This window comes from Sipha flava, unplaced genomic scaffold (assembly GCF_003268045.1).
Source record: "Sipha flava isolate LNK unplaced genomic scaffold, YSA_version1 85_pilon_pilon, whole genome shotgun sequence".
Lineage (NCBI taxonomy): Eukaryota > Metazoa > Arthropoda > Insecta > Hemiptera > Aphididae > Sipha > Sipha flava.
This window is the reverse complement of record NW_020273627.1, coordinates 1,014,053-1,086,141: the sequence shown is the minus strand read 5'-3', so window position 1 is coordinate 1,086,141 and position 72,089 is coordinate 1,014,053. Positions and strand designations below refer to the sequence as shown.

Here is a 72,089-nt window from a genome sequence, read left to right as displayed (position 1 = left end):
CGAAGTCAAACCATATCAAATTTCAATTTCTTATTAAGAATTTAACACAACCCATTATAGTTGTTCTACAATCTCCAAAGTATTTCGAATATTATATGAGGTGTAGTTAAAATTATTTTAAATTACAAAAACGTATTTTTTTCTTCTAATTCTTTAAACTGGCAATTTTAAATTGGTTTTTCAATACATGAATGGTTGAAATTCAAATATCTTACTAATAATAATATTATCATTCCAATACTTCATGCTAAATGTAATATTAATGCAAAGTGGTAACTTCAATAATGCGTATCAACTACGGTGTTTTGAATTTCGTTTATGATAAAATAATTTATTTATGATTTCCAGGTAAGAAATCATACAACATATTACAATTGCAGAATTGGGTATATCTTGAAAATATCAAGTAAAAAATGTTTCATTAACATTTAAAAATGCTACGACTTTATATCGCAGTAAACTTCTTTACAACTATTGTCATTACTGTATTACTTTAATAATTACTATTAGTAATAAAATTTATTTTTTCCCCGCACCAAGACGGAATACTAAAATTTATCCAAACCGATTTTAATCGTTACTTTACTCATAAACGTTATCCATATAAGTTATAACTTTTTTAATAAACTGACTAATTATAAACGTGCTTGAAATATTTTTCTAAACGATCGAGAAAAAAATTATACAAATAATACACAAAACTGTCATTATATTTTATATAAATGTACATGTTCTTTTTGTTTTTTTATTTTAATAACAGCATTTTTAGTGAATACTACCACATTAAAAAATATAAATCAAATGGAATATAGTTAATGTGCTTTCTGCACAGTATACCAATTAACAAATTTATAGCCAAATTTATTTACATATTATATCGCTTTAAAATAATTCACAAGACTCGACGACACGTTACATATTATATTAAAACGGCAGAAATTTTAGTTTTATTATAAAAAACTTCATCTAAACAAAACAATAATTTAATGAAAAAAGAAACAAGTTAGTTAACAGTCTTTTGTTCTTTTGTTTATTCCGGTTTTTTAAATTTAACTTTTTGTTCTTGTGTAGAAATAAAAATGATTTACTATCTCCTTTTATATCAAACTATGAAGCCACTTATAAACTGCAAAAATTATTTATCATAATATTTTTGTTTGGTTTTACTGAAACTAATTTTAAATATTTAAGTATGTTATGATGTTCATACGGTAAATAATATTTTCCACTACATGACAATAAATAATCGACGCGATGAAAAAAATCTTATGACAATACATTATTACAATATCTGTTGTGTGCGCAAAATTTCGTTTGGATTGGAAATGGTACGTGAAATATACAGTTTTTGAAAATCACAAATAATAATACTTAGAATAAAAAAAAACATATTAAACCCTAAAATAAAAAGAAAAAAAATTCCGTGTTGATATTAACAAATTGAAAGACTATCTGTCCTTTGAAAAGTTAACACCAACAGTTCCTTATTTACCCCACCACTACCAATAAATACCATCCAGTTACGGTATAATATCTATACGCTCGCCTCGCATTTACAAAAACGTGCTACGTTCACCGCAAACTATGTCGTCGCTCTACCTTCCATGATGTAATTTACAAATTTTATTTCGGCACTCATTTTTTCGCACAAAAAAAACGAATTTAAATTGAACTCAAACGAATGCCCCCTTATTTTGCTGCGCCTTTGATATCCACCCATTTCACCAACCTCCAGTTACAGCACGCAAACCATCAGAAGTGTAAATCCAATGAAGCGAGAGGAGGGCAATAACTCCTCTTAATTTGGTTTGTGAGTCCAATGCCGGCCAGATGAATTTCAGGGCTCTATGTAAAATTTTGCGAGGCCTCACATATATTTATTTTATTTACTTTATTTCTATTTAATTTTATACAACGTCAAGTGATACAGTTTTAATTTTTGTCGACAACAACAATAAGTAACCTTTTTCCAGCGAAAATATCGTTACGAGATTATTTATAGACAAATAGATGTACATGAATGCATATAGGTCCCCTCTCCCTATAGAATCGGCACTGGATGAGTGAGCAAATTATCGATACACGACGGTCAGTTTTCAAACGTGTTAATTTGTTTAAGCGTCGACACATTTGTATTAGGCGAGCGCAGTTACCAATTTTTTTCAGGTGTCGAACACTTCTGCCTCCCCCCCCCATACCACCCGTACCCATGATTCCGACTAGTTACCGCCTGTGCAGTTACCCGCCGCCAACGTCTTAACGCGTTGTTTTTGCGCAGTTTCGCCGATGATTTGGGTGCCGAATCAATTGGTCGGTGCTCCGTCCGGCACGGACGTGACGATCGACTGCCAGACCGAGGCGCACCCGAAGTCGATAAACTATTGGTCGTTTCGCGACGCGAAAACAATGCTGTTCCCCAACAAGAAGTACGTGACGTCGGACACGGAGAACAGTTACCGCATCCATATGCGGCTCACCATCAGGGACCTGGGGCAGTCGGATTTCGGCAACTACAAGTGCATATCCAAGAACTCGCTGGGCGAGACCGAGGGCTCCATCCGACTTTACGGTGCGTACGACTGTCATATCGCGTCGCGTGCTCGGCAGTCACCGCGATCGCATGATGGGTTCTATTGCTATTACTCTACCTACTAGTCCCTGTCCCACGAATGCCGAACACGCGACCCATGGCTAATTTCTGTGTATGGCCCGCGGCTACCGAAATTAACGGATGAAAAAAACGAATAATAAAAAAATATTATAAAAATATTAACGTCGCAGCCATCTTAGATTCTTAAAATTTCGTATACGTTATTAGGTTTTAAATTCTGATGAACTGCAATCGAGTATGTTTTATACGTATATATATATATATATATATATATATATATATATATATATATATATATATATACATAATGATATAAAATATTTGTATTTTTACGTCTGGCTCACGTAGTAAAGTGTTAAATTTATTTGGCCCATTCGATACTCTTAGTCATACATGGCTGCTCTAGGCGACGAGACGTGTCGTCCGGATGAGAAATTCTCAAACCCCGAGTCGAAATATCGAATATCGTTCACACCGCGAGTCCAATCGCAATAACAAAATTGCCCTGTAAGTATTTTTGGCACCGAGCTTATCGAACGTTCTCTATAGATATTCGATTTGATTTCTATTTCTCTCTCCCTCGCCGACAGTTCTTTTAACTCGATTCTCTTCCGGTCCGGGAGAACACTTCAAAGCCGATGACGCCAATTATTTACGGTTCGTTTAAATCCCATTTCCGATGTTCAACTCACCCACACGAAGAGTAAGGAACAATTTTTTTCGTTCTTGTCTACTTACATATACATACTCGTTTATACATATTTATAGGTTCGAAAAATACAAAGAAATATATATATAAATGTATGAGAATATATACTATATTATATGAGAAAGATAGGCCGCAATTGATTAATAAAAAAGGGTATTATAACAGTAATATGATTATAATTATGTTCAATTGTGTACAAATGATTCGTTGAGAGACAAATAACATCGAAATAAAGTATTCATATTCGTACCCTTATCCGAAATCAAACAAAACCCTACGTTAACAGTGGCATTGTTCTTAAGCTACAAGGAGCATCTTTTTTCTGTCTGATTAAACGTTAAATTCTTTATACAAGATAAAGTTTTACTTCTCGAAGATTCTAAATAAATTATAGATATTCCTCTCCAAAATTATGTTTTTATTTTATTTTTTAACCTTGAATCTTTCAATTCGCTTATTTAGTAACCACTCGGATCGATTGTGCAATAAATTACATTATCCGGGGACTTTGTTTTCGGGGAAACATTAAAATTCATTCTTGTGATGTCATAATGTTTTATTCATTTTGTATGTTTTTTCAGAGATACCAAAACCTTCTTTAGCCCCAAAAAGTGCATCGGAACTCAATCGGCCGAATAAAGACGGTAAGTCTATGTTACCACATATGTTTGTTCTATTCTCACAACCTTCATAACAATAATAAATGTATCAATCGACCGTAGACGTAGGTAAAGAGTTGAGAAGTTAACCACCATCATACAAACCGCGTGAAAATTTAACTTATTCTCCAACACAATAATTTTAATTCTCTTCCTCTTCTCAATGCCCAGACGATCTCATAAAAGTTCTACGTTAAACACCTATATATACAGTCTACTAATTTCTCTCTCTACGCCATTACGGTCGACATTGATAAGTATCATATTAATTTGAATTATGAATGTACATATTATGTAAGTTACCTATACCTATTACGTTTATACTTTAAGGATTTTTTTACCATTCAAACAGCATACACAAATAGATTAGATATATGAAAACAACACTAGAATTTAATTATTTAATGAGTATATTTATTATACAATATGTAAATATTTGTTCGTTACACTTGAAAATCAGTATTATATCGAAATATTAAGACTTTTAATATTAATTCATATCACTCTTTTAATTTGATTCGAAATTCAATAAAATTGTACCTTATACCATGAGATAAATTTTTAAAAAATCAGTTGTGAATTCTAAACAAACTAAAAAATATAATATAGAATGAAATCGCAATCATTTTCGAAAATTTTACTAATGCTTCGAAATAGTTGATAATAATTCTTTATAGATTAAAAAAAAATATACCATTGTGGAATTGAAATTAATTTCAACGGCAGAAATTTAAGAAGTCACTAAAATGTATCGAAAATAACATTTTTATCAACCCATTGGAATTTAAAAGTATCAAAGGAAATTTTTTTTTTTCTCAAGCATAATTCAAAATTCTAGATGGATTGTTAAGCATTAATAATTATTTACTTTTATAGTTATCGATAGTTTAGCACCCACAAATTCCACTTATATAGTATTCGTAAGTTATTAAAACAATTCTTCTACAAATTATGTAAAATATAATGAAAGTATTTCCAACAAACTAAATTCAAATCTTTTTATACGTAATTGTGATATTTTTTCTTAATTAGTTACTTTAAACATCCATTATTCTATTTAATTTAATTAATAAGCATATATTTATATTCATTATTTTATTATTTTTTTTTCTCTGGATTAAGATATCAAAAGAGTCAAGATACGTCTTAAAACAAAATTATTAAAAAGTAAAATATTAAAGTAAAGTAAATTATATTAAGTAGGTAATTAAAGTAAAAAATATAAATAAAGGAGTATCAAAATATATTGTTAATTGTTATTGATAATAATAGATTTATTTTAAAAGAACCTTTGAGAAACTTAACTTTATTATATATATTGTTTTATTTTACGTTAATAATAGTTGTTCAATGCGGTTTATTTGTCATAAGCATAACTTATCCATAACATAAGCATAACTCAAAATCTTATGCAATTAGTTAAGCATACGAAACTATAAGAATTAATTTACAAAATATTTATTTAAATATATTCCATTATTTACTATTCATATACTTACTATATTTTCACACGCGTGATACACAATACAGTCATATAGAAATCCCCACCCATGTTATTTTAGATTTGAATTTTCTAATATAATAATTTAATTCATTTTTATCGTATATTTAAATACAATATTAAAAATAAAAGTAAATAATTTCTGAAATATACGGTTAGGTTACTGTTTGTAATTTTATTTTCTCACCTTAAATTCTTAGAAATAAATATTTTAATTATATTCATTTTTTTTCCATGAACACTTATATGAAGTTCCTATTTTCATAAATCGTGAACGTTTTATGTCATACTACAGTAGGTACACCTGAAAAGAATCAAAACTGTTTTCGTTTAACATTTCAGTTCTAGAAAATTCTCTATGGAATAGAACACGCTTCTACCAAGTCTTACAAACTGTCTCTATATCTTACTTTTTTTATTGTTATCCTACTGTCCACTTCCTTTACATCCCTAATCACTCTTTCCAGTCACCGTTGATTCAGTTTTCCTTTTTTCTTTCTCTTATAATAAATAAATGAAATTCACAAATTTTAATTTTGTAAGATCGATATAGAAAACATAGTAACCCGTATAATATTATTCAAAATCTATTAAAATAAAAATAAAATAAAATTTGTTTTTTTTTCTAAACAAATATTTAGAATGCTTTATCTGATAATTTAAAACTGTTGTTTGTGTTATGTGTTAATTCTTATTTGTTGTATGTGACTTTTTTCAGACAAAGTTTACGGAAATAAAAAATATCTTTACAAAGTAATAATTTTATAATGCATCCAGTAAACGATACTATGCGTACTCGTGTATTCTAAAGAAAACTTTATTATTGTTTTAAAACTGTAAACAAAACGTTAAGTAAAAGAGGTTTATTGTCTGTAAAAACACCCATAAATTCGACATTAGTTATTATTGTAATATTTTACGTAATTTAATGATCATGCACACAAGTGTGACGTTTGAACATTATGTGTCATTTAAATTCATTGGAGTCTAATGATTTATCACGTTTTCTGACACGTACGGTACCAAAATACCTTAAATAACACATTAATCGGCCCAAAACCTTCTTAAAAAATTTAAAAAATTGCATGATTAGTTAAATCACCAAAATCTATACACATAATTATATGGTCGAGTTGCACTACCGTCGAAATTATTGATAATGTTCGAGAATTGTACTTGGAGTTCCAAAACAGGTCGTGGTAAAAAATGTATTGCTGAGAGATCGTATATTTTTGAACTTTTAAAAATTTAAATTTTACGATTTGAAACTATGTAATAATTTATCTTAAGTATTAGGATGCGTTGCTCGTTGTACACAGTTTTATTATATAAGAGTATATAGTACGCACTTTGCTGTTTTCTTGTTAACGTAAATGATTTACAAACCATCAAAAAGTGAACTCGACCGAGATTTAATTGTATACGCTAAAAGTAGGTAAGCTATATGACTCTCGTAAAGAATAATGTTGTTAATAGAGATGACGAACAGCGTTGTTCGCGTAATTTTATTACACTTTTAACGTCCGACAAAAATGTCCTTTATAATTATACAATTTAACAGTGCATGGTTATAGTTACGATTGTTATTACAGTCTGATTGCCGTTCATGATCCAATGATCCAACTCTAATGCGATATCTGAATCTCTTTCTTTTTTTTTTTTCAAGCGAATTGTGATACTGGACTTTTAATAAATCTGTAGGCTACCGTGTTGGATAACAACATAACATAATTTGTAGGTTACTGATACCGTTACGAAATTATAAAAGTGACATTGATGTATATATATATATATTATACTATGTTGAACCTCCACACGAGAATACTCAATGAGGCCTAGTATTCTTTTCATGAGAAATAAATTAATAATAATGTACACTTTAATAAACATCGTTTAATTTGAATCACGTTTCAAAAGTAATTTTATTATAATTATTACGTATCAAATATTTATTCATAATTAATCTGAACATAAATATGTACCTATTTATAAACAAATACATTAATTGTACAATATGGTATTGTCTAGTTTATGTTAAATAATAGGACATTTTTTTTTTTTTTGCGGATTTTTTTATTACGGCAAAATTATATACTTACGAAAACCGTTTAGTTTGAGAAGATTAATTTTTCATTTTAAGTTTTCTAATTCCAAATTAGTAGATTGACTAGCATATGTAGGAAAAAAAGTTGCAATTTTACATACTTTTCACCGATAAGACCGACGAGATTTAATTACATGAATTTATTCTTAATGAAAATGTAATCGTATTACTACTTTTCAGTGTAACGAGCTATCTAACCCCATTAATTAAAAAAAAAAAACTCACCCAACGCTGACTATCTATCCACACGTGCAAATTATTATCAACCTACCCTGCGGACTGCGTTTGTAAGAGAGGCAGTAATATCATTGTCTACGTATAAACTTAATAGCGAAACCTCGAGTCATGTCCGGGACACGGTAAAAACGTTGAGTACCGGGAACAACAAAAATAGAGAAAGAAAGAGAGAGACATAATGCGTGTAAAGAACATCCAAGTCTGTTTTTGGCGCTCATTTTTAACCGGTCGTGTTGTTTTATGGTTGGTTTTCAGTTTGGAAACCACCGAAAGGGCCGGTGGTGCGAAACATGACGGGCCAGTCTGCCCGTGATAACCGGCAGCATCAGCCACGTCCCGTCAGGCCCACCGTTCCTGGGAAACTCGAGGTCTCAGGTGGGCAACGGCAAACGCCTTTTTATAAGCACATTTTTTTTCTCCTTATTTATGTATTGTTTAATTTCTTTTTTTTACAAAATAATTGCACACATTTTTACTATGTAATATGCTAGTTTGTATGTTTGTTTTTTCTTCGCTCACTCACAGTTCGTTCACAATTTATTTTTTACTTGCACACGTTACGATTATTGTCACATAGTTGGATCATACGTACGCACATTATGTTAACAATATTCGTTATCGTCGTTTTGGTTCGTTTGTTTTTCATCGAACCTGACAAACTGAGTGAACACTACACTGCTACTGCAGTGCTGCTTGAATTCCATTGTATAGGGTGTCTCAAAAAAACACAGGATTTAAATCTGCTATAAATTACATTTATATCTTTTAAAGAAGCATAACATATATATGGGATTCATAAATGGGATTGTTTCTCTTGAAATGTAACAAGTTGTTATATCATCTTATTGTTACCTTACAAGAATACCTACTGAGCTTAGTAACTTTCTTTGGCCTCACTTGGACAAAATTAACATAAAAAATGTATGGTTTCAACTTGTAACACTTCAAGAGAAACAATCACTCTACTGCATGAGAAATTCCTGGACGGACTAATTTCGTTGCGTGGAGACCAAAACTACACACTTCGATCTTACGACTTGCTGACGTGTGATTTTTTCTTATGAGGATACACTAAGTCACGAGTTTACCAGAACAAAGTTCGAAATGTTTTGAAACTTAAGCAAAAAATTTGTCGTGTCCTCAACGAACTTGATGGGACAATGTATGATTGAATGATAGTAAATTTTATAGAAAAAATAATTGCCTTTAAGGCTAGTAGAGAGGGTAATATGCCCGTTATTGCTTTTCACTATTAAACTTTAATTTCTCCTGAAGAGAATAATATATTTGTTATATATATTATATTTTTTAAAAGAAATGCATTTCGTTTATAGCAGATTTAAAACCTTAGTTCTTTTTGAGACACCCTCTACAATTTAATAATCAGCCTATTGCCGTCGCCGATGATTGATTATGCCCATCTGAAAACATGCGCAGTTTGTTCACATGGCTCGTCGTCCGTTTATTTATAGTATTCGAAAACAAATTATTGTAGTGTAATCCAAAACCATCCGAACGAAGTACCGAACCGATGGAATAAATTACGTGAAAATTGAGCAACTGTTGTAATTAGACACTTTCAATATTATTACGAAAATAAATCACATTACGCATTGAAGAAATTATATTATTAGTATGTCGTCAGTAAAATATTTTTTATTACTTATCATTTTTAAATTCAATTTTCACAACAGGAAATAACGAAAAAGACAAAAAAATTGATTCGAAATTGAACAATCGTTTGCGTGGCTCACTGTTTTTATTACTTATCTTATCATCACTTTATAATATAATTTTATTATAAACACGCTTGAATGCAAAAGTAAACTGAACTATAACAATAAGGGTTACGTGGAAAAAATACTTATAACGTGATGAGTATAAACTTATAATGATGCGTATAAATTATACTACGTAAACCCACACATTGTTATACCTGCTTGCCGTTTATTCGCATTTTGATTTTGTAAAATACAAAATGTATGCATGTTTAAAAAAGTATTATTTTATTTATGTATATTTTTTTTACTTAAATTAGTGTTTATATTATACTTTCTGATGAGAGCGGTGACATATATATATATTGCAAAGTTAAATAAGATTAATCGATCGATTGTAACAATCCTTTTCTCTCGACAGCAACATCAACGTTTATATTATAGTTGTGTAAAACCATGCTTATATCTCAAACTCTAAATAAGAAATAAAAACCGTATGATAAATACTAACTAAAAGTAGTACGCATCATTTATGTTAAAAAAAAAAAAATAATAGAAGAAGACTATTTTTTTATTATAGACATTATATATTGCATTTAAATATTACTTTTTATATTAAGTTCTAAAGTTTAGAAAAACTTTATCCGGCCACATTTTCACAGTTTGTATGCTATACATTTTTAAATTGCTTTGTGAATATCATTAATAAACCATTTCCGCTACTGGTTGTACACTGCTGTGAGATTTTAAACATGATATTATCCTTTGGACGTTTTGACTTGGTTTGTTGTTTTGAATCATATATTCGCTTTGAATTTGTTTATTAATATAAAAATCTCACCTACAGAGATTTATAAAAACACTAAAACTGCAGTTTGAAAGTTTTAATCGTTTTAGTTTTAACTTTATTTTAAATACTCTACATTGCGCGTTCCGTTAAAATTGTGTCAATCCATTTTGAAGTAACAACCTACACCTCAGCAGCATCATCAACAAGGATCTACAACACCCCATCCTTTCTGGTCATGTTACACATGCATACATGATTTATTTTATTTCACCATTTTTATTTTTAATGCATTATTTTTTTAACGTAATAATATTGTATATGTTATTTGTATTTTAACAATGATTTTCAACTCAATATTGCTGCTGCTGATGCTGCTATATATGACTAATCTACACATTATTATGTTCGTAACCACAGTGAACGGTTGCGCGTTGGTTTCACTAAACCCATTATACGAAACGGGCTTTTAAAACCAACTACTAATCGGATGAGTACGTCACCAACATTGTTGTTATTATTATATTTTTGTTTTTCAGGCAATTTGGGTCCCAGCAGTTACAGTCGGTCCCAGATCGTAATAACCGTATTCGGTGTGGTCATGTGTTTCACGTCCTCGCATCACATACCATCATGAACGGCTCAACATCCTTATATCATATTATTATAGCTAATTTTTTTTTTTGTTTTGTTGTAAAAATTTGAATACAATACTATTATTATTAATATTATTATAATATCCAAACGCAGGTTAAGTATGTTACAAAAACTCAAAAAAAAATAGGATTGTGAATATTTTAATAATTAATTAAAATATATTAATAATAATTATAATAAAAATTATTATTATTATTATTATTGTAATAATGATAACAATAAAAATAATAATATTGCTTAATTTTATTTCAAAATGCTACTAGAGAATAATTTTAGATAATGCTACACTGAAGGTATAGTAGTCATAAAATTATAATAATAATTATACTTCAAAAATTGGTGTTTGAGCATAAATTGTCTCGTGTCCATATAAAAAAAAAAATTTTAAACGGTTTTAAAACAAATTATTTCAGTTTAAACGTGCTCTATTCACATATAAAGTGCCATATATAATGTACTTATATTAAGTTAATCGTTCAAAACAAAAACCTACTTCAATAAACGTTATTTAAATATGAGTAATATATTATATAATATTCTTCTCAGTGTAATTTACTATAATAATCTTTAGGTAGATTTTGTATTTCAAAAATTTAAATTACCAATGATTCAATCAGAGTTGGGTATCAGTCGAATAAAATATTATTCAATTGATTATTTGAATAAAAAATTATTCGTCATTGATTTATTCTTAATTTTATTATTGATTTTTTTTTTATTCATTATTTTAATTTGTATTATTATTCGTTATTCATTATTCGGAGATTTTTGTTTACTATATTTTATTCATTATTCAGTTATTCGTTATTCAATATTCCTTATAATCATATAAATATTAAATTTAAATCCTAAATAACGATGTATAATAATAATAGACTTATTATTTAGACTTAAATAATAAATATAAAAGTAATACATATTAATACATATAATAATTGATAAAAATTAATTAAATATACTTTTATATTTAATATCATTATTTAATTATTATCATTTATGATTTTAACGAATAAATTTATTCTGAATAATTGTTTTATTCACGAATAACACTATTCAGAATAATTTTATTCTTTATTCAGGGCACCACAATTATTCAGAATAAAAAATTATTCTTTATTCATAAATAAATTAGTTATTCATGCTTTTATTTTTTATTCTTTATTTTGATTTGTATTTTCCCAATTCTGGATTTAATAACTCTGTGCGAAACGACTATAAAATAATGATTCTGATATTTTGATATGATATAACTATATACTTCCAAGTAAAAAAAGGAATAACAACTTACTAGCTTAGTTAAACTTTCTAGTTATATTTAATGTGTTTGTATGAATTGCTTTCAACTTTTTCTTTTTTTTTATATGTTGATCATCTTGTATGATGTTTGGACATTTTAAGCGAAGAAAAAAAATACATCTTTTAACATTCCGCGTGCAGGAGGCATCCCATTTTCCGACATTTAAAATGCTATACATTATACATTATTAAAATTCGAATGCATAATATGACGTATCGGTAAGTTTATACGCGTTATTAAATTGTTTGTACATTTTATTGCTCACACAATATTGAGCACATAATGATAATACACACGTAGTAATATCATTTTCGAATCCTTTGGAAAACTTGAATTTAATAATGTTATGTGACACTACAAAAGTCTATCTTGTTAAAAATGCATTTATGCGATAAGGGACATATCTTGATCAATTTGTAACTATGCGTATAAACTTTGTTTAACAGCGTAAATTATTTAAACATATAGGTAACTCTACCTACAACGATAATTTCAAAGCGAATATAATCACTAAAATAACTCATAAAATACACCTTATAATTATACCGTTTGATGAGCTGATATATTTTTGGTAAACTTATATTATTCTTCGTTAAAAAATCTGTTTATTTTCTTCTAAATCCGAAACAATATTCAAACGAACAATTAAAAACAACAATGTAATGCATACTAATCAGTAGTAATTATAGGCACTAAAATTATATTTACTATTGTGAATTTGTTCATTTCATTAATAACAATTAACAACCATAAGTCGTTGAGCTTAACATATTTTTCGAAAATCACATTATTGTTTGTCATTGTTTTAAATATACATCTAACAATAATAAACGAGTCAATAGTGTCGTCCAGAAACAGATAATTCTTAAGCCACAACGTAGACTCGAAGATACAACATCACAATTAGTTATGACTATAATCTCTTATAAGAGATTTATTTTAAATACAATCGTTATTTTTATCAAAGTTATATTTTTATTTTTATTTTTTTGGATATAAAAATAATTTATATGTAAATTACATTATTATTTTCTTTAATCAATGTACCCATAAAAATATATATGGTCCTTAAAATAACATATTATTATTTTTGGCTCGTATCAACATACATACGTATATCTTCAAAGTTAAAATTACGGATTTTATAAATAAAATATTCATATAGGTGTTGGGCGGGTCACCTGGGCTTATCCTACGTTACCTCTCTCCTAGGACCGGACACTAGGTTGTCGACCGGAAGGTTTGACATGCTTCGAACCTTGTGCAGTTCACTAGAACAAAAGAGTATAATTCATAAATTATCAGTATAATTTTATAAATATTTAAAGAGTAGTTGAAACTTTGTAGTTATACAATTTATTTTAACAGTTATAAGAAATTAGTACATTTAAATATTATAAAGTTCTACAATTTTAAAGATTTAAGACATATAAGAATCATAGATTTACAAAAATAATATTTAGATGGATAGACGTGTCTCAATGATAAAATATAGTATTAGTAATAAAAAAAATAGTAGTAAATATAGTACTTGGCTTATAATAGTTTTGGATTTGGTATTAATAATAGAGCGGAGAAATCATTTAATAGTATTTCATTTTAAAATATTAAAGAGGAGTGAACGACTGGTGGATAAGGGAGTGTTTACGGGTAAAGTTCGAAAATGGGTAGTTTACAAATTACTCGAGAAAGTACACCTTATTCGTATGAATAGTATAATGAGTTCATTATCCAGTGTGCTATGGATAAGGTATAAAATATAAAAAGAAACCAAATCATAATAATTCGAAAAATAAATGATTACGTAAATTATATATTACTAAGTTATTATTTTATATATATTAAAAATTGAAAATATTAAATATACATAGTTATTTATTGAAAAAGTTCAGATTCGGGTGGCATTTTGAATTGCAAAATATCTCCCCAGATTTACATTTACTCTTAAATTGATTTGTTAAACAATTATTTTTACACAAACATTTTTATAGCTTTGACCACCGAAAAGAAATTGTGCATTAGCTATTTCACACAAAGATTTTTTTATAGCCGATACTTATGTACAAATTATCCGGTTAATGTGCCTACAAAATAAACGTCTTACAAATATTTTTACTTTATACAAAAGGCATGAGTAGTGTTCACATTCCTCGGGTGATGTGTACGTAACCCAATTTTAGTACTCTACCCGTAACAGAAGGACAGGCGAAAATAATATGAGAAAAGTCACACTTCATTCTTCTGAATGTTTAGTACGGAAAAGAAAATCATTTAAAGAAATTGTGTAGGAATGAGATGGGAGTAAATAATGACCGATCGAAGGCAATTAAACTGAATTATTAATGTTCTAGATATATTTAGGTTGTAGAACCACGTTTTTTTTAAGTATTTCAGGAACGATACTTTTGTGTTTTGCAGCGACAATTGGTTGGAAGCTTGTCCCGATATGAGAACCAAAGATGATTGATATGTTGACGCAGGATTGAGAGGAAGTCAGAAGATGAGATTTTGTAAGGGGAAGCAATGAAATGGCTGAGGTGGATCTCGTCAGATTGTCAGCAATTTCATTGCTAAGGATTCCCGAATGGTTGAGAGTCCAGAGGAATTAGATAATAAAATTCACTTGGTGGAGAGAGAAGAAGATACTTTTTATACGGAATATAAGAGGTAAAAGATAGGAATATAAGAGATAACTGATCAATGACTGAATATATGACATTCAGTTGGAGAATATTAGAAAACTGTCAGGGGAAGAAAGGAATAAAATTAGTGCAAGAACAATGATGGCATAACACTCGGCAGAAAAATATGAGAAGGAAAGATTGCTATAATAAAAAATACATAAATTAGGGATAATAAATGAGAGCTAGCCGGAAAAGGGGAAATGGATTCATCAGTGTAGACTATAATTAATAAAGGAATTTTTTTTTTTACGAGCCGAAAAAGTTTGAACTTCGGTTAAATGTGTTTACCTTAATCGTTATTTATATTTCATAAATAAGATTACATTTTATTACTTATATTCAATAATTATTTTCGTACAGCAAAACTTAAAAATAAATTGACGCAGAACTATTTCCATCTTGTTCTTATAATTTGATAAGTGTACTTTGGAGTAATTGAATATGTTTATTAATAAAATGTTTCAAATTTAATTTAATGAACTAACATATTATCAAACTGAAACGAATGTAACAAATTCTTAACAATATCCTTAGTATTTGAAAAAAATTGGATACTTACATAAAGTTTTTGTGCAACTACATTATACTGATGGTTTTGTTTGAACAAATTTCAAACTATACGATTAATCATTGACTTTAAATTTACATAAATAATTTAATTCAACACATATGATCTACAATTACCTGCACATGATTCGTATTGTTCCCTTCGTCTGCCGGCGGCAACTTAATGCAGGAAACAATTGAAGAGAATTGAAGAAATCGATTTCTGAATAATATCATATTGAATTTCTTGACTAGCCTAATGCATTTATATACAACGTTTAGTTCATTCAACCGATTCGGAGGTAACACCGGCGCGATCTGTCAACATCTACTAAAGTTACGTTTTGCAAGCAAAATCAAATGATACTCGATAAATGACGGCTCGATAAAAATAAACTGTTGCGTACTTTTACGAACATTAAAGTGCATTAAAACATTAAACATAGCAGTTGAATACATATTTTGAATCATCCAAAAAATAAACAAATATTATATTATGTTGTAAGTAAATATTAAGAACACAAGAATATTTGAAAATCTCTAAAAAATCTGATTTTTCTAAAAAAAAAAAAAAAAAAAAAAATGAAAATTTAATTTAATTTGATTCAATGATTTATTAACACGTACATTTATTATATAAAAACATAAAAATAATTGCTGCAACACAATTGAGCTGCGTGCAATATGAGAGTTGTATTGTTAACAATTTTTAATAAATTGCTTGTTGCAATTTCGTCAAATTTATTTTTATTTTTTTTTTTTTTTACATGCAAGGTATAACATAACTTGACGGATACAATGTTTTTAATTATCTGCAAGCAGAATTGCAAAAGTTGTCCATACATTTTAAACATCACGCTAAGATGTACATTTTCTTATCGAAAAATAAAATCGAATATTCAACATAAAAAATAAAATGATCGACTCTGATTTCGATAAAAACTAAATCACCATTCTTATTTTTCAGTTAATTCGTCGTTTCTCAATATTTTTTCAAGGCTTTTTTTTAAAAAACATAAAAAAAAACTATAAGGAATACGAAATAGTATTATGTGGCAAGGGCGGGAATTAAGCTATTTCAGTCGTGAGCGAGAGTCGCGTTTCGCCTAAGACTGAGATTGCCTTCCCGAGCGACCCGCAAACGCTAATTTTCGTCACGCCCCTCCGATCGCGGAAAGGGTAACGCAGGGACCTATGCAACAGCAGACTGTTCTACGAAAACAGTTTCGTGGAAGAAATTTAATTATCCGTAACATTCAACGCGCTTATGTGGTACCAGTGAAAATTAAATATGTTTAAATGTTTTTGCGTCGTGCAAGGAGGTTACACTATGAATATAAAATTTAACCAAAAGTTTAGGTTTTGTAAGGACCGTGGTATACATTTCAGTTTCTGATTGTGCTGGGAATACGCACCCGACACTTTTGGGGATTTCCACTTTACCGTCCGGCACTTTTGGGGATTTTCACTTTTCCGCCCGACACCTATTGGGATTTCCACTTTACCGTCCGGCACAATGGGATTCCCACTTTACCGACCGTTGGACGGAATAAGGTCGCTCTCCAGCGCTTCAACCACGGTTGAAATTCAAACTTTCGGTGCAGACATGACAAAAAATATGCATAGCAGATCATTTAAAAGCAAATAACTGAAAAGCGATCACATCTCTTTCACGTATTAAACAGAAAGAACTTTTTAAAAAAAAAAAACAAAAAACATTTTCCGGTCTATCGAATAAAACCCATAATGTTTGAACAATCGTGCGGTAAGTTGTATACTCCACGTATTCGTAAATTCTAAAACGTACGAAACCTGTAACGCATTGTTTTATGCATTCGAACCGCGGTTAAATTTATTAGTTATTTTTATGTACTTCGACTTTAATGTTTCATCATAAACCGTTACGATCGATGATGCTTGATGCATCTGTGCACCGCGTTTTCCAAATCAACACTGCGGTCCGTAATGCAATACGTTCAACCCTTACGTCAGAGCATATTTTAACGTACAAAGAACGCGGCACTACCCCCCCCCCCCCCAGTGGTAATTGAATGCTACCCGGTGGTGGGTGATTGTGTCACTAACCAACACATTCTCGTAACGACCGTAATGACAGAAGTTGATTTTCCCTGTATGTTTCTCTGGTAGACAATTTTACTAAATTGCCACTCGGTGAAAATTACTTAAAATGTGTTCTGCCTTACGTCATACACGTTATATCTTACCCGTGATGTTACGATATTTTTATCCAATTAGCATTGAAGTAAACAAAAACGCGCACTACAGATTTACACATATACGAGTATACGTTCGAAATAGAGTTATGTCGACAAATGTGCGCAGCATATATTAAAACATGGTGCGTGTATTGTCACCGATAATTCGTTGAGTTTTGTCGACACGAAATCGTACACTTTTTTTTCCTGATTCGAATGCTTGTGGAGCAAGTGGGTATTCATTTTGAATACACTTGTGCGGTGCTAAGAATGAAAAGCGTGCCCGTGATCGTCTATACATATATACGTAATGTATAACTGTAACGGTAAGTTTTTAGAAAAATTACTCGCGGTAAAATTTTTCATATAGAGAACAATTGATACGGTTCTTTTCATAAACGAATACGCTGAAAAACAAAAACGCATAGGTGTATAGCATTTTATATGTCTACTAACTCGATGAAAATGACCACGCGTACACAATGCGTGTAAACATAAGGTTACAATTTATTTATTTATTTTTTATTATAGATCATTTGAAAACGTTATTAATGTTGTAAAATGTCTGATAATATTACTAAAATAATAAAAAATAATAATAATAAAAAGCATACCATGTTGCGCTTCACTTTTGTACAACGTCCGTTTTTCGAAAAACAACCCCAAACTGGTATAGATCGTGTCCATAGTAATTTAATATAATATTATGTACAATTAAACAAATAAGATTTGATATACCTTGGGTGTAGTCGAAAATGCTATTTTTAAACCGTTCATACGAAATAAGCTTTCGCAGCACTAACTTTTTATACATAAAAAGATGCTAACATTTTACTGTTGTTTTAATTTTAATTTTTTCTCAATGAATATTGTTAAATATTATATACTTTATTGTTTATTATATAGTATTGTCTTAAAATATTGTACTTAATCTTTGAAATTCATGAAGGATTGTCTATGTAAATAGTTTAACACGACAAACAAATATTATATTATACACTAATATTATATAAAAATTGTGAAATAAATTGAAATTATATCAAACGTGTAATTTGGACTCTTTGTATTTGATCCAACCTCGTTCGAGTATAGATTCGACAGAAAACCATCAAGGTGAGTTAAGCAAAATCAAGCTAATAAAATGATTGTGTAATGTACTAAATTAGAATATTTTAAAACAAATTTTTTGAAAAAATAAATCTTTCAAATAATATATCTTATGTTTCTGTTTCTATTTTCTTATGTTTATATTTTTTATGTTTCTATATTTTTTATGTTCTTTTAAAAAAATCATTTTAATGTGACGAGTCGCACATTTCAAAATAAGTAGTAAAGAAAACTGTGGTACGTATTGGTAATTTGATAATTATGTTCACAACGTAAGAAACCTTGGGCAACAAACACGTTTGCGTTCAGCAGATATAATGAAGATGTTGCGAGTATAACAGTAAATTAATTGTTTATGACATTTATAGGGATACTATAATAGTAGATATCTATTGATTGCGAATCAATTTAAACGTACATCTTCAGGTCGATGTGCTAAAAAAGTACTTTAAACTTTAAGACATTACATTTTTTTTATATTCAACTATACATTTGTGTGTGTGTGTGTGCGTGTGCGTATGTGTGTTTGTGTGTGCGTGTGTGTGTGTATTTATATGTAATTGCATATAAGTATAGGTACGTGACCGACGTACGTGAAACGACTTGTACAATTTTTAAAACTGTTTATTTATAAAAAAGCATAGGGCTTGATAGGCATTTGTATGTGTATTGGCGGATCAAATGGCTTCAATTTTTTCAGCAACTTGCTCGTGTCCCGATAGGTATTCCAATTAAATCCGTCTGAAAGTAATCGTGGAAGACGAATATGGTTTACGCGCGAGATAAATAAAAAACAACGTACGAGTAGTTCAGCTACCGGTGATCAATATTCGGGTTTCCGTACCACCAATACGTGCAAAGAACACGGTTAATATTGTAATATTATTTGTTGTTGTAGACGTCAAAGTACCTACGTGTTGAAAACGAAATGTATCAAGCAGTTTTAGATGGGTTACCGTGACATTCTTCTGGCAAACGTTTATTCTTATACACTTTCAAGCGAAACTGTTAAATTAAAAATAAATTAATAAACACGCCGTCTTCGATTTATATTAATTGTATCGTTGTTTCAAAATTATATTTAAATGTTTAATTACTTAAATTAGACATATTTCAGCTCGTTTCGTCATTCCAAAACATTTATATCAATATTAGTTCATCCCGATAACTAGAATAGCTAATCTTGCCGATCAAGCTCAACTGTGCTTTAAAGTTTAAACGACATGAAACTGAATTGAGCCATAATACCTGTTTTACGGTGGAACGTATATGGTATACAATTGTATGAATATCGTTATCGAACTGTACACGTGTATCTAATTTAAATATTGTTTTATAATTTTCTATGACCACCGAGATGTAATTTTATCGGCACAAAACTTGAATAGAAAACAATCGTTAAATTTAGTTTTTTATTTATTTACGTCATGTGTGAATAACATTTTTTCTATACCAAGTCGACGGACTAGGAGCAATAATGACAAAGTTAATCATCCAACCCGTCAATTAACGGTTGTGAGTGAATTGCGGCCCAAGTAATTATCAATACCTATGTACCTACCTATTGAATATGTACCCGTTTCTAGAAACGCAAAACAATATTATCAATAATACCAATATTTTTTATTATTTTTTAAACATTATAATCATTATATTTTATTATATTCTAGAAACGCAAAAAAACATTATTAATATATGAAAATATTATTATTATACTATATGATATTCTTAAATTGACAAATATTAATATAAGACAATGCTTAGAAAATACGTAATAAATTCGTATAACTCATACTAAACGTAAGAGTTTATTTCAATACCTCATCGTTATGAGACAATTTTTATCAATTTTGACGCATTGGAGGAAGTGTAGTTTAATAAAATCAGGTCATTATGACGCGTTATTGAAATTATTGTCTCAGATGCAAAACAATTGTATACTGTAGTACTGAAACTGAAGTATACTGTGAACGCCGTATTATATATTTATGCATTTAAATTAAATGAGTGCGTGTTTTTGTCGTTGAAAATGGAGTATAAATTAATTTAAATTTTTTTTTTTTTTAATTGTTTCAACAAATGTTTATTTTTACAATGATTTTAATTATTTCTAATTACAACTTTATCATTTGTTGTAGTTAACATTAGGTGAGATAAAATAAATAAATAGAAAACAATAAAATATATAGAATATAATGAATAGGTAGTTACGAAAATTTGGACTCAAATAATAATGATTGTTCAGATAAAATGACACCTTGTGAAAGACACGGTTCATTAAACATTTAAATGAAATGATTATAATATTTTATTTAATAATTAAAATTTTTCCAATACTAATCAAATAAGTATTAAATAAATAATTGGGTGTTACATTTAAACCTAATATTTTTACGATTATTATAAATTATATAGATTATTATATATTTTTCCACTGGACACGATAGTACACTATGTCTAGTATATTTTTATAATTATTCACGTAGCTTGTAAAAACAATTTCTTCATTTGGGCCGCAACATACATTTAATAAAAGCCCATTCCTTTCCCTCCTAAAAAAAATATATACATTTTTTTATTTATTTACCATGAGTACCTGACCAGAGGGTCAGGGGCATTTATACTGGTTTACTATTTCACGGGTTTATATCGATCGATCAATTTTACAATAGTGATTTATTTTTAAAATATAGAGGCATTCTTTTTAACAATATACGTATATTGCATATAATAATAATTAAATTACACATTTGAATAGATAAAAATTAAAGACATGTAAATTAAATAAATAAGAGCAATAAAATACGAATATTTAAAATATTTAATCATGAATTTATGGAATTGTAATGTAACTTTATACAGGTAATAATAAAAAACGATAGACGTATTACCAAAACAATTTAAGGTACTTGTGCATTATCGCGCCTACCGCCGACTCGTCGCGACTACCTTGATTTTACTTTTAAGTTATCGCGACTAGGTACCTTGATTTCGAATGTATTATTTTACGCAACATATTTTTAATACATTTATAATAATACAAAACTACCCAAAGCTAAAAGTCAATGTAGTTGGTAAGTTCCACAGATCCATTGCCAAATAATCGTAACTGTACAACAAGTTATTACTACTATAGTATGGTTGTGACTAAATGTCTACAATAGTCCAATAAGTTACCCAGCCAGTCTATAAAAATTTCAATAAGTGCAATTGTAACGATAATGGAAAAAATAGAATTAGAAATAGAATTGCGTATAAAACGGCGTCACTAAAACCCATAATAAGAGGTAGTCGTGCGATAGGCGCGATAACGCAAAAGTACTCAATTTAATATTCATACGCTAGAATATATTAAGTAGCAGTTACACATAATATACTAATCAAAAAGTTTAAAAGTGTCAACAACTCATCAGAAGATAATTACAGTCGACAACTGAGAATTTAACAATTAATACGACCTAATTCAATAGGTATAAAGTCAATTTAATGTTTAATTAAGTTATAAAACATAAATGGCTTAAATGTGCTATAGTTTGGCTAGTGGTCTAGCTAAATTTAAATAGACAATTTGAGATTATTATTTTTGCGCCGTCTGTAACATAATTTAAAAAATTAATTTTCCAACAGTTTTGACTCAATATCCTTATAAATGTATAAAAGTTAATTCAGTACAATTGACAAAATATAGGTATACCTACTTTGATGGTAAAATTAGCACGGATCTAATCTCCTTAATCAATTATATATATATGAGTGTGTGTGTGTGTATATTTATATTTATATATATTCATAAATGTGACGGTAAACCATATAATTTACTATTAAACGCAGCGTACTGTGTCTTTTATATATTTCTATATTTATCTGCAGTGCCGCAATAACCAGGTGTGTTGCGTGTGTCAAACACACGAGCCCATGGCTCTATCCTATAATAGGGCCCAATAATAATATATGAAAAATATGTAGAAAGCAAAAAAATAAACAAATAAAAACAAAATAAATATTTTGTAATGATAATGGAGATTGATCAATAATTGATTGTTTTTTTTTACATATTATCGTATATCAACGTTATTTTTTGCGACCTATATACCTAATCGAAATTCAAAATAGTTTGGTCAAAATTGATTAAAGGTACAGTTTTTCTACAGTGTCCGGACATGAGGAGGGCATTAATTTTATATACACACGGGCCCAAGTTAGTGTAGATGCGGCACTGTTTATCTGTATTTACATATCATTAGAGCCGGGAAATACATTCCATTTACTATGAATCAACATGACTTCTACAATTATTAATAAGTTTATAGACCGAATACGACGTATGTATTTTTGAGTTTCGATGTATATTACGGACAAACCGTTTGCGATTTATTAAATTAATGACCAATGATTTATTTTTTCCAACCGCCTTCAAGCCGGTCCAGAATTAAATATTAATTTACAGCCGTTCCGAATAACCGTTTTGGGGTAGACTGCACTTAAATAGGTTAAAATCGACATTAAATGAACAGGTCCAGTGGCGCAATCGGTTAGCGCACGGTACTTATAAGACAGTTGTTCGTGAGCTATGCCGGGGTTGTGAGTTCGAGCCTCACCTGGACCATGGAATTTTTTGCATTTTTTTTTTCTTTCCGAATAATATAGTTATAAACTTAACCATTCGGCCGCCACTACGCTTTTACTCGATGATTTAACAACACTCCGTTCGCTTAATTCTTGTGTTAGTATTTTTATAATTCGTCGCCAATAGTTTTTTTTTTCAATGTTTTTAAATTTCAAGTTGATTGAATAGATTGCAACTAAAAAATATACGAAAAATAATAATTTCTAGAATTTCTAGAATTTAAATAAAAATTAGTTTTACCCCAATAAAAACCCACTGTTGTGTAAATAAAATCACTAAATTAAAAAAGCTTTTTTCAAATTAAAAAAAATGATGATAACTTAAAGTGACAAAGTAATTTGGTCATTATTAGTAGTTCTGATAATTATTCGTACTAACCAAAGGGTTAATATTCGTTACAAGCTACATAGAACCGTCTGAAAACGAACAACAAAGATGCATGTCTAGGATCGAAACCTTATAGAAAATTAGAAATCATAATGAAAAAAACCTTAGTTGATTAAATTAATTATTAATTAATTTTTTTAAAGAACCACTGATAAATGCATGAGTTCTAGTATTTGATTTTTACTTCTTCTTCTTAAGTCCATATTACAAAAACAAAATTTAGGTGACCCTTCAATTAATATTAGAAACTATCTTTTTCTAGCGCTTGCAAATTTTATCAAACTAATGTCGTCTTCCAAGGGTTAGCTAGTGATGGTTTTTTATCAAATCTATCCAGCACATCAGAGGAATTGGAGGATTCAACATATTGACATAAATGGACATGCGATTAGTAGGTGATATTTTTATTTTCAATTCAGCACATGGATAGCTCTTTTACTGCGATTACTTTGGATATACAGAATAAACTAAGGGGAACATAGGTTTTTAGTTGACTAGACAGTAGACTGATTAAGTATGAAATTAGTTTTGTTGTTTAATTCCTGGGCAGTTACCCAGCCAGTAACTAGTATTGCACGTGGGAGCCTAAAAATACCATACGATGAAAACTACAGATAGTTTTGCAATGACCATACCCAATAAAAGACAATTTCAGTCATAATTAATTCATATATGTATTTTAAATTACCATAGATACTATGGTATGCGTACATTATTTTTACACACAACAGTTAATAAAAAAAATATTATTAAATGCAGTAAAAAAAAATACATAGAAATTCAGTTTAGCTGATAATTTATCGCTCATAATTAAATAAAACATGAGTGTGAAAAAATCTTTGTTATAAATACAGAAAGGTATTCAGATGAGTTTGGGATTACATTTTCAAGGTTGAGAAATAATAATCGAAAACCCTATAAATTCCAATAGAAAAAATTATATAATCATTATTAATCACAAAATCAAATATATTAGTTATTATAACACTTACAACCTTAATAATAAAGAGGTACCTTGAACTTCTTAAAATCTTGTGTAATTATTATGAATGTACATAATTATCTGTGTTTGGTTTAAAATTATATTTTTGTCAATAACACTAAATTCATTTTTTGTATTACTTAGTCATATAATATGAAATATTAATTCAGTTTTGATTAACAAATTATGATTTATCATTTAGTTAAATTTATTTTTTTGATTTAATTTTATAGGGGTAGTAAATGTTTCAAATTTTTTGTGTGTTTTATTAAATTAATAATTTATTATCAAAATAACAAAATCACATACAGTATAACAATGTAACAATAAATTATTAATTAATCTACCTCATTAAGCAATGCTTGTGGCGAGGTAGATGAGTTGATAAAAATTAAAATTAAATAGGAACAATAAAGTGATACAGATGATTTTTTTTTTTTGCAATATACAATATAATTTTTTTAACAATTTATTATGATATAAATATAGATATTTTTATCTATCAAATGAAAAAAAAGAAGTAATAAATATAACAATTATTTAGTTCAATCTATAAACACATAAAAGGTATACTTATTCCTTATTTTTTTTCAATTTTTTTTTTTAACTTAATTATTCCAAGACAAAGCATATTCATTATTAAACTTGACTTTGCAATCCATATTTCTAATTTATTATGATGTGATGGTTATCAAATGGGTAAATACATATTACCTACAATAGAATCCGTTTTAGATACACTTCAAGAAACCATTTAAAAATAAAGTATTGAATGAAATTAACAAAAAGAAAATTACACTTACATTTTTTTAATAATATAAATTAATTTAAACTAACATGAAAAATAATCTATTTTAATTTGAATCATAGTTATAGAATAAAGGAATTTATCATTTTTATTAAAAGAAGTAAAATTATGGCAACACTGTTAAATGATGTAATTAATCTTTTTAAGTTGATATATAATTTACAATTAATGTTATTACATTATATTGAAATTCTTGAGTCATCATTGTTTCTGGCAAATAGCTCCAAAATCAAATAAATGTTATCACTTTATTATATAAAAATCGGTATTACCATATATGTTATGACGGTAAATAGATTTTTTTTTTGTATTATACCAAGAGATATTTTTATATTAACCAAGAGACTCGCGAAAATTACCAAATCAAGTTAGAAATGGTCTATAGCCTGAATATCTAAAAATAGTTCTACTGTAAATAGGTACATTTAATATTATAAGCCATAAAGTATTAAAAACACAATTTTTTTTCCATTATTAAACAATACCAGTTGGTTTCAAATTTTGTGGATTACTAGGACTATTTAAACTTGACATGGTTTCTCTCATCTGAAAAAAAAATAACAATTATATATATAAATAAAAATATTACCCTAATTGAATTTAGTAATAAATATATTTTTATTTAAATATATAATATGTATTATTCAATATGTTAGTTTATTTTATCAACATTTTTGTTTTATTTAATTATTATTTTATAACTAAACTTATACTAACATCATAAATACATAATAGTTACTTAATTAATTTAAAAACCATAGAAAATGCAATCAAAATTTTAAAACTATAATTATTAATATGTATATAGACTATAATTGCCAAATAAAATATGATAGTCATGGTGTAATTTTGATAAGTTTGTTAGATTGTTTTTAATTTGTTGGTCTTATATTTAATTATTATCTAAATATAAGATTTTAATACACTGAATTAAACTTGGAGTCCAATCAGAATTTTTTAATTCAATAAACAGAAAAAATAATAATTATATTATAAGAAAAAAACAAAATTATTTTTTTAATAACCATATTCTATAGAAAATTGAACAAATTTATGATATTATAATGATATATTTTAAAAAAATTTTTACTTTTCCAATATTTTGAAAGAAAAAACTGCTTGCCATTGAAGAAATGCCAGCATTTTCTTGATTTCCACTTTTACATTTAATATAACCATGCAAATTAGCTATATTCAAAGTTAATGCTATACTGACTAATAACTGCAACAGAAAATCAATACATTCATTAGTGAAAATCATTGATTACAAAAAATTAAAAAATAAAAACTAGATATTTTCTACATACCAGCCATTTAAAATGTATAGTGAAGAATGATGTAATAAAAAACAACACCCACATTGCGGTGACAGACCATAACCCAGCCCAAAAAATTCTAGATTCACTTGGGTTCACATAATTCTGTATAGGACCCTGTTGATAAAGGGAACTCATAATATTCACTGACTAATTATGCACTTAAAAGTTATGATTCAAATACAGAAGGAGAGATACATGAAGTAATACAGAAATTAAAGTTAATGTTTATCTCTTAAAATTGGAGGGAACCAACAATGTCTCACCTTGCGGGACTCATAAACCCAATGCGATACACCATCGTCATCAACATAATTCCACCATCTAAGGCCAACCATAATTCGACCTAAAAAAATTAAATTACAATAACAGATACATCAATAACAAGATTAAACATATAATTTAAGTTACAGATTATTATATAAAATTAACTAATTAACTTTTAACTGACCTGTTATATTTTTTACAGTCCAGAAATCCATAGATAATAATAAAATAATAAGAACAAATAATGTGATAAAGCTTTCAGTAAATAATCCCCCAAAAAAATAGATTACTACAGCAGACACTCTGAAGAATAAGTGAAAAAATGTCACGTATGGGTGCCTGAAATGAAAAATAGCATTAAATGATATATAAATTTTAAAATAATTTTTTATGGGAAATTACATAATTTAGAAAAAAAAATAAACTATACAAAATGTTATTGACTATAATATGATTTTCAATAAAATAATAAGTCATGGTAAAAACTCTGTGGTCTAACCCAGATTTTTCAAACTTTTTGAGACCACAACTCCCTATAATTCCATCAAGAATTTGAGAGATGGTTTTATTATGATAACATTAAAAAGTAACGATAAATTAATCCTTAACTTTTATTGATTGTAATTTTCAACAATCCTTATGATATTTACAAAAATACTTTTCTAATTATTTTATATATTGGTGAACCTACAAATGTTATTGGTTACCCCTAGTTTGAGATTTAATGACCTAACCTATAGCCCTAAGGTTGCAAGTGATCAAAAAAGATTTTTTTACCTTTTTAATGGCTGTTTTGAATAAAAGAAAATATTTCATAATTTAATAATTGTTGTAAGATATTTCATTGAAATTAATAATTTATATATATTATTAATTTTAACTATTATTATTCAATGTTATAAAAAAGATTGAATAATAGTTTAAATTTATAAAAATATTCATGGACTAATAATGATAATTTTTTTTTTGCCTGCCATTTTTATTTTAATGTATAAAATGGACAGCAGAAAACAAAAGGTCAAACTACTCTAGAATAGAATAACTAAACAGACTAATTGATGTATAGAATCAATGTAATTTGACCATGTACCATCTAATAACAATACCGTTAACTAATGACAAAGTCAGAAAATAAGGGAACAAAAAATTCTCGGAGCATGAAAAATTATTTGATACATGACAAGTAGAAACTAAAACTCAACTTACAAGCCGCAGTTTTAAGAGTTCATTATCAACATTTGGTAGTAACAAGCAGCTGATAGAACAATGTAGATCTATCGCAATAGTATAATAAGTGTTTCCCAAAAATGAAAGGCAGCGTACATATTGTGTCGGATAAACCATTAATTTACTAAATAATAATTTTCTATGGTGTTGCTGAAACTTACGGTAATTTCCCGGAATTCAATGTGTTCTCCTCTCCAAAAGGAATAGTGTCGTCTATAAGTGGATCCTGACATGGTGGGAGAAAAAAAAACACAATTAATCCACTGTGTGCAATAATCAAAAATAACGAGCAGTGTACATTGTTTAATATTCAAAACTATGGTTTACCATTTTACGAGCAACAAAATTGACCAGTACGAATAACTGTTCTGACGTGTGACAAGTATCAGCCAACGATCCAATGAATGTTTAGTACGACGAAGTAGTTATTACATAGTACTCGCAGGGACGATGATCATAGGTTGAAAATCGACCAAGTACCTATATCGAACGGTAGACCTCACGTAATTCTAAGTTTTTTGCCCGCTAAAAGAAACGTTGACATCACGACACTCGAAGACCGCCGCTGTTGTTGCGTGTCCACAACGATGTAATCTTATCATACGATAAAGACGAATAGGTGATAATACGCAACAGTGATAACGCGTTGCCGACAAGTTGTGTTAAAAGGCCAGTGATAGTAGATGACAGAGAAATTCCCTCCACGCAGGGAAATTTGAGCATAAAATGTATGAAAGGGAAATTTCAGTGTATTTCATGAAAGTAAGGGAAATGTTAATCAACTGTAGGTATATATACAGATTATACGAATTAGAAAGCTTAGGCACTAGACATAAACTTACTAAGATTTTAATTCATGGCTCTAGATAATAATTATTCGTAGAATCTGTGATAAATTAATAAAAATAATAACTTCTGTTTTTAGGTGATTATATTCGTTATCAGCTAAAATTATCGACAAACCTCCACAAAAAAAAAAAAGTTATGACCCCAAAGAAAACTAGAGCATTTCGTTACGGTCTGTCCAAAGAAGAAAAATAAAGAAATATTGTTACAAGACGTATCACCATTACCAAATGTCATAGAAAGTGTCACGCACATATAATAATGTAACCTTAGTCTTAAAAATATACAATGGCAAAACAAATGCATTATTAATAACTACAGGATAAGCTGTCTTTTGAATTAATAATAATGATAATGTAATAACCTAAAATATATTGTCAAACTCCACGATATTACTCTCGGAAATACGAATTGTCAAATTATAAAATATGAAATCAAGGACAACAGGATATATGTAATGTCCTGGACAGTCCCATGCAAAAGAAGGATGACCTAGAAACATAGAATAAATACCGAGGAACGCGAAGACAAGAGTCAGTCATCATCAGTTACCAATAGTCAGAAGTAGTTGTAGAGAGCCAGGAAAACCTTCATCACGGACCCAGTCCGAATGTGCACAACCAGATCATTATGGCTTAGGTACTAATTTATTGCTATAAGCCCTCTGTCGCATGTAGATGTGTACATTTGGATCAACCTCTTAAGCATTGTACTCTTATGTTTTGTATTTTGAGTATAAATAAATATTAACTTCTTTACTACCGACATCGTACGGTCATTCTATCTGGTTTGCAACAATATAAATCAAAAACTTTTCAGAAAAGAATGGCTTGATGACAGTAACTTTAAACTATAGCTTTTAGAAGATAAATCTGATTCTTCTAAATGTAAATGCAAGGCATGCAATGTAAAACTGTAAAAGTAAAAGTGTAGAAAAAGTGAATTAGAAAAATATGCTCTTAGGTTTAAACATAAAGCAAACATGAAATCTATTAGTGGTCCAAAGTTACAGAATTTATTTGCTGTCCAATCAAATCAAGCCGAAGAACCAGGTACAATTAGTGTAAAAAAAAGCTGAAACTATATTATCAGTTTTTTTTATATCATAACGTTGCTTTCATTATAGTGGATCATTTAATACCACTTCTGAAAAATATATTTAATGAATTCAAATTAGTTAGAGATATACAAATGTACAGAAAAAATGTACTCATATTATTAAAAACATTATAGCCAGTGTCGTAAAAACCGGGTGTGTAGAGTGTGCATTGCATGCAGGCCCTGGGCCTCGTACCATATTATGGGGCCTCAAAAGGTCAAATGTTCAAGTTACCTATATACATAGTATACATAGTATGCCTATAAGATAGGTATACTATGGCTTTGCGTGGTAGATTTTTTACTATGTAATTCGTTATTAGGTCATGACCTGGGGATTTTTTGGCGGGCATTTTTTTAATTATGGTATTGATTTCATCGGGAGATGTAGGTTTGGCAGGCAAGAATATTGGTAGAAGAGTTTTAAGGTACTCTTCAATAATTTTTAGTTGGGTATGGCTGGGTTGGATATCATGAGGAGAACAAGAATTTTCTAGGTAATATGCTAAAATATTTGCTTTGTCAATGTCGGTAATGACCCATGAGTTGTCATCATTTCTTAGAGGAGGGGTAGATTAATTTAGACGGAGTAAAGATTTGGTCACTTTCTAAAGAGATGAGTTTTTTGTAGTTAGTGATTCAAAATAATTATTGTAGGATTGATTTCTGTCCTGTTGGATAGCCTTTTTTATTTTGCTGTTCAATTTGTTAAGTTTAACCTTGTCGTTGGGGTACTTGAATGTTTGCCATTGATTCTTTGTTCTGCATTTTTCGGCTAGTAATAATTTTATGTGATAGGGGGTTTATTTTTTTGGGGTTCGTATGGTTATAGGGTTTTGCTGATTCGAGTGCAGCTTTTTGGATAGAGATTGTGAGGAGACTAACAGCATCGTTGATGACGTCCGACATTTTTAGTGAGATCGAGAATTTAATATCTTTGTTAGTTACTTTTTTAAAGGTAGACCAATTTAGTTGACTTGGGGTAAGAGATTCGTTTTGTTGAGGGGGACGTAACGACGGCCATAAGTAAAAATTTTAATTCTTACAGATACACGTTGATTAGCTTTGCACCAATGTATTGTTCGACTGTTAGAATGATGGACAGGCTTACAACATTATTTTATAGTTGCTGTTCAAGAAGATAAATTAAAATCAAGCGAAATCATACTAAATGATCTCAATAATAGAATTATAAAATGTTACTTTTATTTCTTAAAATACGATTTAAATTATTTTAATAAATTTAATGCTCTTTTTCGAAGTCGTAGTATTTCAATTAATTTACTGTAAAACAATTATATTTATCTTCTTAAAAATATTTGCCAAAATTTTGTCAAGCCACATTTAATCAACGACCATTTATATGAAATCAGTTTTTGCTGACAAAAATAATTATTTATCTTGTGATGAAGTTTTTGTTAGGGCAGATTGTCAATTTGAATTTAAAAAGATACCAGAAAATGATAAGGACATAATTTAAGAATTTAAAAAAATTGTTTTCAATTTTATCTAAAGGCTGATGAAGAAATGGTAATGCGTCTTCGTTTTGAAAATAACATATTTAAAGAAATGTAATTTTTGAATCCTCACATTGCGTTTTACCTGAATGGTTGTTCAAATTATGAAGGGTTTCTAATTCTTAACAATACATTTTCATGGTACATAGATACCTACTTTTAAAGTCGAAGAATAATACAGAAGTTTGTCGTGCAATTTAAGTAATGAAGTAGCCCAACAATTATCAACATTTTCTTTACTTGAAATGTGGAAAAAGATAAATATGTATCAGATTAAAAATTAGATTTTTTTATGTAAATAATTTAGTATTAAAAAATAAAAATGTAAAAATAATAAATATAACATTTGAATGCACTTAACAGTAAGTTTTATATTTTAGGCAGATTGTGTTGAAGAAGGTATTTTATTTCCAAACATATCTAAATTAGCACAGTTAGTGCTAACATTGCCATGTTCAATTGTTGAAGCTGAGAGAATATTCTTTATTGTAAATGAAATTTAAATTAAAAAGAGAAATAAGATTGGTGATGATGCATCAAATGAAGTTGCTATCATAAGATCTTCATTTCAAGATAAAGGTGTAACTTGCACTCCATTTGAAGTAACTAAAGAGCATATGGTTTTACACAACACTAACAATTTGTATTAATTTTTCTCTTTTTTATAAAAAAAAGTATTTATTTCTTCTTAACTATATGTATTTAAGTTTGGTAAATATTTAAGAGTTTTAAGAACTGCTAAGTTATATCGCTGAGTAGGTATGGTTTATACATTATAGTTATATTATATAATTTATAAACTTTGTATATTGCACGTAATAGGAAATTTAAATACACTATATACTATACTCTATTATACAATTTAGTATTAAACCGTTGAGTATGTAAAAATTTCAATGGGGGGTCCGGACCCGAAACTCCTCCTTGGGTACGCTTTTGATAATAACCACTACTCGCGTAAACGGTAAGTCATCGGGACCAATCTATTGACACACAATATAATATTATATAATGTATAACTAAACAAGGTACTTCTGGTATTACGTGGAACTTTACAAACTGTGATGCCTTATTTTTGGTTAGCACAACAAATTATTTTTTTCCATTAATATTTATAATAATATAATATTATGTACATTCCAATAATTATTAATTTTATATTAATTAATAATAAAAAATTTTATAGCTCTTAATTACTTAGGTACCTACTTTTTAATATTTAAAGATGTTATGAATAGTAATTAGTTATGCTTAAAAATTAATAAGATGCATTCGTCTACCGTGTAATTTTATACAGGTATAAACTAAAAGTACAATAATATAAAAAAAAGAGCAATATTTAAACTAGTTTTAAGATTAAAGCATAAATAATCACTAAGCTATCTCATCGCCAATTGTTTTGCATTGCCTGGGTACCTGTGTAGGTTATACAAGTGCAATTACGACCGCTAATTAATACTAATAAATTATAAGAGTTTGTTTGTATTATAGTAATTATATAGACAAATCGTAAAATAATACTGTGTTTAATAGTAGTATTCATAAGTATGCGCACAGGGTAGTCAGAGTCAGAGGCGCACTGGGTAGGCACCGGCCCAATGGGCAAATTTTAGAAAGTGACCTAAAACATAAAAAAATAGCTCTAACTGCATTTAAAAAATGTCATTTATACATTTTTTTGTTTTAGGTCGTTAGCTGATGCCTTCAACTCAGCATTTCTTTTAAGTCAAAGTTTCTCCGATCCTCACTTAGATTTTTTTTGGTTTGGTTCAATACCAACTCAACAATTAAATGAAAATAAATTAATGAAATTAAACTAAATTAAATGTATGATCGTAATAATCGTATTTTAAATTACTTTATGTTGCGCATAGATGCTTAGTGCATACTGTCAACTGAAAAGACGTGACAGTTACGGACTAAGATATTGATATTCTTATCTACCCTAAGCGATAATTTCCTCGCATCAGATTATTCATATATCATTCGTGTGTGAATGCCGCGCGGTCGATTATTATTATTATTATCCGATTAAAATTTAATTATTAGTGATATTAATATTCTTTTTATATATATATTTTTTTTTTTCATTATACTTTAATACTTAATTGAATAAAAAAACTAAAATTATTATATTACATATCAGTATATGTTTAAAATTTAACGTTTTCATTTATTTGTGGGGGGTTTGAAAATCCCAGAACGCCCCCCCCCCCCCAATAAATACGCCACTGACACAAGGTAATTTATTAAATCTACAGGCCGATTATTTATTGCTTATCAAATCACGCATTAGTGTTATAAAATTATCAAAATACATTAATAGTATTGCCACAGATATAGATAAGATAACTAGATTGCTAACTAGTGATAACAGCGTACGTCAAAAAAGGACATGTTGGTTGTGGGCTCTGTAGTGTTATCATAACATTTTTAAAGTGATACCAAATATATTTATCATTTGGCGGGTATTTCAAATCAAATCATACACATCGACACCTCAATTCAAGACTGAAATAACTTAAATTATGAAACTACTAGTTTTAGAATGAAATAAACGACCTCTAGAGGCGAATAATGCAAATAAAAGTTATTCGTTATAGAATCGAAATCGTCGTAAATTTGCAAATAATATCACGTAGATAACTCAATTCTGAATATTTTTGAGTAATTGCTGTCTTGAACTAAAGCATCGATGTCTCAATAAAAGTTTTTTGAGTTATTGCAGTCTAACCAATAGTGCAAAATAAATTAAATAATAAGTATTAATTATGTATAATATCATTAATTAAAATGAAATTTAAATATGCTTGTATAAAAAATAATGTTTTTTATAATTATGAATAAAAATTATTTATAGTTATTAATTAATAATAAACAATATTAGAAAGTAACTTGTACCAAAAAAAAAAAAAAACAAATATAGTGTAAATATGATCTAAAAACACAGATATAAACTAAAACTATTATCAATATCTTTGTCTAAAAATAAATTATATCCAACACCCTTAAATCTTAATAACAACAATCAACAAATGAGCACATGCAATTAAAATCTAATGGTATTTTAACTTTTGCATGGAAAAAAACTAGAAATCACTTTGTTTAATTTTTTAATTGAATAAAATAAAATTTTTATTTAAAATTCCACAAACTTGCTGTGTTCTTGGATGTGCTAATCGTTCTGGTCGGGATAAAGTAGTTTTTTCAAGTATGAATAATTAGTTTTTAACCTGGACATCGAAACATTCAATTTTACAGCTTAACAATTATTTTATAAAATCATTTTTGTATAGATTTCCTAGAAATAGCATTCTTAAAAAAAAGTGGATAGCTACCATAAAAAGGCATAATTTTATCCCAACATATCACAGGATATGTTACATTCATTTTACCGAAAATGATTTTGTAGAACGGCCAGATATTAAACGGCTTAAAGAAACAGCATTCCCTACTATATTTATTGGCCAAGAAAAATTTTATGTCGTCACGGTTCAACTTGAACATTCTTATTGCCAATTCAGTAAACCCAAGTTTGAAAGTGATAATAATTGTAATGACTGAAAATTAGCACTAACATAATTCCTCAAACAATATTAAATATTATTTTATTTCAGTCCTAGAGCCACTGGACTATACAATAAGTTGTAATGTGTTACCATCGATTTCTCCAACAAGAATCTCTAAAGGGAGCTTTTTAAATCTAGTGATAAATTTTTAATAGATTGTTATCCACAAATAACTTCTTGTGGAACTAAAAGAAAAAAAGGAAAATAGTCAAAGAAACTCCGATTAAATTTGGTTTAAGAAAAAAAGTTAAAAGATTGCAACAGACAGTTAGAAGGTAGAATAAACAAATTACTAATATACAAGTATCTTCATACATAAACAAAATATTATTTTAAACTAATTGAGTAATAAGAATTCTGATAATATTTATTTTATGTTTTTATCTGTGGTATTATCACAGCGATAAGAATTGATAAAATACCATAGCCCACAAGCAACATGGCGCGAAATAGGCGTCTCCAGGGCTGCTTGTCAATTTATACTAGTTAGCAATCTAGTTATCTTATCTATATCTGTGGGTATTGCCATTGATTATAGATAGTACTATCTATAATCAATGGTATTGCTGACTGTCTTTTAGAGAACCCGTGATTATTATTTGTTGTTTTTAAAATAGATAACATGAACAGCCACGTATTACCACGAGCTGGTTTGTGGTCATAACCAGGGGCGGTCTGGCCCGGGTGGAGAGGCGGAGATAAACGCCTGGGCCGGTAGGATTATGAATAATTTGGGCTACTACTATCATCTGTTTATATCATAAGGGAATATTGTTAGTTTTTTGTTACGAAAAATCGTATCTTAGACAAAGACAATACAATAACTATTTAGTATCATTGTAATTTAAACGCAACAGAAATTATTGTAAGAATATATATATATATATATATATATAAAATGTAAACAATGTTGACTTATGGTTAAAATTACATTAGAAAATATTATTCAAGATTAAAATTATGTTATAACGATAATATGTTCATCAGCAGGCAGCAGCTTTTTATTACAAATAATACTATTAATAACCGAAAAAATACGTAGTATGTACGTATCATGTAGATACGGCCGTCAGCCACCATACATAATTAATTATCGATATCAATTAAACTTCATCAGATATTTTTTGTTTAGTTGTTTTATATTTAAAAATTATTATTAAACTATTACGTAATAATAAAAATAAAAATTAATAATATTAAGAATTCAATGTTTAAAAAAACAGTTAAAGAAGGTGGAGCTGAAAAGTACTGCATAAAACGAGCTGCTGAATTACTGAGTTTTGGAAATGACAAAAATCAGCGAAAGCTTAACTTTTTAAAATTAAATATAAGATATTGGCTGTTTTTTTTTTATATATTATTAAATACTAATTTGACTATGCACCCAAATTTAAATTCTGAGTGTTTCTTATACTTCAGCTTTACTTAGAAGTCACAATCGTTTTACTATCAAAAGTTCAAGTATAAAACTTATTTATATTTTTAATACAACATTTTCTTTAGGACCATACAAACAGTAATATAAATGAAATAGTTAAAGTACCAATGATTTATAATGTAGATGAACATTTCAATAATGATCAAGAAGTGAGTTTACCTATGTTTTAACATAATTCAATCATAGATAAATTAATTAAAATTAGTTACATAGGTGTATACCTACATACTTACATATTATTATTAAATAATTTTAATTATTAAATATACCTATATAGGAAATACCTATTATTTATATACTGAAAAAATTGTTTAGGAAAAATATTTGTGTTAATATTTGTAACTCAATCCCACTTGAAAAAATTAAATTTTAATAATTTAGTTACCTACATTATATTTTGAAATAAACTATTTAAAAATTTTAATTTAATAATTACTTAGTATTACATTTTTTTAAACTTTAACACGGAAATTTGTTTGTCAATCCTTGCAAAACGAGCAGAAAGTAAAAAGATTTTGAATAATGAAATTTAGACATAGTTTTGTAAAAATACTATAGTTTTAGTTCTGTGCTCTAATGTATTAAGTATTTTTATGTTATTCTATTTGCACCGCAGTGCAACATTGCTTATAGAAATATCTAAATATTTTCTTTTGATGATGTATAAAAGTGAAAAAAAAAATTCTATAACTTAATGAATTTAATGAATTTTAGAAATTGTTAAAATAAAAATTAAATAGGTACATAGATATGATAAAAAAAAAAATTGAAAATTTTCGTTAGTTGAACAGCAATTGTATAAAAAAATGTTGGGCCGGTCATATCTTTTTCCACCTGGGCCGAAGTACCCTCAGTCCACCTCTGGTTATAACAGTTTATTTACAAAATGTTATAGGCCGTCGAATGAAATAAAGACCCACGTTATCTAAGTGATATCTACAAAATGTATTGGTTTGTAAAAATACATATATTGTCTATCGTCCATAAACCTTATGTTCTTGTCTAGTAATTTTTCTGTAATATGTTACTGAATACTGTACTGTTTATCTTTCACCACTTACATAGTACCTATTCAATAACAAAAAATACACAATAAATACACAGAGTAGCCCAGTGGGCATTTGCTCACCTGCCCACTGGACCAATCCACCACTGGTCAGAGTAGGCACTTAACTACTCTGTGAACCTTCCCTCCTTCACCAGAAAATTCAATATTATCACAATAATAAATAACCATATAATGTTCAACCACTTCGAAACGTCCGTAAACAGTAAATACATGTATAAAAATAGAAAATAATAAAATATTATTATTATTTTTTTTTATATTTATTATTTATTTATTTATTTTTAAAATAATTATTTATTTAAATAATTTTCAAATACAATTATTCAAAATAATTTTTTTAGTCCTGTTTTCATATTTATTTTATTGTATTTATATTGACATACCTATTGTTTCAATAACCCTGAACTACATAACAAGTACAATGAATATATTAAATGGATATTTTTCGTAAACAAAACGTTAATAATAATTATTATTCATTAAAACCAATACCACTAAAATATTTTTCTACATTTTAAATAACATATTGTTTTACAACTGATCGAATTAACTTAAGCGAGTGTGTTTCCCAATTTTTTTTAGGTCTTAATACAATCAAAAAAACCTAAAAACTAATAAAATTTAAATAAAAAATGTAAGTATTTAAAAATTTAAAAATTAAAATCAATAATAAAAGCATAAATTAGAATAGTCACATTATGAATAATTTAAAATCAAAATGTTTATAATAATATGTTTATTCCAGTAATTATTAATTTGATATTATTATCAAATTTTATTATCTTATGTTTTATTAGAAATTATTAGGAGTTACCTAGAGCAAAAACCCAGATAAATTTAAATTGAATCCGCTGTAAATTGTGTAAGTTATATACAAATTACGATGTATGACTCCATTTGTTGGTCAATTAAATTTAAAAAAATATTTTCAGCAAGGCTTGGCATCCGGATAATTTTTTCTGGTTTCGGGCTTTGGGTGTTGAATATATTAAGGTGGTGAAACAACGCAATACAACATTTAAATATACGTTTGGGTGTTAATAACCGTTATTATTCGGGTTAATATTGGTTAATACGGGTGTTAAGTAGCCAAGGAAAAATATTATTTTTTATTGGTGGAGGGTGATAGGGAGGCTGGCTCCCTTCACTAATAAAATATTTACATTTTTTTTACCTGTCTTTATAATAAAATATCAATTTCTTATACATTTGTACAAAAGTTTTTTAGACCAAACCATCATTATGTTAATTTCAAGCAATGGTGTAACTACGATTTATTCTCGAGGAAGAGGGGGTTATTTTATATGTGTATGAAGCTTATAAATTATAATATCTATTAAAATTAAAAATACTAACACTATGTCCTACTCCTTAAGGGTTAGGGGTTAACTAAATAACGGGGTTATGCCTGTTAGTGCGGGCATATCGCATGCGACAAAAAACAAACTATTTTGTATTCTGCGTTTGTATTTGTGGCATTGGCGGAAATCGGTGGGGAGGGGCTAAGCCCTCCCAGAAATATAAAGTACAGGTCTTAGCCCCCCTAGCCCTAAACATTTTTAAGTGATTAAAAATACAATAATTATTATAATTGTAAAATGCATTTTTAATAACTGAATCAAAAAAAAATATTCTGTGATAAAAATTAAATCAAATTCGTAAGATTTTACAAACTTCTTGTCATGACTTGGAACGATCGCAATTAATGTAATATTAATAATATGTAATAATACCCGTATAGGTTGTTTAATTTAATTAATTAATAATATCTGTTTAGAATACCTACTCCAAAAATGTTTAAGGCACCTAATTGTTTTTTTTGTTTAAATTGTTGATTAAAAATGTCAAATTATCAAACTTCGTAAATTGCCACGTTGAAATAAATAATTGCACACAGTGGTATCTATAGATGTAATAAGCAAATAATCCTCAACCCCCACAAATTTCACCAAATTTCCTCTTATGGTTTGTGGTGCGTGTATACACTAAAAACGCACTAGCTAAGACATAAATACAAAAATAATAATAATTTATACTTATGAATATTACGATGAAATTATTACACCAACAAAAATTAACAATTCACGCCTTAGACATGAATACTACACGCCATACACTGAATAAATACGAATAACGTGAACAATAATTTAGGTAATCGTACGCGAGACATCAATTCTATTTCAGACTTGCAGTATTGCAATAAATAACGACTCGGTGATTCGTAGAAGACCTATTACCTATTAAATTATAATAATACGACGTATCCGCTTGGGATAATTTTAAAAATAGTATCACAGTTGTTTACACTCGAATATTCAACATACCATACAATTCATGCATACATGTCAATATGATATATTGCTATTGTCTTTATTTAGATAAATTTAGATTAATTAACAATTTTGTATATTATTTGTGAAATTATTCCTGTGAATAATAATTTTACTATTAAACAACTAATGACAAAATTGAAATAACCACAGAAAATACATACAAAATGATATGTCACATAAAGATTGTAAAATAAAAAATTATTCGGGTTTCGGGTTAGAACCAATATTTTATTCGGGTTTTGGTTAATTCGGGTGTTTTTAAAAAAAAATCATTCGGGTTATATGGGTTTTGGGTGTTTGATTTTTTAAGGGTTTTTTGGGGTATTACGGTTTCGAGTTAATTCAGGTGCAAAGCCCTGATTTTCAGTAACATAACTGATTCGTTATAGCAAAAAAATGTCAAGTAATGAGAATAATCATGAATTAGGAAATAATTATGTCAATCAATAATTTTTCATTCTATATGAATTCAAGATATTCAAATATTGACCTTTTTGTATTTTCTACTAGATTATTTTAAATAAAATCATTTGCCTTTTTATTATTATTCAAGGACAATAGTATTAATAATAATAATTTAATTGAAATAAATACAACAGTCAGCACTAGTTCTAACATTATTATTCAATAAGACCAGTTCAACCTGCGAACGCTGTAAACTGTTCTGACAAATTCAACAATCAGGTAATGACATTTTATTTTTAATAACTAAAGTTCTAATCTAATACATTTAATTTTTTTCTATGACCAATTTTTCTAATAAGATTTAAGTTCCAGTATAATATCTTACAAACAATGATCAAATATGGGTAAACCTAAGAAGTGTCATTTTTTTTTCTCGGTGTAATAAAACATATAAACCTGTATTTTTCAAAGCCTTCGATTGCTTAGAGTTGTTTTCAAATGTGATTAAATTAAGCAATTACAATCGTATGATTTTAATATTTTAAATCGTTACAGTAATACTATTTGAATTTTATTGAAAATCCAAAAATTCAAATACCATACATTTTTAATCAATTTCCACGATTGAAAAAAAAATCTTTTAAATTAAAAAATGCTTAAATTTGATTTCTTAATATTATAACAAACAATAGAGATAAACGTATTTCGAGTGCCAAATGTTCAGTGTTTATTATTAATAAATTAAATATTTTAGTCGGGTATCTAATCGTTTATTTTAATAATAAAATAAAAATGATTATTTTAAATATTTTATTTCAATTGCTATTCACTATTACATCTTTTTTTTTTTTACTGTATTAAATAGTTACTTATTTAAGATAAAAAAAAAATCTATTATCATATAAATTACAGCCTAACGATCGATCAAAATCCCAAATTCGACAGTGTATGACTTAAAAATTGACTTCCATTAAGTTTTAAATTTTTCTTGAGCTTCAACTACAATAGTAATTATCTTATAATAATGGTGATATTGGTTTTTTTGTGGTTTTTTGTTATTTTTTTACAATTGGTATTCTTATTTCTAAAATTATAATTAAAATTAACTAAATTTATTTGTATAAGTCTGTTTGTTTTAGGAAATTTATTATGTTATTTGTTGCTTCTAGTTGTGGTCCTAGGCTTTCATGAAGTTGGCCTGGTATGTTGTTTTCACTTCTTAGTATTTCACATTGGCGGCATTCGGTTAAAATATGTTTAACTGTGAGTTGGGTACCACATGTTTGACATGATGTAGGTTCCTCCTTGGCCATCAATAATCCGTGGGTCAATATTATGTGACCGATTCTAAATCTATTTATTATCTTTTCATATTTTATAATTTTATAGTTTAATGGCCACTTGTGAATGGTTCTCTTTATTTCACTGAGCTTATAGTTTTGGGTTTTCCATATTTTTCCCATTCTGAGAAGTGTATAATTTTATTTGGTTTTTAATGTCAGAGTACAGGTATGTAAGAGTTTTAATTTTTTCTGAGTTTGAATCAGTGAATTATTTTGTAGCTTAGTCTGATTTTTCGTTTCCAATTATATTACTGTGACCAGGCATCCATAAGAGTGCAATTGACGGGCTCTGTGAAATAACTAGACAGCACCATTTTATCATTTTTTTCAGGAAGCACATATTTAATGTTTAATATATACATAAGCAAAGAATAATAAAAAGAAAAATTATTTTATATACATAAAATAATGATAAAAACTGTGGTACCCTTAATGAAATTGATACATGAATATTTTTTATACTTTTAGCCACAAATAAGAAATTTTTCCTGGAGTTGTCTTGTTTATTGCTCGGAGTTAGTAAATCTTTTTTTTTATCATGTAAAAAGCTTACAAAGAATTAGTTTTTTTTCTTACTGTATTAATAATAATTATTATTATGTACTTATACTATCAAATAGCATACTTGAGTTTTAAGAAAAAAAACTAAACCTATGGAAAAACCAAGACAGCTCCGGAGTTGTCTGGTTTTTCGTCGGAAATCAAAAAACCAGGTAGCTCCAAAACAATTATAATTTTTAAACGGATAGTCCGATTTATCTCGTTTTTGCACAGAAAATCTGATAATAATTTTTTCTATTTGAAATCATGATAATACGAATTTCGCTAAAACTGGTTATTGCACGGAGCCCTTCAATTGAATTATTCTGTATACTAATTGTGTTTATTATTTTAATTAATATGTCAATAAGGTTAAAAATGTTTTGTAAACTAAATAATGTATTCAGCGAAGTCACTAAGAATTAAATAATTTTGGTCTTTTAAAATAGATATACACTGTAGGGTGGCACTTAAATTTTTTTTTTGTTTTTAACTTTCTCATGCATTAATTTTGTTCTATTTGCCTAAAAAATTATGTTGTTAAAATATTAAGTCATTTCATAAGTCATTTAATTTCATAAAAGGTAGCTCAATGAATTTAAAAATCTTTAAGTATGAAATAAATTATAAAAAAAAGCTATAGTCATGTTGTAAATAACAAATTTAATTATTTATACTTATTTATAACTATAATTTTATTAGTACAACAAAATCAATACATATTATTTTAAAAATTACAAGTTTTATTAATACATAAAAATTAATCACATTTTTAATAAAGTCAATTTTTTGGTTTCCGGATAATTTTGTTTGTGTTTTTTAACTACTTGAAGAAGATATTGTTGTTGATCTTCTTGATTAGTATGAGTGCCATTGAAATATGTCATCAATGCATCTATACCCGTTTCAGCAGCATCATTAACAACTTTAAGTTTTTTTTATTTTTCACAGCTATCAATATATTCAATATTATTTATCCAAGCATTTGGAGGCGTAGTTAAAAAGTCGGTTTTAATGTCAAGAGCCGTACATTTTATATGTATTATTTGTTACAAAGTCATGCAATTCACTAGTTAGAATACAATGTACTGGAAGCTTTATTCTTTGATCAGAATAATTAGTCCCAATTTAATCTAAAACTGTAACCATTTGGGTTTTAATATTATCTGGTACTCGAGAGTCAGAAAATGCTAATCCAATTAATGTATCATTAAGATACCACAAATGACTTAAAAATATTTTTAATGCTAGTTTTTAGATACCATTACTTGAATTTGTATACATAATAAGATCTTTTAAGAAATTTAAATCATTTAATGGTGTACCTGAAGCATCATTAGAAGTATACCATACCATGATGAATGAAAAGACGCATATGTGCGTCCATAGCACCACAGAGTTGCCTACGTTGGACGCATATATGCGTCCATAGCAGTGAAAGGGTTAAATATACTCTCATTATGAACAGAGTAAAATGTTCCAAGTTCAATAGTTCTGTTTCGTTAAGTTCAAATTGCGACCGAAAAAAACATTTTTATCCAATAAATTATTTAGCCATCCATCTAGCTTGATAACAAGCTCCTGGCATTCTCAAATAGGTACTTTATATAGTTTCGTACATTTGTATTATACTAAAAGATTAAATAGGGAGATTGTCGATATACTATCGATGAAATTATCATCGGGAAAAATGTATGACTGAAGTCTATATCTAGTAATATTATTGTGGAATTTGACGACGTGCGATGTGTCGGCGCGCGGTGGCGATAAGCACTAGGACGTTTTGTAAGCAATTACCAATTATATAATGTTATGTGTTGTGAATTAATAAGAAACTTTAATTTAGTAAATAATAAGTTTAATAATATTTATGTACATTTTTAGTGTCACTTTAAAATATAAGAAAGTATGCTCAAAAAAAGAGAAATAGCCTCTTTTCTTAAAGTTTCAACCCTTTTGAGCGACGTGAAGAATTTGACTTATCATGCTCAAAATTTACCAAAATTATTTATTAAATATATCGAACAGAATTAGTGGTTGAGAGCAACAAATATCAAATAAAAAAAATTGACCTACTCGTATATAGCTAAGTGCCACCCTAATACACTGTACCACTTTTAAAATGGCAGTAGATTCGGCAGTGAAAATGAAACATTGGTCATGCATTTTTGTTGTAAAAAACGTTGTGGTTTTTCGATGTAACCATGCTACTCCTTTTTTAGATTTGGATGCATTCGTGAAATCCTAACCTTTATAGTTTGGGTATTTTTCTTTAATTTCGTGTATATAATTTTTGAATACATGTTCGTTTATTAATTTATATTTTGATCAACATAAATCGGTGTTGATATCGATGCTCGGGATCCACGCTGTAATTTTATGATGTTGAATCTGAATTATATCGCTTAGATTTGGTTTATATTTTTTTTATCAATTTTTTAAAATGTTCTAAAAGAACTGTTTTTGTTATTGCACGCTACGGCTGCCCAGCGTATACCGAAATATATTAGTTCTTCGATTATGTAGAGGAGGTTCAAAGGAAATGGCGTATATAGACTCGATTGGACTTGATTAAAAAGACACCTTAAACAATACGTAAGCTTGTATTATGTATAATATATTAGTTTTAATGTAGATTTTATGGCTTATGATTATAATATCGATGACTAATCTAATTTTGAAAGAATAATTGATTTATATATTTTCATTAAAATTTGTGTGTCTGCTCCCCAAGATATGTGGGATAATATTTTGAGAATATTGAGTCTATTTGATATTTCAATTTTTATTTAATTTTTTTTTTTTTATATTTTATTTCAATTGCTATTCAGCTTAATATTTGTTTATTTATTTTTTGTATTAAATTGTAAGTTATTTAAGGTATTTGATTTAGAATAAAAAAATTCTATTATCATATAAATTAATTAAAAATATGATCAATTTTTAATTATGTATGAACGAAACAAAATAGGTTTAAACCCATTAAATGAACAATCTATACAATTCCATAGATTCCAAATGAATCAAGCAGTGTTACAAAAATAACAGAGAATTCATATTAGTATTATTAATCGTAAGGAATGTGTATGCAAGTGTTAAAACCTAGACACAGGTTTAAATATAAAATAGATAGAGTTCATAGATTATAAATGAATTCAATAGTTTAATAACTAATAATTTGTAATGAAATAAAATATTTTTTCACATAAAAGTTAACAAAATCATAAGTAACCATTTTTTTTTTTTTACAATAGACATATTCAGTAAAATGACTGAACCAAAAAACGAAGTAGTAATATCAGGCGTAGGAGCGATGTTTCCGGAATCTGATAACTTAGATGAGTTAAAGGAACTGCTGTTTAATAAAATTAACGGAGTAAAAGACAACCGATTTAAATCCGTTTCAAGTAATAAGGAAAACACATTATCGTAATTTTTTATAACTATTTTTTATAACTAATACGTATATTACTAAAGATGATATGATAAGATTAAATGGTTGCGGAAAATTGAAAAATTCTCATCATTTTGATGGAACATTCTTCAAGGCTCATCCAAAATTAATAAACAATATGGATACATTGACGAAGATTTTAATAGAGCGATCAGTTGAAGCAATTATTGATGCAGGTTTAAGTCCATCAGACATATACGGGACAAATACAGCGGTGATCACGTGCTCAAGTCATAGCGAAACAGAAACATTTGCAATGAATCGTCATCATCATTTTGGAATGTTGGGGGCCAGTAAAACAATGCAAGCAAATCGTGTCTCCTATATTCTTAATTTAAAAGGTAAAGGGTGTTAAAAATGATCATTATACTATTGACATTTTACTTAAACTTGCGTGACATCTATAGGTCCAAGTTTTTGTATGGAAGGTGGATTGGTAGCTAGCGTAAATGCATTAGAAAAGGCAAAGAAAATGATTCAAGATGGTATAGTATCCGCTGTTCTTGTTGGGGCAGCAAGTATAGTCTTTAGATCAGAAGTACATTATCAATATCAAGGATTGAATAAATTAAATAACGATAATCAAACCAAACCTTTCGACACTAATGGTAATTAAATTAATACAAATATATAATTATTTTATTATTTTTATTCATAAATAAATAATATTTATAGTTTATTAATAATTAATTGTTATATGCATTTTTTACAAGTAGGTTAAAACTTTATTTTACGTGTAGGTTTTTCAATATATATTATTTATTCTGTTTTATTAATTGTATACAAATTTTACTATTTCTCCTTTTATAACTGTATATAAAGATATAATTATTTTAATACACTGAATGCTCCTTAATTATTAGCTGATGGATATAACAGATCAGACGGTTGTGTTGTTGTGTTACTCCAAAAAGCGTCTGAAGCTAAGCGAAATTACGGTACATTATTGGGTGTAAAATCAAAAATGTATGGCGATAACGACAACTGTCTAACCGCATATTCAAGCCAACATTTCAAATCATTACTAGTGGATTGTTATAAGGAAGCTAATATTGATCCTACAACAATAGATTTCGTCGAAGCTTACGGTTCGGGAATAAAGGTAAAGTAAGAATAACAAATAAACTAACAGAAAATTCAAATGCAATATATTATTATTAAAGAAAGAAGATACGATGGAATTGAACGTATTGGAAGAAGTTTTTTGTACGGAACAAAGAAAGAAACCATTGAAAGTAGGATCCGTGAAGAGTAATGTTGGACACTGCGACGTAACTAGTATGTTTGTATCATTAGCCAAAGCTATTATTGCGTTTGAAAGCGGTTATATACCACCCAATATTAATTACAATACACCAAATCAAAATGTAAAGGCCTTAAAAAGTGCAAAAATACAAGTATGAATATATTATAATATATGACAATTTACTCACTTTATACAAAATTGACTTATTTCCAACAAAATGTCATACTAACAATAACTTTACTATTCAGGTAGTCACTGAAAAGACTCCACTTCATGGAGATATAATAGGAATCAGTACATTTTGTAACGTAAATGCATTCGGACATGTTATTCTTAAAAGACATAATAAAATTAAAAAAATTAATAGTGATTGTAATATACCCCGATTGTTACTTGTATCAGGACGAACTGAAGAAAACGTCAACACTGCTTTAAAAAAAGGTAGATCTAAATTAAAATAAATTATGATAATGAGTACATATTTCATAAAAGTGATGTATTTAAATATAAAACTAAAAATTTAAAATATTAGATAAATTGCAATGGAAACGATGAAGAATTTGTAGCGCTGACCAATAACGTGTTTACTAAAAATATAAATGGTCATTTCTACAGAAGTTTTTCTATTTATCCTTCTTTAGACGAGGAACGAATCAATGATGTTTGGGTATATTTCATTTTTATCAATATTTTAAAATACAATATTGAATTAAATTATAAATTTATTAGAAACATTATTCTTCTAGAACGTAACACTCCAAAAACGTCCTATTTGGTTTATATTCTCTGGAATGGGATCACAATGGCAAGGGATGGGCAAAGACCTTATGAATATTCCTATTTTCGCAAAAGCAGTAGAAAAATGTGACTCTGTACTTAAACCTCGAGGGATTGATATAAAGAATATTTTAACTAGTCAGGACTCAAAAATGTTCGACAATATTCTTAATTCGTTTGTTGGCATCGCAGCTGTTCAAGTTTGTATACACTTTAGTTAACACCACATTGATTAGATTCTGAATATTGAAAATAACAAATTAATATTTGGTTTTTTACAGATCGGATTATTTGATATACTGAATGCACTGGATGTGAAGCCTGACGGAATTATAGGGCATTCGGTGGGAGAATTGGGTTGTGCTTATGCTGATGGATGTTTCACGGCTGAAGAAATGATATTATCCGCTTATGCACGCGGTCGAGCTTCTCTCGAAACGGAGCTTATTCCTGGCATGATGGCTGCTATTGGTAATCTTAACACGAGATTGAAATCACTGCTATTCTCATTTTGAAATTATTTATTCAGGACTCGGATACGACCAAATTAAGGCCAAACTGCCATACGACGTTGACGTGGCATGTCGTAATAGTGATTCGAGTTGTACTATATCTGGTCCAGTGGACAGCGTAAACGAATTCGTATCAAAATTAAAATCCGAAGGAATTTTTGCGAAGGCCGTCAATGTTGCTGGAATAGCTTATCACAGTAGATACATTCAATCAGCCGGACCAATTTTGATGAAATATTTAAAAGATGTGTGTAGAACAATATTTCACTTAAATTAAATATTTGACAACGTTTAAATTGGTTTTTGTCTATAGATTATAAAAGAACCCAAATTGAGATCAGCGAAATGGATCAGTAGTTCGATACCGGAATCAAAATGGGAATCGGATCTTGCAAAATATTCATCTGCAGAATATCATACTAACAATCTTTTAAATAGTGTATTATTTGAAGACGCTCTTAAACACATACCAAATGATGCAATTACAATTGAAATTGCTCCACATGGTCTCCTTCAAGCAATCATAAAAGGTGCACTGCCAACTAAAGTGACAAGTATACCATTAACCAAAAGAGTTTTTGGCAATTCAATCAGATTTTTATTGTCAGCTATTGGAAAGTAAGCCGTTAATTAAACTTTACTGAATTAATTTAATTATATAATAGTTGTATTCATCTGAAAATGATAAATTTAAAAATAATTTAATACTGAATAGTTTTAAATATGACACTTTTTCCAAACATTTTATATTTCATAAAACTAAATACATTAATGTTATAAAAAAAATAATAAATCGTATCATCAGTATTTTATGGTTATACATAAATTGAAAATGTATATTGTATTCTAATCTCTTGTACATTTTCGAATAAAATTTTAATTATTTAATATCTGCATGTTTTTTAATTTGTAGAATGTATGTCAGCGGCGTTAATCCGAAAATCCAAGAGCTTTATCCAAAAATATCTTTCCCAGTAGCCCGAGGTACACCTACAATTCATTCCTTACCATTTTGGAATCATACTGAGCAATGGATACCTCTTGAATCATATAATTTAAAGGTTAGCTCAGAGAAGATATTTTTGCATTTAGTTTTTTTTATTGCATGAATCTATATTATTAATTCATATTAGTTATGTTTAATTGTACAAAATTTTAAAAATATGTATTTTGATACAATTAAGTGGATTAACCTTAAATTGTTTTATAGTCTTATATATTATATATATTAATATATTATAATTATCATGTACCCGATAAAATGCATTTAAAAGTTAAACTAATTATTTTAGAGTGACAGAGAAATAGGCGAAAAACATATTGATTTGTTATTAAATAATAACATCCATTTAATGGAATATCAAATCCATGGCCATCATATAATACCACTATCGTATATTTTGGTAATCATATTTATAAAGATTATTTTACTGTATTTTTCAAAATTATGACTTAATTATTTCAATTATTTTCTTCAATTCAGGTCGAAGTGTGGAAAATGTTTATCAAAATAAATGCCAAGGAATTTTCCGAGGAATCCGTTCAGTTCCGTAATTTGCGGTTCAAAAATAATTTCAAAATAAATAAATTTAGTAAACGATCTTATTATTAAATATTTACAAAAATTAATTCTGATTATAAATATATTTTTTTAAATTTTTAGAATGGTCCAAGAGTTATTTCATGATTCAAACGGGATCTGGTAACTTTCAATGTATAATTGACAATGAAATAATTTTAACTGGGCAAGTAGGATACTTAATCGACAATGATGATTTAATTTCAATGACTTCGATGACGTTGAATATAAACTCTGAAGATTTTCAAGGATCGTTACCAAGTGCTGAGTTATACGATACTTTGGAAAAAAATGGATTCAATTTTAAAAATGGCTACAAAAATATAGATAGTTGTGAAATTTATAAAAATAATATTCAGGGCTACATAAATTGGGAAAATGATTGGATTTATTTTTTGGATGGGCTAATGAAATTTCCAATGCTAGAAAATATTGAAAAATGTTCCACTGAAGCCCCAGTTTCTATAAGACAAATAAGTATTGTTCCAAAAATGGTTGAACATTCAACTGAAAAGCGTACGTTTAAATTAAAAAGTTTGATTTAATACAAAATTATGATTATTGTTACTATTATATATTATTATCAGTATTATTGTACTGAATATAAATGTTCTGTAGAAAACATGATTATATTAATGTTATATTTGTTGTTTTAGGTATACTATTCCATTATAATAAATTAACGAAAGAAATAATTGGGAACGGAATAAAAATATCAGATATTAGATACGCTCATATTTCATTACCCAAACCAAATTCCGATGTAGTCAAATTAGAAGAACAAAGATTTATTAATTCCGATGTTTCCAATTGTGAAGTAAATATTAATTACTACAACTATGAGAATTAGTGGCATTATATTTATCTGTACAAAAGGATTGATAAATAATCCATTGGTTTAACATAGATTTTAAGATTTGATTGAACTAATCCTAAGAACTATACAAAAACTTTTTATGTATACAAAGAAGATTTTTAAGCCAGAAAACATATTGAAAATAGGCCTTATGGTTTTATATCATAAGATTCAATTCCAATAAGCTAATATAAATTGTTCCCAATGATTTTTTGACGATTAAACAAAATAATTACTGCAATATTTTTATTTCAATTATAGAATATAGATAACTTCATTAGCGACGCTATGGACATAATAATGGAAGGTGACAAATTGGGTTTAAATACTACACATAGAAAACTTATTATTTGTACTCCATACCATTATAATGATGCTATCTCTAAAGACTGCATAAACGCGATCAGACATAATGTTGAAAACCAATCAATTGAAGTAAAATATTATTACATTTTAATTTAATTACCAATGAATTTATCGATATATTTATTTTGATATTAGAGTAAAACAATGAGCTGGGATAATGTGAATACTCCATCAGAGGATGATGAGTCCGGAATATTTATCTCAGTCACAAATAGTAATTACTTGCAAGATACAACTAAATCGTTAGCCAATAAAACATGTAGTTACATTATCGTATATTCGAGATATAAACTTCAAGACCTTAAAGAATGGAAAGCCATCATCCAACAGAAACATGATGATGGCAATTATTTAGTTTTAATGAAAAAGGTAAATAATTGTTGATGATTCTTTTAACACAGATGTTCTAATATTTTACATTATTCTGTTTTCAGAGGACTCTTTTAGATAGAAACTCCGTTTTTATTAAACATTCTAATGACGATAACGACTATGCAATTTGGAAAGCATTAACGAATACTAAGGGAACGGTTTACATTGTTTCAAATTTTGAGCCATTAGAAGGCGTTAAATCATTGATTATGAAATTCAAGACACAAAGACTCAGGTAAATAAGATTAAATAATTAGTATACACATAGGTATTCATGCATATATTTTTTTAGATTTTTGTTTATTTTGGACCCGAAGGCCCCAGATTTCGAATCAAATACATCTTTTTACACTGATCGTTTATCTATCGGTTTAATAGTCAATATTTATAAAGCTGGTAGTTGGGCTACATACAAAAGAATCGTTGTACAAAATGTAAAACCCATGAAAACAGTTGTTGAAAGTATCCTATTGGATAAATTAAAATATTTCAAGTGAGTGGAATTTATACATTTATATAATTTTATAATGATTTCTTTAAATATTAAATTATAATACTATTTCAGACCACATAATTTGGAAATTAAACATATTGGATTAAATTTCAACGATTTAGTAGTGGAAGATAATACAGAGGTAAACGAAAACTGAAAGTATAATTCATGAATCTTATTAATTTACATGTTCTGTATATTTAGAATAATTTGGGGCCATTGGAGTACTCTGGTGTAAATGAAAATGAAAAAAATGTTATGGGAATTATTAAGTTTAATCACAATTCTTCTGAGTTACATCACGATGCCGCCTTTTCATGGCCTGTCCCATTAACGTGGACATTAGAAGATGCCACTTCTGTTCCATTGTCTTACGCCCTGGTTCTTAGTCTACGAAAATAAATATGAAACTCTGTAATAATTCGATTTTATTTTTTCAGAGTTATTACATTTTTAACGTCATGTGTTCCCTCCAATCTCACCAATCGTTATTAGTGACCTCTGGATTACATCCCATTGGTCAAGCAGCAATTTCGATAGCCATAGCTGAAAAATGTGAAACATTTGTTATCGTAGACTCCAATCATCAAGCAGATCAACTATCTCATATATTTCCGGAGGTAATAAATTAAAATAGAAGTAAAAAGTATTTTAAGTAAACCTCAAATCAATTATTGTAGCTGCCACGTTCAAGAATAGTTATAAATACTAATAACAAGTTCGATATCAAGCTAAAATTGATGAAACCAAAAGGCTTTGATTTGATATTAAACTTTTTGAATGGTAATTCGTTACAATCTGCATTCGAACTGACACGCGGGTCAGGAAAATTCTTCCACTTATCTAATTCTGATATGAAAAATCAATCGGTTTTAAGTACGTATCTATCTAATTACAAATAAATATTAATAGAATTTAAAATTTTAATTTTATCCTTTTTTTTTTAATATCAATTTTAAGGGACACGAACTTTTTTGAAGAATATTGCGTTTTATGCAATCAGTTCAAAGCTGTTACTAAACGAGTGTGACAGTAAAAAGCGAATTGTACAACAAGCGTTCTTGAACGGCCTGAATAAAGGTGTTGTAAAACCGCTCCCTAGCCATATTATAACATCATTCAGTAGTAAGAACATATTCGACATGATAAGGTAATTATATTATACATCCCTGATCCATAATATTAGGAAGTACCATATTTTTGTGTTTTATTTAGGACATTCTCGACATCGGTGGTTCCAAAAAAAGTTATATTGACATTAAATTACGATTTCAAATACCCTAAATCATCTGAAAATATTGAAAGTAACACGCCTTATTTGTGTAAACCTGACCACGTCTACGTAATCATTGGTATATATTTTCCCTCGTCATTCTATTGTTTTTATATATATTATTGGTTTCTGTTTGCAGGTAACAAGTCGGATTGGTTAGATATCACGGAATGGTTAGTCAATCGGGGAGCTAAAAAAGTCGTAATTAGTGTCAGTAGATACGTAATTTCAACGACGACTTGTAGGAGGTACGTACTTTTTACAAAAAAAATTATCGTACGTATGCTGGCCGTTAGAGCAGTAATTTTTTGTCCTGTTTTAAATAGAATCGATAAGCTTATTTCTCAAAATATATCTGTACATATTGAGTCTGATTTTCGCTTTAAAACGAAAGAAGAAACACGAGATTGGCTAAATCATTTAGCACCATCTAACCGGTTGGGATCATTATTCATCGTCAATCAAGTAATGCTATAATATAACTGTACAAATTAAAATCCATTTCGATAAATGATAATTATTTTTGTATAGACCAACGTTAAAAAAATTGATAATTTGCGTTATGCCTTTGAAAACTATACAAAAGAAAAAACAGCCACTTCTTTCATATGCATATCCAGTAAAGGAGAACATGTTTGTGCCCAACTGAAATCAATTGGTCTGAACGCATTGAACATAAGCTGGAACGGAGCATCCTCACAACCGAAAGATACAAGATTTTTATTGCCTACATTAGATATAATACTAAATAAGTCATATAACACAGAGTCCTTCTCTTTTGTATGCTCTAATCCAGACATCGACAAATCAAAATGTAATTTTATTTTCTATAGAGATAATCGTAATCAAAATATATTTATTCACGTTTTTAAAAGCAATCAAAATAATAATTATTTTCAAAATATAGTCAAGTAAATCTAGATTTTCACCAAAAAAGGTCACAATGTTCACTATGTTAATGTTTTATTTCAATATTAAAATACTATTATTCTTTACTCAAATTTTATTTCATAATATTAAGTTTTATATGAACATACACAGAAAGTTTGCGATGATTAAATCAATTTAAAACTAACTAAATGTATATATTTTAGGTGGTCTTCAAGTCAACGATATCATTCCAAATTGGTTTCCTACATCCGCTGATGAATTACAGTTATTTAATGATAAAATAACAAAAGAAACAGGATTCGTTGAAGTCCGTACAAAAAGTCCGAGATTGTCAGAACTGAAATCTGTGCTACCGGTGTTCATCATCCCAGGGTTTAAACCAAAATTAATCCAAACATTGTACCAACACTTTATTTACCCAACCTTCGAAGCCCAGATACCAGACAATTTCGTTTCTATCAATGAACTCTCTGAGAATTTGGTAGACGTAAGTTAAAAACGCGTTACGTTGTTAATGATATAAAATTGTTTAACAAATATGTAATCTGAAATTAGCAACTCAAAAGAATCACGGATCGAGGGTATGTATCCATTATTGGTGTATCTTGGGGTGGAAACGTTGCCCTGAAAATGGCTCAAATATTAGAAGCGCAAGGCACAATGGTAACCTTGACATTATTTGAAGGTGACCCAGAAATTCTTACAGAATTAGCTAAAAGTTATCTATCAAATGATGGGCTTGCCAACAAACTAGAAAACTTATACAATTCATTTTCAAATGAGGTGAATTAAATATTTCTTTATATATTAATTTATGAGAATTAACCATTTGAACATTTTTTAATTTTAATTTTTTATTATTCTATTAAAATATTTGTATTAGTATACTGAACGTTGAAAATTATTTACAAGTTCTCTTCTCGTGGACTGATTTTAATAGTGTCATTTCAATAGGAATGTAGTACATTCATGATCAAAACTTTTAAGCTCGTCTTAAATAAATAAATAAAAACATTTTACTAATTATTATTTATTTTTCAGTACATTATAAGCTAATTTACAATATTATCGATGATTTAATTAGACTTGTACTATATTTCAAATCAATACTCCGATCTCAGTGTGTTATTTGTATATTAGAATAACCTATTTTTTTTTTTTTTTAATCTATGTATTTTAGATTTCAAAATATGATCATCAAATCCACAAAGAAATACAAGACATCTATTCTTATCAAAAATCGTTTGAAAACGTCATTAGTAGTGCTTTACGAACTATTCGCTTTAGATTGCAAGCATTATTAGATGCAAAACCATTAAACAATAAATTGCTAACAACAATTTTAATAATAAGACATGAACGTTTTTCTGATCTCGATACATCTGTCTTAAATGATGTAGGTCATAGTAATTCTATTGATAGAAGAAAATGTTCTAATTTTCTTTGTGTTATTTTCAGTATTTTATCAATCCGCCATCGATGTATATCATACCAAATAAAGATTATAAACAAGCGATAGCCGACAGGGAATTGATTAAAGCTGTTACAATGAACATGGTGAATTTACCTGCTACAGGAATAGAAATTCCATTGGCCGAGAAATACAGGAATTTCTATTTCTTTCTTCGTCGTCATTCGAAAATATAGTAATATATTTGAAGGATTATATTAAATTTAAATAAGTTTTTTTTTCAAGTAAAAATATTGATAAAATAGTTAAAGTGATTATGAAATTGTAAAATTGCTACGATTTGTTATTATATCCATATGTATATTTACTTAAAATAATAAAATAATTTTTAATAAAACACAAACGCTCACAAACTATTGTATTAAATTATTTTTAACTATTATTTGGGTATTATAATTCTGAGTGTAGTTTTGCCATTATTATTAAGTGTAACTATTAATAACCACCCTCTTTGTGGTGAACACCATGATCCAGCCCGTATGGTTCTAGATTCACTGACTAATTGCATACTTAAAAGTTATAATTCAGTTAAAGAAGAAAAGTTATACATGCAATAATACAGATAATTAAAGTTAATTATTTGAGCCTTAAAATTGGAGGGAACCCAAAATTGTCTCACCTCGGGCGATCCATAAACCCATATGAAACACCATAATCATCTATATAATTTCACCATCTGAGGTCAACAATAATTCGACATAAACAAATTAAATTACAAAAAACGAAATATAAATGTGATTAAATAATCCTCCAAAAAAAATAGATTACTAAAGTAAACAGTGTGAAGAATAAGTAAAAAAATGTGCATATTATATCATGCACAATACAATACACGTTCCGAGCTATTGACGGCCAACGCGATGTAATACTACGAACCAAGATATAATGGTAGAGTCTCTCGAGAAACGGATGAGATGACCGAATTACTGTCTCAATTCAATCAAAAACTACATTATCTCAAGTCATGTTCAATAAAGTCAGCTGAAGAAGTTATAAAAAATATAACTGCAATCGATGACAATTACCAGATGCATACACGTTAATTGCTCGATATGAAAACAATCCAATCCCTTATCCACTCGCTGTCGGACACTCCCAAAGTAAAGTAATTACTAATTAATTCTAATTATTTATTATAGGTGGAGAAATTTTGAGATTAAACTAAAGAACCAAATTCGAGACGACCTGACTAAAGAACAATACAGAGTTTTAAAACAAATTATATTTTTGAATATTTGTGTGTTTCTGTTAAATCCTTAGCTACATTAACCCTTGTTAAATTAGTATTATTCAATATATATAATTAAAGTGGATATTTTTTTATTACGACTAAAAACAATAACTGGACATTTATTTATATTCAGTGGCACTCAGCATTAGCAACAAACATTAGCAATTTTATAGAACTATCAAATACCTGGGATAAATTATTAATATAAATCAAAAAAAAGCAGAGGGCATGGGTACGAATCTCGGGGGTTCACCAGAACTTACCTTAAACTCATCAGAAGTATGATACGAAAGTGTATCCGATTTGAGGTGAATCCATTTTAATAATAATCTACTGATACTAAAAGATTTCAATTTGTATAATTGAATAGTATGATAATACTTCATATCTTAGAGATTCGATTAGCTTTATTGAATTCGTAGTTTTATGAAATCACCAGAAACACCACGTTCGAACATCGGTGGAGGTAACGGAATGTGATTTGTTTAAGCATCGATATAACTAGAGTTATTTATTGATGTAACATTCATTTACACAGAATTTTCATTTTATTTTCAAGTGTAGGGAGAACATTTAATCTGTTTGTACTATTGACAAATACGATTTTCAGTTTTTTTAATTTGTACAATTCGATTGAGCTGGTTGAAGACATGTTGCGATTAGAATTGTTTTTGATTAATTCAAAATCGATATCATGACATTCGTCGTCTAAAAAAAACACCATTTGATGTGTTTGATATACTTGAAACGCTCTGTGCACGGTTCGCATTATTATTAATCGACTTGGTTTTGTTTGTATTTGTTTTCTTACTGATATACATTACACTGCTCGTTGACGTTCTATTAAAATGTGATAAAGTTGGATCAAACGCCTCATGTAATCAAAATATGCAACACATTCAACATGACTGAGAGTTGTAACTTATGAGTTTAGGTTATTGAACCATCATCATCATCGTCATCATACCGTGTGAACACGACACTTCTTTTGCACATACAACAAATAATGGGAGTGTACATATTTTTGCAAATCACAGGTTATCACTTGAAACCCTACCCAAACAATCGTAATAATTATTTACTCGAAGAAATAATTTGCATTTATTTTTCCACTCTTTTATTACTCGTACTCATATTATTATTTACGTTGCCACGATACCGTCGACTGCGTTGAATATTGATCAGGTGTTCCCTTTGATAAATACACTTTTGAAGAGTACCAGCCGTTGAGGTGCATTATTTTCGTTCATTCATTAGTATCACAAGTCCTGTTCAGTTGTTATATTTGTGATTCATAATAATAATATAATGTGCCATATATAATTTAAGATAATGTTCCGTAGTCGATAGTATTAACGCGTTTGTTTATGTTTAATTTTTAAACAATCTCACATCTAATCGTAAAGCATTTGATTTTCTCTGCTAAATCGTACAAAAAAAAACGATATCGAATATTCTCCGGCCGTTTACGATTTTCGGTAATTCATATTACAATACATAATAATTAACGTGTGTTAACCATATCCATTACTTCTATTATTATAGAAAAATCAAATTGACCATATTAAAAATATATTGGAAATCCATTCCCTCCTCCCTTCCCCTCGATATGGATTTTAAACGTTTGAATACAATATTCAATTATATATAATTACACACGTTTATACCAATAATCCGTCCGCGAACATGATTTATTTGTTAAATTTTTAGACTTCTACTCAGCATCCATAACGTTTCATAATAATTGGTTTTCCAATTAAATTAATCGCTATCTTTGAAGTCCACATACAGTATCATATTATTATTAACCGTTTGCGATGTACATAACAAACATCCCAAATGTATGTTATTAAAATCGACTCAAAACCGTTCTACAACATTAAATTATGGAGGTTTTTTTTTACAAGTATCTCACATTATGGATAAACCTCTGGAAAAACAGCTCACGATGTGCGAAATGATACTAGACGATCGTACACGTGAAACCTGCAACACCGATCAACGACTATCGTGCACACGTTACGTGCGTCCATGCGATGAAACTGACGAAAAGTTGCGACGGGACAGCGGCGGCTATTACTCGTTCGACCAGTGGCAGAAACACAACGAGAAGTTGCTCAACCGATCGGTTCGAGGATATCATCAATCAAACGTGTGAGTGTATAGTGAAAAGTGTTCGTCCGTATTTATCATAATCATAACACGTACCGTTTTACCGATGACACGTTAAAATTTCCCCACAAAGTAGTATCCCCGAGCCAAAATCTCCAATTAAAAATAACCCCGTGGTTAAAAAAAAAAATCCTGCGTAAATATCAGTTCTAAACTGCAACCTTTTATTTTTAAAGTCGTGATTTAAACTACGCATAACGCGAGTTTCGATATTGTAAAATTAAAAACTATAGTTGTCTATGAGGCATTTATAAGCCTCATATTATAATGATAATATATAGCTTTATTTATATATTATGTTGAAATTTGTGAAAGGCTTTTTTTCTCGTTTTATTCGATGTTTATGGCGACAAATACAGTCGAATGGACTAAAGAAACTAGGTATTCCTCGAACATAGCATTTACCCACGAAGTGAAAAAGCTATCGGCCCTTGTATCCAGTGGCGTAGCGATGTTTAATATATAATTTGATCGATTTCAATATGAATTTTTAAGTAAAATTTGGGATATTTTATCGTGGAATCGTTTTGTTATGAATTTGTGTTTAAAACCGAAAAACTTGCGTGAAAATGTCCAGGGTCGAGTACAACGTGCAGCGCGCGATCAATACGTTGTCCGCGTCGGTGGACAAATACGCGTTGGACAGTACCAACAAAATCGCAGGGACAGCTAGGCGCATAGACGCGTGGAGGCTGGACGTGCTTCAGGCGTTGGAGAGCGTACGAGACGAAATCGCTTTGCTGTTGTCGAGCAAACAAAAACTTCAGAAGGCGCAGACGGCCTTGGGCGTGATACGTTCCATATCCGTCGAGTGCCTAGAACGTCGGTCGTTCAGATTAGCCGTGGACCTCACGTTGGACCCGGGACAAGTGGAACTCGTGAAAGTACGTATTACCACCGTTCGTTTACTGCACAGTCTTGTCGCGCTGTCTTGTTTTGTCAGCCAGTCGCGTGGCCAGGCTTAGGAAGATGTCCGAATTATAACATATTTCAATGCAAATTGTGGCGTGTAGGGTGCACATCCATCGTGAAACCATGAAACGAAATTAACTATTGCGCGAACTATTTTCTAATATTCAGAACAAAATAGTCTGCCATATCATAAATAATAACATTATCAAGTACGAAATATCCAATAACACATTTTGTACTTGAACCTAGAAGCATTTGGTAGGCAATAGATTTTTCGTTTAAGTTCGGTGATACGCAAAGTAGAAGGTAACACCCACAACATCTCCTTCGGCTACGTACTAGATCATACACGTTATAATGCGAAGAGGGACAAATGGACGTAGCCGTTTGGACATGAGGACAAATGGACATCAAAAAAAAACTATATATAAATATATATTTATAAGTTATAAAACCATTGATATTTTATGTTCATAATATAACTAATGGTATCGTATCATAATATCAAACCTTATCGAATTTTATCGTTTTAGCAATAGGTACCTTTTATATCAATATATATAATTTATTAGTTTTTACAACTTGTAATAATTATCACACTTTATCGAAACACGGTGATACACGAGACACAACAATACACATCTATAACCATGTTAGTCGTGTACAAATGGCATTCAAGTGTACATGTAAAATGTCATTAATTAATTCAAATCGCGATGGTGAAGTTTTTTTTGAATGAATATTTTTGACATTAAAATTTACATATTATAATAAATATAAATAACTTATTTATTTTATTTACTGATCTATATATATTTTTTTTTAACGTCCATTTGTCCCCACATCCAAATGGCTACGTCCATTTGTCGTAGATCGGTTATATTGACATATGGTATGCGATCCTGTATAGGAAAAGGAACTGATCGACGAAATTGACGATCTGTTCTGTCGCACATTGTGCCAGCTTAAGGATCAATTGAACAGCAATAAAACTATAAAGTATCGACTCGAAGAGAACTGGAGCAATAAGAATCAGTCCATGAAAATAGACACTATGAATTTAAGTCTAAATATTCAGTCGCCGATTATAATGTCACACACCAACGTGATAGAAGATTCAGAGAAGTATGCATAATGTTATGTCCAATGTCGCAGGAGAATAGTCAAATCAGAAATGTCACTAAATGCTTATTGGCTAAAATTAAAAGTTACGCCTAGGTATTAGAGCATAAGCTATTGAAAAAAAATATAACATTTTTTTCAATTATTTAAAACTGTACCATTAATTAATATAAACGCTTCGAATGCAACGTTAAGATCTACGTCTACTTTTTATATACCTATTTGCAATCGTAACTACTGTCTTTTCATACCGGTAAGCCAAATGTTAACTTTAGGTAATAAACTTAAGAATTTTGATTTTTTTTCTTTCATTTTCTCTCGGAGTTCCCATGCGGACAGTAATAGCGCAAAGAAATTTAATAATTTGACTATTTGCATAAGCGATTAATAAAACGTCTGATTTTACTATATTCCTATGACATAATACTACATTAACTTTTGTAATTACTTAGTTGACAAGATACGTATAAACTTGCATTGTATATGTGTATTTGATTTTTACATTGTTTTACGGTAGCGCCTGCTTGTCAGTGCCAGAATGGGAAATGGCTGTCAAAAATTTATACGAAGAAGCTAAACGAACTATGAACGACTCGACGTTATTGAGATCCATAGTAGACGATGCCGTGCTCAAAAAAAGCGCAAAGAGATTAAGGGATCAAGCTGATGCAGTAGACATAGCCTTGGCGCGGTTCATATCTGATACACAACACGTTGAACAAGCTCTAGGAAATGACTTGAAACAAGTAATTAAATACATTTCATTTAAATATAGTATGTTCACTATGATCAAAGATAATTTAGATGTGTACATACAGTGCTCGAGTTGGGAAAAATTAACTTAATTTTTTAATTTCGTAGAGGAGCTCAGTCCAACGATTTGAAAACTGCGTTCCACGTGCGCAATTATTTGACACAGACCCGTGGGAGGTTTCGTCCCTCTTCCTCCCCTCCACCAACCTTAAATATATTTTGAATACCACTTTTAGCTAAACAAATATTTAAATTCCAAATATAATATATTTTGATAGCAACACCAACATCTTATATGTTATATGTAATATCCTACAATAGAAAATAAAAATAAAATAATAATTAACATAGGTAATTGTAAGCGATCAGGCAGTCTCATGAATCGAATGATATAACCATATATTTGGTTTTTGTTTTTATTTATTTTTACTCTTTAATGCGGGCCACGGCCTTAGAAGATTAGTCTAAGGTCGTGGTAAAGGCATTTATTTTTTTCCGAAATGACAATATCGTCGATCGTCAATATTAATAACAAACCGTACAATGTATAAAGTATGATCACCAAATTCACAGACATTACTATTTATATTTTTTCAGAAATGACGACAGTGTCCCTTATCATAACCACCATATAATCTTTAATTATAAAAATAGTTTAGATATTATAATTCGTAAAATTCATTTTCCAATTGACGTAAATTGAAATTCACATAAAAATTATTTTGGACATCAATTAGGATGAACGTGGCGTCCCCCGTCCCGGTAAAAAAATATAGTCGGGATACGCAAAAAAAAAAAAAAAGGGGGGAGGGGCACCCCCCCCCCCCCCCCCCCCCCCCCCCCCAATGCGAGCACTGTGTATGGATTTGGTTACCATAATACTTCTATGAATATTTAACGGTCATCCCAACGACAATTCACGGCACAAAACGGATAGTTTATCGTGTTACGCTTTAACAATCTAAATGCAATTTATGAATATAAAATTATAACTTTTTATAAGAAGGAATTATTTTGAGCAAAAATCTGTATTTCTGTCCTTCCTCGTTGTTGCCAATCCTTATAAAAAAATTATGAAGTACATAAATCTTAGATTCTATGATATAATCATAGAATATATACTATTTATTAATTATGATTTATGTATATTTTGTATGATGAATATTTTCAATTGAGAGTTTATTGGATATTATATAATAGAAATAATCATTTCTAGTTCCTAAAATGTTTTATTCGAAATCTAAATTAAAAATTAATAATTATTATATCTTAATATATAATTATCATAAATGCTTAAAACAAAACGCAAAAATCGTTAAATCACTATAGAATTATAAAATGAATAATAATTATCGTATAACAAAAACGAAGCATAAAATCGTTTAATTTAATATTTAATCAAAACGATTAAAGAATACGTCATTTTCATAACATTGTATGAACTCCGCAAATTTATAGTTAAGATGGGATGTGACTAGAACATTGAATAGTGGTGAATAATAATAAGTATAATTTTATTTTTAGCCCTATGACGACTTAATTATTAATCGCATTATTATATGATATTAGTTAAGTATAAACTACTAGTAATATACTAGTATATACTAGTAATATACGCCTCCAATGTAGTTAATTGCGAGTGCAATGTCCTAATAACCATATTTTAATTTAAGAAAACATGTTCTTTGTTGTGTTATCGGTGACTTATTGTTGTTGTACAATCGACTGTGTTCTTCGCAAACAGGTTGTCCAACGTCTAGGCGATTCCGAGAATTTAATCGGTGGTCTTCTGCGTGTTATAACGAATCTAGAAAAGGCAAAAATGACCGCCGAGACGAGATTGTATAACCGATTGAAACGTCCGGAAGATGAAAACTTCAAGGACAGCGCACAATCGAGGTAACCGACGACGACCTTTTGCTCGAAAACCATAATAACATTATTATAAAAGTACACGCTAGCAAATAGTATTGTTTTAGCATTCTCTCGGAAGTCAAAAGTCTCCAAGAACAATTGGACACGTTGAACTACCAGTTGCACTGTGCCAGAACTGGTCACTTGGGCTTGAAAGAGGCTCGTTCGCAACTCGAGGATGAGGTTCGCGTCAAAAGAAAAACTCTCTGGACCGATACCATTCGATGTCAAAAAGTTCGGGCTTTTTATCCGTCCGTAAGCGCACTGATTGGCCACTAGAACACCGGAGGGTTCAAAGGCCTCACGCAACTCGGTTATCATTCGATTATAACTCACTTTTTGAACAGGAAACCGGTCACCTGTTCAACGGTCATGTGCTTGAAAGTCATTTGTGTACAGAAATATTTGTCTTGAAAATAATGTGCTCGAAAAATGTATTTGTTCAAAATTAATAACTTCGAAAATATATTTTTGACCATTGATTAGATACGAATGTACGGTACAGACACCCACGATGTATGCGTTTAAAGATCCTTGAGATGATTTAACAGTCTAGATTAGAACAATGACGGTTTCGTGGTAAAAAAAAGTTTTAGATCGAAAAAAGAACACACGACAGTCCTATATTCTAATATTTATTTTGACATATTTATACTAAATTACTTTACATATTAGATACCAAGGCATACAGGAATCGCGGAAAATTAATTCACCCACAAGCTAGTAAGATCCTCGATATCCCTCAGATGCGCCCCCCTCCCTTGAGTAAGAAAATTTCATGGACTGACTTTATCCTCGACCTTAGAATTTGTATAACCAATCTATGGCTTAAAGTCTGAGAATGAATCACTCCCACCTCACTTTACCAATTGGTACAGAATTATATCTCCGACTATCCCACCACTTCCCTGGGTTCACAACTTCAATATCTCTAGGAAAAATATAATATCGTTCTCCTGTATCCGCTTTGACCACATATTACTTCCTTATCATTCCTTTAAACTTCCATTGAAAGTCCATTGAACTTCACACATTTCACAATGATCCCATGGCTTATGATATTGACCAGCTATCTTCATTTGCTCTAGTCATATCACCCTAATATGACCATCTATTTTCACTTTTCAATTTATCCGACATTCCTTTTGATACACAAAATATTTATTTACATCAACAAACAAATATCATACTCAATATACTTAATATTCTCAATTTATTATCTGTTTTAAGTTATACAGAATTTTTAATTTATCTGTCTTTCTGTAAGTAACTTATAATTTTTATATTGTACTTCTTTTGTTTCTCGTTTCGTAATTGTCGAAACTATACTCGTATGTTTAAACAAAGTTTAAAAAAGTGTACAAATACCTCTTAGTTATTATTAAAATCAACATAATAAACATTATAAAATATTTTCTTGGTAATCAAAAAGTGGAAAAATGTAGACATCACAGAGTCCAAAACTGTTACCACCTACAAATTCACAACCTAACATTATAAATATTCTTTTAATTTATTTTTAATTAGTAGTAATTTCATTATAATAATAATATGACCCAAAGTAATGAAATCTTTTGAAAAAAAAAACAAAATAACTCATTCATTGAACAATGGAAATATATTAATAATTTAAAAAAAAATATCTTTTTGATCACGTAACCATTTCGAATAAATAATTTTTTGAACACATTATACGTGTTCTTCAAACGAAAATTGTCTTACACGTGACTTTCGAACAAGTGACCAATGCCCATTAAAATACATGGAAGTTATTTTCATATACAGATGTAACTGAAATTGTTAATGACTTTAATATGGTTCCAGGCCAAAAGTTGTACGATAGAAATCAAATCTTATCTTATACAATGAGCCAGATTTAGATATTATCAAGAGCAGGAAAAATATGAATAATTCTTCTTTCTTAAAATCAACTACAATTATTTCAGAAAAATGAAACTGAAAAAATCTTTGGACACTTATTTCTACACGTATTTTTGTACACAACATTATTGATAAACTTTATATTATATAACTTTATATTGATTTGATTTAGAATTAAAATTATAATAATAACTATAATTCTTTTTTCAATTAAAACTGTATACAATTTTTCCAAAAGCTGTTATTATAGAAGTAATTTTTTGGTATTTTTGATCAAAATATTGACTTATATATAAGTATCTCTTTTCTTTTACGGTGGAATCAAACATGCGTATTAATTATCTTATTCACTTTTTTTCATTGTTGTAAGATGAGATTTTGGAATAATTTTTACTAGTTGAAATCGAATACATTATATACTTGTACATGTACTTATAAAAATCAATTGGTACGCGTTCGTCAAAAAAACGAAATGCATACTTGGCCGTCGTACACATGATTATTAATATTTTATTTTGCTGATAGATCGAAGAGGCACTATATTTATAATTTAAAAGTTTTAAATGTTATATATTATATTATGAGGTCATTATTTTAATAAACCCTGGAATGCTGGTATTCCAAAAAATAAAAATAAATTATAGAGTTCCGTTGGACGAATGGAATTCTGGCACGTTAGAGGTATTTTATGCACGGATCGCAATGGCCGAGAGGTCACGAGTACTTATATTTATTACTTTATATATGACACAAACATACATACACATACAAATTCAGGAATAATATTGATGTTGTTTATACCTGCCAAAATTGGTTCATAATATGATATATGGTATAGGTATATGATCATATATTATGTATTATGTGTAGATATATAAAGGGGGGAAAATTTAACTTCTTTTTTAATGAATAGTGATAATTATAAGCTATTATAAATTTTATATTTTTATTGATAAGTATTTTTAGAATTTTCTTTGGGTTAAAAAAAAATAATAATAATAATAATAACTTAATATCAAATTTTTGCGCACAGCACGATTTTGATTTTAAGTCATGAAATGTATTCTGATAAATACAATTTGACGAATACCAATTGTCATTTACGTATAAAGCATTTTTATAAATATTTAACACAACACAATTCATCAGTTTGGTCGAAAAAACATTCTTGTGATTCCACTTTTATTATTGTTTTATTCAGGAAATTAATTCCAAAAATATAATTCGAATATATTATAGTCAAGCATTAATTATTTATGAGGAATTCATTTTTACTATCTGATCGTTACAAAATATTTAATCCATACGACAGAAAGTTTTAAACGTTAAAAATAAAAATATTAGAAAATAAAATGTTTGCTCTGCATTGACTATGTTTTTTCTTTTTTTCTTGAACATATGTACATTTGAATAAAAATTTTAAAAAAAATATCAGTTATAAAAAGAACGATGCATTACCGTCGGTGTAAGGATATGTTTTTTTATTGATACGACGATGGTACGTCGAGGTAATAACTCTTCCAGTTCATTTGAGCTACTTTGATACTCAACCGTTACATTGTTTTCGCAGAGTGCGTTATTATTATGATATGTAAAACGAGAAGGACACCGGTTTTCGTTTATAGGTCATCTTTAAAGGCTTATTATACGTTGAATTCGCGTTAGGTGTATACGTTTAATCGGACATTTCGATGTTTAATTTTTTTTTCCCCCGAGCTATTGTAACGGACGATTGTGCGTGAAATGTCCGCCAGACACGGAAACGAAAAACCGGCGGCTATCGAAAAAAAAAATATGATAAAAAGGAAACGCGGCGAGGCGCGTGCAGTCGTGAACCTTGTATTCATTTGCACGAACGGCCGCCGCGACGACCTTCAACTTGGACTCCCGCCGACGCACGCGGGTGACATCGCCCGGACGGTCGTGCTATTATTTTCACGTCCATTGGGGTAGGCCTTTCACCTACATTAACATGTTTAACAAATACGCGTCGTCGTATAGAGAAAGAGAGAGAGAAATATAATTTATTTTTATTAATATTACTATTGGTGTATACACACGTGCACGAGCATTGTGTACGTATTTGCATACGCGATCACAACGGGATCGACTGTTTACCGCGAAACCGGGTGACGAGCGAAAAACAAATTTCAAACACGCCCAGCGATAAATTACGTCCTCGAGCGGAGCTACTACGGGTTTTTGTTTTTATGCGTTTTTATTTTTTCGTACTTGGTCCGCCCGCGGACCGAAATCCGCGAACAACAATGGTTGTCGTTTCGGAGACGAAACAGACGATGAGCACGATTAATCATTCGCGCGCGTGCTCAAACACGTAAAACACGAAGAATGTACAATATTAGCATACGGTTTACATACGGTTAGCGTGGTTTATACGGTACCCGATGTTATATTAATGTTATTACTAATACGGCAGGTGACGCGTGTAGGCGCTATCGGTTGAGATCGTTCACCGTACGTAACGGCGAGATCGGCGGACGAACACGGGTTAATCGAACGCGATGTATTGCGATTTACAACAGTAACGTGTAGGCGCAGGCACATCATATAATGTTCGAAAACACACTTCGAAACCAAAAACGGTGCGGGTATAGGTACTGCGGTGGCGCGGCCCGTCGCCGATTTATTGTTCGTATAAAGTGAAAAACGAGAAAATTACACCGAGTTGGATATAAACTGCCTAAAATTAATTAAATACCCATTACGGTATAAATGGGGTAATGTTGCAGACCGAGATCACTCCTTTGGAGTATTTGCAAATATGAAATTTGCACCCATTACCATTAATCGGTACAGGTCTGTGTTACGATCAAACCGTAGATCATTTATCTTTGAAAATTTGAACATTGTGTATAACATGTCTATGATACTTCATCGGATGGTAAACTTATTGCTTTCAAGATCAAGATAAAAAAAGGTTAAATTTCATAATAATTTCAATTCAAGTGTCTTAATTTTCTTATTTTTCCTTTTTTTCATTTAAAAGCTTTTTTTTTTTTTTATAATATTTTTTATATTCTATATTATCATTTTTGTTTCACATATAAATCGATATATGTTTTCAATATAATTTATATTTGTCGTTTTTTTTAACATTTTCATACGACGCATAACGGTGAGTGAGTTGCTACGACATTGGTCGGCAACAGCAATGTGTCTCCGTGTGTGACCGGCTAGCAACGTAGTTGCTCTGTAATCATTGCGCGCAAATGTCTGTTTTTTCGTGTTTTCTTTATAATTATCAATTGTTCTTATAATTAAGAGTCATGAGGCACTGATATCATAAGTCTTTTTTTCATGGTGGCACTGAGACATCTTTATCATCATTATGGTATCCGGTGGCCGTAGTTTTCGTCGTATGATGCACAATTAATCTTTCGTATACCTATTGCCTTTTTTCATTATTTGCACCTCGAATTCGTTCACGTGTATTATTATTACTACAGCCATTTTTTGTTTAAACCACATTTTTCTTAATTTTGATGTTTAATAAGTGTTATTTTACAGAACTTCATTGCCTTACATTTATTCGTTACTATGTTTTAGGGTGTTCACTTACCAGCATCAATTATGATTTAATGTGATTTTGGTCCTACGCTGCAAACTTGTATCTTCCTTCGTGACTATGGTTCAGTGGTTGCATGCACGCAGGAGCTGTGTCTTTATTGTATTAAATTCATTGTATTGCTCACATCCTTGGTACATGGGATGAAATCCGCCATCTACAACATAGTCACATGTGAGTATTTGTCGGTTTTAAGTGTCAAATTTATGTTCCGTCTGATTGATTTAATGACATTAATCATTCAAAAGTTAAGGCACCAATTAGTAAGAAAACTAAGGTAATAAGTAATATTTTATTTAATGTAATTTGTCCGATCTATAAATAATAATAATAATAATATTATAATAGAAATAAATAAATGGGCGTGACAAAAAAAAAAAAAAAATACAAAAAAACCTGACTGAGAATCGAACCGAAGCTTCTCTCGAATTTCAATCGATCACATAAAGACGGACTATTTTGAGGAAACTTGCGTGAAACAGAAAAAGATGACATGCCTTTTGTCCAACGGTTCGATTCGTTCGTAGGCTTTTCGTAGTATTTTACTGTACCCATATACATTCCGCTCCACTTTACTAGCTATTTAATTCGACACGTCGCCTATGTTATACGCGCCCGAACGAGTCAACTTGGACGCACAGGTATTTAACAGTTATTACTATTATTTAAAGTACAGTTTTGAGATAAAAAAAATAAAAAAATAAAAATAGATAAGTATCTTTATTTTATTTAAATAAAAATCTAAACGTTATCTATTTATCTATCTCAGAAATATTTAGATATTTATTAACCTGGACATTTTTTTTTTTTACAATATTTAATCAAATCGTCGAACGCCGGGGTCCGTAATCACTTAAGAATCAATACAACAAAATGGTATAAAAATTACCTCACACACGAACTCTAAGTCAATACTTACGATGAATTTCACAAGTCTATAGTGCTGGACGACGACAATGAATTAAACCACGTTATTCACAATCGCCGCTGAAATAAGGGGAACTATATAATAATATACAAAATGGCAATAAACGCTTACCAAAAGACCGGCACAAGACAAAAGCGAACGAAAACGTGGTTTTATAAAAAAGCAGTAAACGGATGATGAGTTCACAAACTTTGCGTGTACACACGAATACGGACCAAATGATAAAAAAACGAGTCGGTGCCGATGACATTTCCACGAAGACTATGGCCCCCCGGACAACACAATGAAGATAAACGCCTCAGTGTCATCACTTTAAGTCTAGAATTCGCTGACTTATGAAACTTTGTGACACTGAGACGATGACTTTAATTTAGACTAAAACATAACCAAACTTATGAACACACTAAATAACGGTCGTTATTTTTTGGGCGTTTTATTTATTTATTTATTTATTTTGCGTACGATGATAACAGCGGCGCATACGCTATTTGCCAGTCACCCACGGAAACATATCTCTTCCACCGAACGAAACTGCAACAGAACAACACGCCAGGAGCGTCTAAAAACCATAGAGTAACATAATATTACTCTATACTAAAACCAGAATTTAACCGTGATGATACTGTGCACGCGGGAGCTTTTAACATTAATATTTCGGTGCGCGTGCCATCAAATGTAGTCAATCAATATTAAATTTTTAACTTATATGCCATAACACGATGGCTAAAGTTGCTTTAGTCGGGTAATGTGTACAAGATTATCATTTTAAATGTTAATTGATTACTTTATCCAGCCAGTGAGGCTAGAGTACACAATATCCGAATAATGTGCACTTTAGCCATGTTTCGAACTTTAGCCGTAACATATATATATATATATACAGTATGTTAAACATTTTTTAACATTTTTAAACATTTTTGACTTTTAAAGTTTTGTTTTATCTTGAAAATTGACTAATTGAGAGTGAGTTTCAATTTCGAAAAACGAAACGTGAATTTGTCGTATTTTTCAACAGTGTATCTACGGTTTTTGTAATAATTCATGTGGCTTCTTACAATTTTTCTAAAAAATTAATTATGCTTTAATAGTTATTAATTAGTTATTAATATATACGTTAAATGAATTACCGTGTATATTTGAGTGATTGTATGATCCATACAATGTGTTTACAACTAAAGCACGAAATAGCTACGAAATAGTATGAAAAATTGGATAAAAAAGTAATTTCACCGCTCTGGTACCATGTTATAGTCGTTTGTAAGCAGTACATAAAATAACGTGATGTATAAACGATATGCAGTGAAATTATTTCGATTTATTATCGTTTTTAATTTAGTTTATAACACATATGTTTTTATAATAACTACGTAATTATACGTATTCATTAATTCAATTGAGTGTATACATTATACAGGCGCCACACACCTCCAGGTTAAGGTTTACGAAGTATAAGAATTAAAACAAGTGTGTAACCGTATAATCGAAAACTCCGAAATTTATGTTTTCTCGGATTACCATGACGTGTTATAATTAATAATTACGTACACCGTCCGCTTTATAGGTCGTTGGAATCTGATATCACTATTACTCTTACTATTATTATTTTATTTTTTTAATTAAATAAATATATAATAATATGATTAATATAATAATGAAATATCCTAAAATATTTATGACTTTACAGTTAGGTTGATT

General features: G+C 29.1%; 4 protein-coding genes and 1 non-coding gene across 11 annotated transcripts in view; 4 read left to right on the top strand and 1 right to left on the bottom strand.

Annotated features, from left to right (window-relative positions):
• LOC112693360 (lachesin) overlaps window positions 1-11,111 on the top strand; it is a 134,366-nt gene extending 123,255 nt beyond the window's left edge. Inside the window, exons 6-9 of one of the 2 annotated variants that reach the window (XM_025568375.1) lie at window positions 2,279-2,569; window positions 3,902-3,964; window positions 8,077-8,196; window positions 10,866-11,111. In XM_025568375.1, coding sequence (XP_025424160.1) covers window positions 2,279-2,569; window positions 3,902-3,964; window positions 8,077-8,196; window positions 10,866-10,963 — 572 coding nt within the window. In that variant the 3' untranslated portion in view covers window positions 10,964-11,111. The remainder of the gene's footprint in view (window positions 1-2,278; window positions 2,570-3,901; window positions 3,965-8,076; window positions 8,197-10,865) is intronic. The other variant, XM_025568376.1, reaches the window with a different exon arrangement.
• Window positions 11,112-23,346: 12,235 nt separating this feature from the next.
• Window positions 23,347-23,439, top strand: Trnai-uau. Its single transcript is given in 2 exon segments — window positions 23,347-23,384; window positions 23,404-23,439. It is a non-coding gene; the product is annotated as a tRNA-Ile (tRNA).
• Window positions 23,440-26,044: 2,605 nt separating this feature from the next.
• LOC112693342 (uncharacterized Golgi apparatus membrane protein-like protein CG5021) lies at window positions 26,045-29,052 on the bottom strand. Of its 2 annotated transcripts, none has more exons than XM_025568344.1 (7): window positions 28,775-29,052; window positions 28,609-28,673; window positions 27,405-27,559; window positions 27,220-27,299; window positions 26,945-27,070; window positions 26,728-26,859; window positions 26,045-26,183 (listed from the first exon to the last, which is right to left on the bottom strand). In XM_025568344.1, the coding sequence occupies exons 1-7, from the start codon at window positions 28,775-28,777 to the stop codon at window positions 26,112-26,114; spliced, it is 633 nt and encodes a 210-aa protein (XP_025424129.1). In that variant the 5' UTR covers window positions 28,778-29,052; the 3' UTR covers window positions 26,045-26,111. The 2 variants fall into 2 exon arrangements, with proteins under 2 accessions (XP_025424129.1, XP_025424130.1); XM_025568345.1 differs by having other exon boundaries at window positions 26,945-27,058.
• Window positions 29,053-40,921: 11,869 nt separating this feature from the next.
• On the top strand, window positions 40,922-56,139 carry LOC112693336 (fatty acid synthase-like). 2 transcript variants are annotated; one of them, XM_025568337.1, is made up of 34 exons: window positions 40,922-41,001; window positions 45,860-46,012; window positions 46,083-46,400; window positions 46,467-46,667; window positions 46,923-47,161; window positions 47,223-47,456; window positions 47,554-47,744; window positions 47,837-47,972; window positions 48,052-48,282; window positions 48,364-48,553; window positions 48,612-48,841; window positions 48,908-49,212; window positions 49,508-49,655; window positions 49,887-49,997; window positions 50,078-50,186; window positions 50,258-50,689; window positions 50,830-50,990; window positions 51,291-51,464; window positions 51,531-51,764; window positions 51,830-52,002; window positions 52,060-52,260; window positions 52,333-52,402; window positions 52,465-52,641; window positions 52,701-52,880; window positions 52,941-53,136; window positions 53,221-53,410; window positions 53,476-53,612; window positions 53,673-53,781; window positions 53,860-53,998; window positions 54,065-54,347; window positions 54,628-54,911; window positions 54,980-55,207; window positions 55,605-55,820; window positions 55,883-56,139. In XM_025568337.1, exons 2-34 carry the CDS (start codon window positions 45,874-45,876, stop codon window positions 56,069-56,071), a joined length of 6,555 nt encoding a protein of 2,184 aa, XP_025424122.1. In that variant the 5' UTR covers window positions 40,922-41,001; window positions 45,860-45,873; the 3' UTR covers window positions 56,072-56,139. The 2 variants fall into 2 exon arrangements, with proteins under 2 accessions (XP_025424122.1, XP_025424121.1); XM_025568336.1 differs by lacking the exon at window positions 40,922-41,001 and having other exon boundaries at window positions 45,874-46,012; window positions 47,554-47,743; window positions 47,836-47,972.
• Window positions 56,140-58,388: 2,249 nt separating this feature from the next.
• LOC112693355 (tektin-4-like) lies at window positions 58,389-65,998 on the top strand. Of its 4 annotated transcripts, XM_025568369.1 has the most exons (8): window positions 58,389-58,604; window positions 59,034-59,280; window positions 59,876-60,182; window positions 61,121-61,335; window positions 61,850-62,078; window positions 63,830-63,984; window positions 64,065-64,254; window positions 65,824-65,998. In XM_025568369.1, exons 2-8 carry the CDS (start codon window positions 59,045-59,047, stop codon window positions 65,866-65,868), a joined length of 1,377 nt encoding a protein of 458 aa, XP_025424154.1. In that variant the 5' UTR covers window positions 58,389-58,604; window positions 59,034-59,044; the 3' UTR covers window positions 65,869-65,998. The 4 variants fall into 4 exon arrangements, with proteins under 4 accessions (XP_025424154.1, XP_025424151.1, XP_025424153.1 ...); XM_025568366.1 differs by lacking the exon at window positions 58,389-58,604 and having other exon boundaries at window positions 58,620-59,280; XM_025568368.1 differs by lacking the exon at window positions 58,389-58,604 and having other exon boundaries at window positions 58,620-59,280; window positions 64,065-64,312.
• Window positions 65,999-72,089: the final 6,091 nt, after the last annotated feature.

Excerpts from the sequence above, each read along its gene's own strand:
- LOC112693355 (XM_025568366.1), top strand. The coding sequence starts at position 58,970 with ATGTTATTAAAATCGACTCAAAACCGTTCTACAACATTAAATTATGGA. Across the intron at positions 60,183-61,120 it reads GACAAGTGGAACTCGTGAAA|GAAAAGGAACTGATCGACGA; the intron begins GTACGTATTACC and ends GATCCTGTATAG. Across the intron at positions 63,985-64,064 it reads AAGGACAGCGCACAATCGAG|CATTCTCTCGGAAGTCAAAA; the intron begins GTAACCGACGAC and ends GTATTGTTTTAG.
- LOC112693342 (XM_025568344.1), bottom strand. Across the intron at positions 26,860-26,944 it reads CTATACATTTTAAATGGCTG|TTATTAGTCAGTATAGCATT; the intron begins GTATGTAGAAAA and ends TTTCTGTTGCAG. Across the intron at positions 26,184-26,727 it reads TCTTTCAAAATATTGGAAAA|ATGAGAGAAACCATGTCAAG; the intron begins GTAAAAATTTTT and ends TTTTTTTTTCAG.
- LOC112693336 (XM_025568337.1), top strand. The coding sequence starts at position 45,874 with ATGACTGAACCAAAAAACGAAGTAGTAATATCAGGCGTAGGAGCGATG. Across the intron at positions 47,745-47,836 it reads GTCAACACTGCTTTAAAAAA|GATAAATTGCAATGGAAACG; the intron begins AGGTAGATCTAA and ends TTTAAAATATTA. Across the intron at positions 50,690-50,829 it reads TGAACATTCAACTGAAAAGC|GTATACTATTCCATTATAAT; the intron begins GTACGTTTAAAT and ends TTGTTGTTTTAG.